The sequence below is a fragment of the Balaenoptera musculus genome, chromosome 3, assembly GCF_009873245.2.
Source record: "Balaenoptera musculus isolate JJ_BM4_2016_0621 chromosome 3, mBalMus1.pri.v3, whole genome shotgun sequence".
Classification (NCBI taxonomy): domain Eukaryota; kingdom Metazoa; phylum Chordata; class Mammalia; order Artiodactyla; family Balaenopteridae; genus Balaenoptera; species Balaenoptera musculus.
Window position 1 is genome coordinate 164,881,366 of NC_045787.1, and position 60,948 is coordinate 164,942,313.

The following is a 60,948-nucleotide window of genomic DNA, read 5'->3' on the forward strand; positions in this document are numbered from 1 at the left end:
AAGAACCCAGACATGAAAGGACAAATATCGTACGGCCCCATTTACATGAGATCCCTAGAGGAGTGCAATTCACAGAGATAGAAAGTGGGATGGTGGGCGCCAGGGGCTGGGGGAGGGGCTGGGGAGTGAGTGTTTCATGGGGACAGAGTTTCAGTTTGGGAAGATGAGAAAGTTCCAGAGATGGATGGTGGGGATGGTTGGTCAACACTGAGAATGTACGTAACGCCACTGAATTGCACACTTAAAAATAGTCAGTGGGGGCTTCCCAGGTGGCTCAGTGGTTGAGGATCTGCCTGCCAATGCGGGGGACATGGGTTCGAGCCCTGGTCTGGGAAGATCCCATATGCCGCGGAGCGACTAGGCCCGTGAGCCACAACTACTGAGCCTGCGCATCTGGAGCCTGTGCTCCGCAGCCGGAGAGGCCGCGATAGTGAGAGGCCCGCGCACCGCGATGAGGAGTGGCCCCCACTTGCCGCAACTGGAGAAAGCCCTCGCACAGCAACGAAGACCCAACACAGCAAAAAATAAATAAATAAATAAATAAATAAATAAAAATTAATTAAAAAAAAAAATAGTCAGTGGTAAATTTTATGTTATGTTATTTTACCGTAATTTTAAACATTTTAAAAGAGCCTGCATGGCTCTCTCTTACTACTTCATTGAACCTGAACGTTTCCGCCCTCCGCTCCAGCCGGGCTGGGCCCCTGGCCTTCCCTCTAACCAACCCTCACGCACTTTTATACATGTGATGCCCTCCACTGGGGGCACTGTCTCCACCCCTCTCTGTCTCCCCTAATCCACCAGCCCTGCCTTGCAGACTCTCAGACATGCTCCCCCGTGCAGAATCAGGGCAAGGCAGCAAGGTGGGGGCTTGTCCTGGGACCCGAGACCAGATAGGAATAGCTAAGCTAGTATCGGTGCAGGAAGTTGAGGCAGGAAACCATCCTTAGTATAGTTAGAGAAGCTCCTCCCCACAGCAGCTGCAGGTGCAGCTTGAGAAGCCAGAGGTGGGGGAGGCAGAGACAGAGGTAGGGGGCGGACCCTCGGAGCCCTGTCAAGGGCCCCAAGGTCAAGATGTCCCAGAGATGATGCATTCTCTCTGCGTTCTCAACTATGTCCCAGCATCCCTGTCTCATTGGCAATAACAGCGACACCAGTAATAATAACAGCCTGGGGGCAGCCCGCTTTGCATCTGCCTCCACTTCCCTGTGCCATTCTAGACCGTGCCCACCAGGGCCACACAGGGGCAAGACCTGGAGTGACCGAGTCCCTGGGGTCCCCACAGCCAGAGATGCTGGGAGAGGCCAGAGCGGGTGGGCAAAAGGAGGTGGAAGGTGAAAGGCCAGGGGCTGACATGCTGGAGGGGCCGCAGAAGGAGGCTGGGCAGAGGCCTGGCAGCTGGACCGAGGGGGCCTGGCCAGCAGTGCGTGTTTACTTTAGGAAGAGCGGGGCCAATCTGCGGCCTCCCACTGTGACCCTGGACTCAGGGGTCCGCGGGGGATCAGATGTTTCTCTCCTGAGCTAATCTCTGGGCTTCATCCCAGGGGACTCTCTGGCCTTCCCAGAAGACACGCCCACCTCAAGAACCCTCAGACATCAAGAGACATTATCCGGGTTCAGGAATCCTTCCTCTCCACGCCCCCAGGAGCCCGGTCAGCCCCACAAGCCCAGCCCCCAGTCCCGCCTGGACTGACCCCATCCAGCCTCATCCTGAGCTCCTAATTTGGCTGGGTTGCCCAGAGTTTGCAACCCCACTGGGCCACCCCAGAGAGAGCCGTGGGACGCCAGCCTTGTTCTCAGTGCCCAGGTCCTGGGAAGAAGAGGAGGAGGAGGAGAAGCAGGAAATCTTTGATACTTGGCCAGAAGTCTGTGCCTGAAATTCCACCATTCAAGTTTCCCCTTTGGGTTAAGGCAGTGTTTCCTTTATCTATTCCAGGACCCCCCTAGACCCCCAAAAATGCCTCAGAGGGCAAAAAATGTCAAGGGGGGCACATAAGTTCTGGAAAGCTCTGAGCATATGAAAGGCTCTGAGAAGACCCGCACGGAACGGCCCCATTTAGCTCTACTTAATCCCCACACTTGGCTCTGGTTCCACGGAACATACTCTGGGCATCCAAGGCCCCAATTAAATGCCCACTGTGACAGCCCAGAGGGGTAAGGGGGGCCATAAAGCTACAGAGGGAGTAAGTCATTTCGACTGAACCTGGAGGGAAGGGACGTGGGGAACAAAAGCCCTGCATGCCACCCTCGGTTAGAGACCAGAAACATCCCCAAAGCACGGGAAGGGGGCTCAGCCCTCATTGTCACCACCTTGCTCCTTGCTCCAGGTCCTGGCTCTCTGATCAAACCCCTGCACCCAAGACCTCAGATTCCCCCAGAGCCATGTCTCCGGCTCTTCCTACCCCCATGTGGCCACGGCGCGGGCCACTGTGCCCATCCACAGAGCTCTAACGGAGGTATCACAGGCATTATCAGCCAACTGAACGCCATGCGGTCACATTATAAAGACCAACGACAGGAGTTAGACTTTGTTTGTTTATCAGATTAGCAGTGACTTTTTTTTTTTAATTGGGGTATAGTTTTTCTACAATGTTGTGTTAGTTTCTACTGTACAGCGAAGTGGAGTTCCCTGTGCTATACAGCAGGTCCTCATTAGTTATCTATTTTATACATATTAGTGTATATGTGTCAATCCCCATCTCCCAATTCATCCACCACCCCCCTTCCCCCCTTGGTGTCCATACGTTTGTTCTCTACATCTGTGTCTCTATTTCTGCCTTGTAAATCGGTTCATGTGTACCATTTTTTCTAGATTCCACATATATGCGTTAATATACGATATTTGTTTTTCTCTTTCTGACTTACTTCACTCTGTGTGACAGTCTCTAGGTCCATCCACGTATCTACAAATGACCCAATTTCGTGACAGGAGTTAGACTTTAATGAACACCTTCATCTATTATTCCTGACACCAGGAGGACAGACGGGTGAGGATTCAAATCATGGATCAAACATGATCGATCAGGGAACAGTTAGCAGCTGTGCGATCCTGGGGCAGTGAATCAAACTCACCAAATCTCATCTGGAAAATGGGGCCAGCAAATGAGTCCATCTCTGGATGACGGTGGGGATTCTGTAAGATATGGAACCCAGGACCTGGCCTGCTCTTGTGCTATTTTGTCCTTCTGTGGAGTCTCCGGCCCCTCCTCTGCCCACAGCCCTCCAGGGCTCCCACCTCCCTTGGGGTAAAAGCCCAAGTCCTCCCCAAGGCCCACAAGGCCCTGCACGACCTGCCCCCATCCCCTCCCTGCCCTCACCCTGCTTCCTCTGTCCCCCTCGCTCACTCTGCTCCAGCCACGTGGGCCTCTGAATGATACCAGAACAAGTCAAGCACAGCCCAACCTCAGGGTCTTTGTACCGGCTCTTCCCTCTGCCTCTTCCCCCCAGATCTCCCGCACTTCCATCGGGTCGTGTTCAAATGTCACCTCCTCCAGGAGGTCACCCATGATGTCCCCACGCTAAAACAGCCCCATGGACTAGGTTGGATAGGGTCCCCCCACCAAATTCACATCCACCCAGAACCTGTGAATGTGATCTTCTTTGGAAACAGGGTCTTGATGTCATCAAGTTAACATGAGGCCACACTGGGCCCTAAATCCATCATAAAAGGGGGGGAAATTGGGTACACGTACACAGGGAAGAAAGCCACGTGACAAGGGAGGCAGATGCATCTGCAAACCAAGGAACTCGCAGGGTCACAGGCAACCAGCAGAAGCTAGGGAGGGGCAAGGAAGGATTTTTCCCTGGACCCTTCAGGAAGAGCACAGCCCTGCTGACACCTTGACCTTGGACTTCCAGCCTCCTGAGCTGTGAGAGAATAAACTTCTGTTTAGTTAGGGAAGCCCTAGGAAACTAACATACCCCTATCTTCCCTCTTCATCCCCTCAATCCAGGAGTCTCTTCTCAGCACTCGTTACCACCTGAAACAGTACACCGTCTGTCCTCAGGATTCGCAGATCCCATAACCGCAAATTTGCCGCCTCACTGACATGTATGGGTAACCGCAGAATCAATGCTGGTGGGACTCTCGCGGCCACGCAGGGCGTCCGGGGTGCACAGTCCCAGATGAGGTCGATTCAGACAGGAGTTATAAAGCTGCTGGCCACGAATTCAGTGGAAATGAATCAACAATGTATAGTAAGCAAGGGATCTTTCAACAGCAACACACACCACACAAGGTTATGTACCGATCAGTGGATGAAAATGTGTGGCCTCTAATTCAGGCCTGGAAGAGGCCAGACCCCCGCCGATGGCCAAGCCAGGGGGTTTCACCGTGAGACAGAGGCTGCAGCCAGCCTGGCTGGATGGCGGACACACAGGCCAGGGGATGGTCAAACACATGGTTCTGGGGGTGTCTGTCCAGCCCGAGCAGGAAGGCCAGCTCAGACACTCACACTGTCACGCACAGGAGCCTCCGGGTCCCTGTCTGCTAATGGCTGTCACTGGGAGAGCCAGTGGGGCAGGATTTTAAATGTTCACTGATACTTGTCTGATGATGGGGGTTTTCCAGTTACCAAGGATCTTCCTTCATTTAAGTAACAGCCAGTATGTCAGCTTCTGCTGTCTCTTAGAGAGAGGCTGTCTCAGCATAAAAAAAAAAAAAAAGAAAAAGAAAAAGAAAAAGGCTTTCATGTGTCTAAAGTCAGGATACTGAAAGAATTAACAACCCGGGGCTGGGAGGGACACGGCTCATCCTAGTGGATCTGGTATAGACAGAAAACAACCTAGGCTCAAATCAGTGGTTCTCACCCAACCGACTCTGCCCCCCAACCCAGGGGACACCACTGGCCAATGTCTGGAGATGGTTTTGGGCCTCAGAATTGGAGGGTGTTACTGGTACCTGCTGGGTGGAGGCCAGAGATGCTGCCAGACATCCTATAATGCATAGGATATCCCCCTGCCCCCCACCATCAAGAACTCTCCAGCCCAAAATATCAGTAGTGCTAAGGGTAAGAATCACTGGACCAATCACCCATCACGCTGAAAATGATGTGGGCAATCACAGGCATCACCATCATCACCATCATCGTCATCATCCTGATCCTGCTTATTATGTACTTACTGGGTGCCAGGTCCTGTTCTAAGTGGCCCCATGACGCCCACTCACGTGGATAAGCCAGGAGCAGCACGGAGATCCAGGCAGGGCAGGACAAGAAAGGCAACCACATTTGAAGTTTACGTCAAAGTCACAAAGTGCTGGGCTTGAAGAAAATCGCCTGCCACGGGTTCTGGGGGTGGCAGAGGGAGACAGCTGAGCCTTGTCTGTCCCAGCAGCAGAGGGGAAACTGAGGCCAGCCCTCAGATCATCACTCTGAGATCAGGGGTGATGTCCCCAACAGCTGGCCCCAAACCGGGGAGGAGGGGCAGGGGATCTGTGTGTGCTGTGATGAGGGGGAGGGGGCAGTTGGGGAGGCAGTGGGAGCGGGGAACCTCCAGGTCTCATTGGAAACGAGGGGGAAGGCAGGAGGGTTATGTCACCTTTGCTGGGCAGACTTTGGGGGTTTTGAGTTGCTCTTTGTTCCCCTGCTTTGTTGAGATATATAACTGACATATAACATTGCATAAGTTTAAGGTGTACAACTGTGATAATGTGATACAATTATATATCATTAGCTAACACCTCCATCATGACACATAATTACCATTTCTTTCTTGTGGTGAGAACATTGACAATCTTAGCAACTTTCAAGTATACAATACAGTACTGTAATCATGATGCTGTCCATTACATCCCCAGCACTCATTCATCTTCTAACTGGAAGTTTGCCCCCTTTGACCAGCATCCCCCCCCCTTTCCCCTACCCCCCCCCCAGGCCCTGGCAACCACCATTCTACTTCGAATCCACGTTAAAGTGAGGTCGTAGGGTATCTGTCTCTCTCTGAAAGGAAACTGACCACACGCCCTTCCCTCTCCCACTCCAGGTCTCTGCCCGTGATGTGTCCTCAGCCTGAAACTCTCTTCCTTGCCTCTTCGACTGCCCGACTCCTAATCTTCCTACAGATCTCCTATTAAATGTGGTTTCCTCCGGAAAGCCTTTCCTGATCCCCAACTAGAAGAGGATGGCCTTTCTGTCAGTTTCACCTGACCTTGAGCAGGTGCGATTTGTCTCAGCGTTTAAGCGGATACCAACTCCCTGGCTGGGAAAAATATCTGGCAGGTGGGCTAGAGATGGGGGCTTCAGGCCCTGAGAAAGGGATCACCACTCAACACAACGATCCCAGGGCACCTCAGGGATTCCCTCCCACTCTGGGAGATCTTCCACCTCGAAGCTCACCTGCCTTCCCCCTAGGTGGTCAGATAACCTGTGACTTTTATCTTGGTTGTTCTATTCTGGTTCTGCCACTCCTTGCTGGGCAAACTTGAGCAAGTTACTGAGCCTCTCTGTGCCTCAGTTTTCTCATTTGGGAAATGGCTATGATAATGGTGCCCACTTCATAGGACTGATGTGAAGTTAAAACGGGCCTGAAAGCAAGTGCTTCAGCATCGTGGTCATTATTATTATTATTATGTCTCTCTTCTTTTCCCACTTCCTACAGTCTAAGGGCAACAATGAGATTCTGCTGCACCCTCCTGTGGCAGCCCTGGAGTACTGCATCCCTCCAGGCACAACTCATTACATCACTCTTGGTTCTAAAGGTTGCAAATTACAAAAAAAAAAAAAAAAAATCTTTTAAATCAGTCCAAGCTGGTTTAAGTCAAAAGATAATGTATTGGCCATAACAGCCTTTGCACTTGCTGTGCCCTTCTCCTAGAATACCCTCACTCCCACCCCCTCACTTCCTCCTTCTTAACATTCAAACCAGGATGTCAATGCCACCTCCACAGGGAGCCTTTTGACAGCTCCCTATTTATTCAATACTGACACCAACTCTGTGCCAGACCCTGTTCTAGGCACTAAGGATACTGCTGTGGACCACACAGATGAAGACTCCATCCTCAAAGCTGACATTCCCGTGAGAAAGACAGAATCAACAAACACAAGTATTCCACAGAGTAAGTCAGGTGGTGACTCACGCTGAGAGTAAAATAAGTCAGGAAATGGGAGAGGAGGTGTGTGTGTGGGGGGTAATCTTGAAGTGGGGGGGTGGCTGGGCAGGCCTCTCTAAGGGGGCTACGTTTGAGACTAGACTTGAAGAATGAGATGCAGTCAGCATTCCAGGCATAGCGAACAGCAAGTGCAAAGGCCCTGAGGCAGGTCAATTACCTCTGGGGAATGGAGATTGTCATTGTTCCTGGCTGTGTCTCCAGTACCTGGACAAGCACCTGGCACAAAACAGTGTTTAATAAAGATTGCATGAATGAAAGCCCAGCTATGGGCTTCAGGAACAGCTGACTCAGGGCTGAAATGATGGCCTTGGGGCCATTGCCCTCCTCCACCTGGGTGGCTTCATCTTTTTTTTTTTTTAAATTGAAGCATAGTTGATTTACAATGTGTTAATTTCTGCTGTACAGCAAAGTGATTCAGTTATATATATATATACTTTTTCATATTCTTATCCATTATGATTTATCACAGGATATTGAATATAGTTCCCTCTGCTATACAGTAGGACCTTGTTGTTTATCCATCCTATATATAATAGTTTGCCTCTGCTAATCCCAAACTCCCAATCCTTCCCTCCCCGTTGGCAACCACAAGTCTGTTGGCTTCAGTCTTATAAGAGGTCTCTCCCTGTTGTCTAAGATGGGGACTCAGCTGCAAATGCTACTCAAGATGCAAAAGTCTGTTTCCCAAGATTCCTTGCAAAAGCCCTGACACAGCTCATTGCGGGTTGGTTATGTGCCCATCCTCCAATCAGTCCAGGAGGCCAGGAGATGGGATGTGGGTGTGGCTTAGGGCCAAGTTACATGCCCTACCCAGACCACACCTAGTGGGGAGAGGGAGCACCCAAGGGACATCTGGGGTTGTGGCACGTCAGGGAAGGGGAATGGATGCAAAGAGCCAGTTTCCCAGATGATTATAGGAGGTTTTACAGCTAGTAAGTGGCAGAAGCTGGGAGCTCCTTGTTCAAAGCAGCCCTGAAATTCTCAGTGCTGTCTGGTGGCCACCCATCACCAGACTAAGGACCTGTGGCTGGAGCAGACACTGGGCTGAAAGGAGGAGCTTTTAGCATCAGGGCCAACTGAGAATGCAAAGGCAGCCACCCCTCTGATGGAGAAAGAAGTAAACACAAGGCAGCTCAGGGTGGGCTCCCAACAGGCCCATGCCGGGAACAGAGGGACAGGCTGGCAGAGGCAGAGAGGGCTTACTTAGACTTGCTTCTCCCTGGGGTGGGGTGGGGGGGAGTGGGTAGCAAACGAGGATGGGCTGCCCCTCTGGCCTGGCCTGGCCTGGGGAGAGGATGGGGTGGAGGTGGAGCTGTAACCTGGTGGGAGCTCCAGGAGGACTCTGGTATTTATGGAGTACCTACTGTGTGCAGGAGCCCTGACGTGTCATTCCAAGTTCAAGGCAAAGAAAACAAATGTTTGCTGTTGGCTGAACCCCTCCCTCCTTGGCCCTGTAAACGCTACTACGCCGCCCACCCCCCCACCCCACCAAGGGATGAGGAAGATGAGAAGGCCAAGGGCAAGGCCAGGCCAGCCTCTGCCTAGCTCCCTGGTGGCCAGGGCTGGAAAATGCCTGGAATCGTGGGGTCTGAGGGTCACCGCCCTGCCCCTCCCGGAGCACCAGCCCCTAGACAGGCACCCAGAGGCCTGGGGGACAGCCGGCCACGTGGGGTTCAAATCCCATCCCCGCCCTGACTATCCAGGTCACCCCTACTCATGCCTTAGCTCCACATCTAATGAGCACTGCTCCAGGGGGAACCAAAACCCACAGGGCCACCCCCTCTCATGGAGCGTTCACTCGCCCCCCTCTCTGGCCTCAGTTTCCTCTTCTGTGAAATGGGACGAGCCAGGCCAAGCCCAGGCCAAGCCCAGGCTCCGGGCTGGTCAAACTCCCAGAGGGGAGCGCTGGGAGGGCGGGGGCGAGTTGAGATGTATTCAGCCTCCCCGGGCACTGTGCCTGGCACACGGGAGGCGCCCAATAAATGCTTGTTTGAGCGAGGACTCGCCTTCAATAAATAACAGCTGTTGTGGACGCTGTGGATGCCGGCGAGGGAGTGGGCCCTCCCCTCCCCCACCCTGTTCCCCCATCCCCCTCTGGCCCCATTCCTGCCCCTTACCGCCCCCCGCCCCGATTTTGCCTCCTCCTCCTTGCCCCGCCTCTTTCCCTTCCAACTTCCCCCTCCCCCAACCACCCCCTTCTCCTCTTCCTCCATTTCCCTTACCCTTACCCAATTCTCCCTCCCTCTCTAGCCCCCTACCCTAGTCTTTCTCCCCTCCCCCCACCCTTCCACCTCTTTCTCCCCGCCCCCCCCCGCCGCCGCCCATTATCCCCGCCCCCACCCTATTTCACCCCCATCCTCCATCCCTCCCCCGCCCCCACGACTGGGCGCCTGTCCGAGCGGGGCCGCCCGAGCTCCCGGGTCCGTGGCTCGGGTCCAGCCCGCGGCCCTGCACCGGCGGCGGCGGCGGCGGCGGCTGCGGCGGCGGCGGCGGGCGGGGTCTTGGCGGCGCGCGGTTTGGGGGTTTTTTATAACCCTGGCAGGCTGCTCAGGAAGTGCCGTCCCCGCGCCCCCTCCCCCGGCCACGCCGCCGCGCTCGCTCCCTCCCTTCCTGCGCGTGGGCCGGCGAGACGGCGGCGGGGACTGCAGGCGGAGGCCCGGGCGGGCGGCCGGCCGCGGGTAACGGCGCGGGGCGGGGCGGGGCGGGGGTGCGGGACTAAGGGGGACTTTGTGTGTCCGCGTCGTCGCCCGGGGATGGCCGTGGGCCGCCGGACGACGGACGTCGGGCCGTGGGGGTTGTGGCGGTGTGCGATGTCCCTACGCGTGTGCGACACGCAACGCGCCCCTGAGTTCCTGGGAGCCCCTGTCTGGGTTTGTTTGCTGTGTGTGTGTGTGTGTGTGTGTGTGTGTGGACATCCACGTCTGTATAAATGCCGTGTGTCTGCGCGTGTGTGGCTGTATGAAAATGTAAGTGCCTGGCTATGTTTGAATTTGTGTGTGATGTGTGATTTGGGTGTTATGTGTCTGCGGAAGTGTGAGTGTAAGCCAGTGTGTGCACGTAGGTCAGCATCTCCTGGGTGTAAATGTCTGGATGAGTGTCTCTCCAAACATCTGCCGGTGTGTCTCCGTGTGTGTCTGAGTTTCATGAGTGTGTAAATGCCTGTGTGTACGTGCATCTGGTGGGTCTCAAGGTTTGGAGGACTTCGTGAATTTGTTCCTGGTCTGCTGTGAGTGTGGAAATGAGTGTGTACGTGTCTGTGCACGTAAGCCTGGGTGTGTGACTCTGGGTTGTGTGTGTGGGTATGCACATAGGTCTGGGGAATGTGTAGCTGTGTGTCTCGCATGTTTGTCTCAGGGTGTGAGTGTGTACTGAGTGTTGGGGCGGTCCTTTGTGGGTCTGCGGTGTCTGGTTGTTGGTCCCCAGCCTCACAGGTGTGGTCACCCTCAAGTGTGTGTGCGTGCACGTCGTTGCCAATGTGTGTTTGTGTGTCTGGGTGTGGGAGTGGCGCCGCCCACTTCCCCTGAGTTGGTCATCGGGGCCACAACCGTCTGCCTCCGGGTGTCTCCAGCCATCAGCTCAGGGCCTTTAATTAGCGGCTGGTTGCGGACCCGCCGGGTGCCGGGCCCCCTCCTCCTGCAGGCCGGGCCTTTGTCTGCTCTCCGGGCAGGGGCTGCCGCCTCTCCTGCCTGCCCAGCCAGATGTTCAGAGCCTGGGCTGGCCGGGCCTCCGCCTGGGCAGTCTCGGCCTTGGCCTCCGCAGGGAGGCTCCGCGGCCCTGTCCCCCAGCCCGCCCCGGACATCTGGGTGTAGAGCGGCAGATCCCTGCAGGATCCCGGGGATGGGATGGAGCCTCTGTTTCCAGAGGCTGTTTCCGCCGGCATTTCCTCCCCCACCTCCAGCGGGCTGGCACCCTCCCCCATGCTGGCCATCTCCCTCCTGCCTTCTAGGAGGGAGGGGCTGGAGGGAATGGCCAGGCCTGGGTACACACACACAAACACACTCTTACGGTCACACACAGGGTCACATGGGCAGACACACACAGTCACGTGGGCACACACCACACACAAAGTCCCATATACACAGTTACAGCCATACACAGTCATGGATGTGTAGTCACCCGCAGACATCCCACGGGAGACCCCCAGCTGACATCCTGTGGCCCCCCCCACCCCCAGGCTCAGGCCCAGTAATCCTCTACCCACCCCCAAGCCTTCTCTTCCCCCCCACCCCAGAGCCACCAATCTGTTCGTGGTCCCCCCAGTGCCCAGAGCGGGTCATACCTCCCAGCCCCACTGCGGGCTGTACCACTGTTCCAGATTCTCTCCCCCTGGCCTCACCCTGGCAGACACCTTGTACCTGTACGTCCCCCTCCAGACTCCTCCTATCCTGCACCTCACCCCCCACCTGTGCTGGGTCCTTCTGCCCTCTCCTCCACACCCCACTTGAGCTAGAAGCACCAGAGGCAGGGGAGAGGTTGTAGGGGGGAGGGGCCCAGCTGCAGAGGACCGAGGTGAGGACTCAGAGGAGGGGGGAACAGGAAGAGAGGCCAGGATCAGAGCCACTGAGGGAGAGCTTCTGCACCAGGCCTGGCAGTGTGGGAAGGAGAGGGGCAGGATTGGGGGGCTGGGGGGCTCCAGCCTCACTTGCAATGACAATGCTGCCGCCTCGGCATGGGGAGGGGTGTTAAGGCAGGAAGGGGCTCGAGGGACACCCCCCAAAAGGAGGGGCTTTGATCCCAGAGCTAGTCAAGGATGGAACAGGGGAGGGGGGTGACGGGAGGGGACAGAAGTTGGGAGGAGGGAGGTGGGGATGGGGAGCTAGGAACAGAGGGAGGATGAAAGCCGAAAGGAGGATCACCAGGGCCGGGGAGAAGGGCAGGGTGTCCTCAGCGACCCCTGAACTCCAGACCCAGCTCTGCTCTCCTCACCGCCCCCTCCTACCCTGTGCAGGCTCCCAGAAGAGGTACTGAAGGCCCAGAGCGACTCACACACAGGTTCGACACCACGCCACCAACTGAAGCCCCCAAAAGGTAAAAAAAAAAAAGAGAGAGAAGGCCAAGGGCTAAACATCAGCCCATCTGAAATGAGCACCACAGTCACAGAGTGGGAGTGAGCTCCCCATAGCTGGAGGGGTCCAATCAGAAGGTGTGGAGGGGGGGGCGGTGTCAGCTTCTAAGTCAGCATCTTGGAGGAAACCTGGCCCCATCTCTCAGGAGCTGAACTGCCCTGTTTGGGGATCGACTCTCAGACTTGGCCAGGCTGCAAAGAAAACAAGACAGTATGTGATTAAGGGGGAAATTGCACAGAGTAGGAGAAGGAGGGCGGAGACAGGAGGAGGGGTGGAGGGTTTGGCACAGGGTGGTGGCCCAGAGTGGTGTCTGTGGCAGGCTGGCCTGGGGCAGATGCTGGAGCAACAGACCTGCCCGGCAGGCCTGGAGCTTCGAGGAGAAATGAGAGGAAGCAGGACTAGGGGCTGGACTGGAAATGTAGGGCGGAGGAGAGGTCACAGGAACAGAGACCACGATGCAGGGGTTTGCAGCCCCGCTGGCGGGGTGAGTGGTGCTACCCGTGACAGAGAATCCGAAGGCAGGGCCCCCAGGGGGAAGGGGTGCTCCAAGCACTGGCCTCGGGTTTAATCTGGGTTGAAAATTCACGCTGACCAGCCTTCAAGTGTGTCCCAGGCCAGCCGCCCCTTGCTGCCCTCCTGCACGGGCCCTTTGTGGTCCTGGGTCCACAGCAAGCTCCTGCCTGCCCCTGGGCCTTTGCCCCTGCTGTTCCTCTGCCTGGACCACTGCACTGTCTCCTGTCTCTTCACTTCTCATCCTTCCCACCTCTGCTTCCAAGCCTCCTGGTTATTTCCCATAAAGAACGTGTCCTGATCTGAATTACACGTCTTTTCGTTTACTTGTCTGTCCTCTGTCATTCCTGGGAGACTGAGCCCCACGGGGTGGGGGGCAGGGGGAGGGCAGGGACTGTATCCATATTACACACAGTCGCCACCCGATGAGTGAGTCCTCTGGGTTATTGCAGAAATGAAATGAGATGGCATGAACATGCTCGGCCGGTAGCTGGCACGTAGTAAGTGCTCATGGAGTCAAGGTCCCTGCCTGTCCTAAGAGCATACGGAGGATAGTGGGGAGGCGGGGGGAGGGGGGGACAGAGAGGCTACTGAGTAAGGAAATGCATTCAGAGGCTTCAAACCAGGGGCGTGGAGGGGGGAATGCCATGGGCATCCCTGAGGCTGGGAGTGAAGGGCTGGCTGCAGGTGTCGTTGTCTGCCTGGTGAGGGACCTTGACGCCGGCTCTGCCCGGCAGCAGGACCAGGCCCCGCTGACCCAGCTCTCCCATCCCAGGAGCCCAGTGATGCTGTCCAGGCTGTGAACAGGGAAGGCAGCGCTGTGGGGGCTGCTGGCAGCCGGGGCTGGGGAGAGACATGTGGACACGTGGCCTCTATGGCTCCTGCCTGCCAGATCCTCCGCTGGGCCCTCGCCCTGGGGCTGGGCCTCACGTTCGAGGTCACGCACGCCTTCCGGTCTCAAGGTAGGGGTGACTCGGGGGTAGTGGTGGGGACCGAGCAAGGAACTGAGGAGGGGTCAGTGCAGCTGGGACGGTGGTCGTGGTGGGGTAGGCCCTGGGGTCAATGAGGCCAGAGTCTTGCAGCAGGTGACCTGGATTCAGGATTCACTGAAGCCAGCATCGTTTACCCTGCAGCCAAGCAGGCAGGACACAGGGGTCCTTCCCGGGACCCACCCCCAAGCCTTTGACCCTCACCCACAGATGAGTTCCTATCCAGTCTGGAGAGCTATGAGATCGCCTTCCCCACCCGAGTGGACCACAACGGGGCACTGCTGGCCTTCTCACCCCCAACCCCCAGGAGGCAGCGTCGGGGCACAGGGCCCCAAGCAGAGTCCCGCCTTTTCTACAAGGTGGCTGCACCGAGCACCCACTTCCTGCTGAACCTGACCCGCAGCCCTCGCCTCCTGGCAGGGCATGTCTCCGTGGAGTACTGGACTCGAGAGGGCCTGGCCTGGCAGAGGGCCGCCCGGCCCCACTGCCTCTACGCCGGCCACCTGCAGGGCCAGGCCGGCAGCTCCCATGTGGCCATCAGCACCTGTGGGGGCCTGGTGAGTGGAGGGTTCTGGGCGGTAGCGGGAAATGCCCACGAGTTTGGGAGTTAAGAAAAACACTTATATAGGTCAGAGAAGGAATCACAGTGGAAGTTTTTTAAACATTTCGAGCTAATCGAAAGGATGAGCTATTTTAAGGTGCAGCTAAAGCAGTACGTAGAAGAAAATGTGTAGCCTTAGGCCAGGCTAAAAATTAATGAGCTGAACATCGAAGAAACTGAAAAAGGAATAGCAACATAAACCCAGTAAAATAGAAGGAATGAAATCGTAAAGACAGAGATAGGGTCCCAGGGGTCCTGGGAACCAGGACCTGACCCGAGCCCTCTGTCCCACTTCCCAACCCCCAGCATGGCCTGATCGTGGCAGATGAAGAAGAATACTTAATCGAGCCGCTGCAAGGTGGGCCCAAGGGGCACCGGGGCCCAGAGGAGAGTGGTCCCCACGTGGTGTACAAGCGTTCCTCCCTGCGTCACCCCCACCTGGACACAGCCTGTGGAGTGAGAGGTACATCTGTCTCTCTGGGGCTGGGCAAAGGGGCTGCACAACATCTTTGCCTTGAGGCAGAGGTAGATGGCAGTGTCCCTCCATCCAGAAGGTCAGCAGGCAGCTACATCAGGGAGCAGTGCAGACAGTCAGCAGGGCAGTAGACAATGGAACAACGCATCCATCACTGCCGTAGTCCGATGGCCCAACAGTGAGTGAGACGGGCAGCTGGACAGCCAGGCAGGTGCTCAGGTGTAAAACCATCCATCTCTAGGATTATTGTCTGATCAGACAGTTAAGCAGCGGGATGGTGGTAACCAACATTGGGGCAGTTGCACAAGGAAAATGCCAGGAGACCTTAGCCACCATTCGGAGGATCAGATTTACAACCAGACTTGCAGGAGGACAGTTGTAACATCAGACATTTAGGGAATGGGAAAGTAAGGAAGCTAGCTAGACAACAGAAGGGTCCCCAGGACAGTCGTACAGCTAAAAAAATGATCTCTGTCCAGTGGAAATGCAGAGCCACTGGAACATTGAATTAGTTGCATGATCCGAGAGTCCCAGAGTAGCACACCGTGGCAGACGCACAACCACCGTGGGTTGTAGAAACAGAAAAGTGGATGGTGTCACAATTGGACAGTCACTGGGAGAGCCAAGCAGTAAGACCGTCAGGCAGGTGGATTGTTTTACAGCCAGACAGTTGGCAGCAGGGTGAGTAAAAAGTTGCACAGTCAGAAGGCCAGTGAGCCATACAAGCACACAGTTCTGGCAGTGAGGCAGGCTGCTACACACATCCATCTGAGCAGTGAAATTGTCGGGAAGTTGCACGGTCATGTTGATTGTCATGGGATGCTGGGCGGCTGTTCAACCAACCAGTCTGGCAGTGAGACAGCCACATCATTGTAGAACCAGCAGCAAAAGAATGAGCTATTTGACAGCCAGATGAATCATCAGACAGGGAGTTAGACAAGGAGGGCAAGCAGCAGAATGACCAGAAATTGTCCATCCAGATGAGAAACCGTGGAAGGGGCGGCCTTGGTGGCTGCGCACCCTGAAACCGCCACCTGCCTGGCCCCTCGGGAATGAAACAGAGCGCGGCCAGCCAGGCCTGAAGCGCTCGGTCAGCCGAGAGCGCTACGTGGAGACCCTGGTGGTGGCTGACAAGATGATGGTGGCCTACCACGGACGCCGAGACGTGGAACAGTATGTGCTGGCCATCATGAACATTGTAAGTGCCTCCCCCTCCCTGGGCATGGAGCCCCAAAAACATGGAGCTTGCTCCAGAGGTTAGGAAAAGGGGTGTCACCCTCCCCCCCCCATCCCTGACCTGAGGCCAGTGAAACAGAATGGAGAGGGGACAGGGTAAGTGAGAAAGGAGGGCTTTCTGTGGCCAGGAATGAGGAGAAGCAGCCTAGCACAGTGGCTAGAAGCATGGACTGGGGAGCAAACCGGCCTGGCCTGAAATCTCAGCTATGCCGCTTTTGAACTGTGTGCCCTTGGGCAAGTTACTTTGCCTCTCTGCCTTGGTTTACCCATCTGTAAAATGGGTATAATAATGGTACTGACTTCATAAGGCTGAGGTGGATGCAGTGAAATGCTAAAGCTTAAAACAGCACCTAGCACACAGTAGGTGCCCTGTAATTATCTGCTGTACAAAAAAATAAATGGGCGACTTGCAGGTACTTGCTCAGGTTAGCAGTACACACGTGGGTGCGCATCTGTCTGCACGCAGGGCTCACCCAAGCGCCTACCTATAAATTCATACAGGCCGACCTGGCTGACCCACACTCAGTTGGAGTCAGCACCCATCCTAGATCTTGATCAAGACTGTGGACCTCTCTGAGCCTCAGTTTCTGCCTCTGTAAAATGGGGTTATACTAGTATCTATCACAAAAGGGTAAGAGATAGTGAGAGGGAAGCCAGCTAGAGCACTTGGCACATAGTAAGGGCTTGATGAGTGACGCTGTTGTTCCACTAAAGCAAAAAGGGAAGACAAGAAGTTTAGCGCAGATCGATGGCCCGTTATGTTGACATAATTTCATATCTGATACCCCTGCTTTCTGCCCAGGACCCGCCTTCCTCCCTTGGGCTTCCAAAGTTCCCTCAAACCTGCCGGGGTTTCTGGGGGTTTCCACATGGGACAGTGATGGCTCAGGGCTCCAAGGTCATTGCACAGAGTGGCCTCCATCATCTGTGCCCACTCACCCCTGGGCACTTCCTCCTCCCCTCTGACCACTGTCTCCAGAGCTTCCTGCCCCCACACTTCCACCTTCCGGTGGTGATGCTCAAATTGGTACCTTCAGACAGTATGGAATGAGGCCAGATGTGCACATCCTTTAGGCCATCTCTGGGCAGAGGCAGCTGGCGGGTGGGCAGGGAGGAGGGAGGACAAGTAGACAGACAAGCTGAGCGGGGTAGGGGTGAGTTGGAAAGAAACGCACTGGCAGGCAGGCTTAGCCAGACTTGAACCCCACTTCCAGCGCCTACCAGCTCTGCATCCTAACCAGCTGAGCATCAGTTTGCTCATCTGTAAAATGGGAATGATAATACATACTCCTGTGAAGATCTAGGCAGCAGGCTTAGCCTGAGCCCCAGCACACAGTAGGTACTAGATTGAAGCAAGCTGTTGTCATCGTTTCACTTTTTGTCTTCTACTCTGGGCCCCTCTTAAGACTCGGTCTCTCTTGTTTCTTGGAGGTCAGGTTGCCAAACTTTTCCAGGACTCGAGTCTGGGAAACATCGTTAATATCCTGGTAACACGCCTTATCCTGCTCACGGAGGACCAGGTGCGGGGTGTGGGGGGGCCCACCTTCTCCTGCACGCCAGCGCTGCCCACCTTCCCCTGGGTGGCTGGTACCCATGTACCTCTCTCTGTCCACCCTCAGCCCACCCTGGAGATCACCCACCACGCCGGGAAGTCCCTGGACAGCTTCTGTAAGTGGCAGAAATCCATCGTGAACCGCAGCGGCCACGGCAATGCCATTCCAGAGAACGGCGTGGCCAACCATGACACGGCGGTGCTCATCACGCGGTGAGGGGCGGGCACGGCTCCAGTAGGACTTGAGCCGGGGGACCAGTGGTCCAGGGGACTGTCCAGGTCTAAGCAGGGATCACTTCTGCCGAGAGATGGAAGAGGCCGGGACTGTGCAGCCGCCCCCTTGGGGAGCCAGGGAAGGGGAGGGGCTGCTGGGAGCCTGAGAATGTGGGGAGGCGGGTGTGGGGCTGTTCGGACACTGACACATCCTTCACTCACTCTGTCATTCATTCAGTCAGTCAGTCATGCACCCCGGCATCTCCAAGGCCAGCTGGGGGGAGAGCATGGGGCTTCAGTTCCGAGGCAGGGAATGCCTCCCAGGCAGGACTCAGCCACCAGAGACAGGCAGGACGGTAGCAGCGGGGCTTAGAGAGTCAGCCCAGCCCCCTCACGGCCCCCCTCTCCTTCCACAGCTATGACATCTGCATCTACAAGAACAAACCCTGCGGCACACTAGGTACCCGGGTCCCCTAGGTTTCAGGCACCTCTGAAGGCAGTGGGCTGGGTGACACTGGCCCTGGTGGGGGTGGGGACCTGGCAGAGTGGACAGGGTCGAAGACGCAGCCCCGAGCCCCCAGCTCCAGCCCCACACGCCCATTTCCCAGGCCTGGCCCCCGTGGGCGGGATGTGTGAGCGAGAGAGAAGTTGTAGCATCAACGAAGACATCGGCCTGGCCACGGCATTCACCATTGCCCACGAGATCGGACACACGTGAGGCGGGGACACGGGAGGGGGCGGGCGGGAGGAGCCGGGCAGGTCCCTCGACACCCGGCAGAGCCGCCACTCCTCTCCCCAGGTTTGGCATGAACCACGACGGCGTGGGGAACAGCTGCGGGGCCCGTGGCCAGGACCCAGCCAAACTCATGGCCGCGCACATCACCATGAAGACCAACCCGTTTGTGTGGTCCTCCTGCAGCCGTGACTACATCACCAGCTTTCTGGAGTGAGGACCTACCTGCCTGTCCCACCCAGGGACACACACTCATGTTGGGGGAGGGGAGGACCTCTGGAAATCAGGGCTGCTTCTGAGAAGGGTCATGTGCTCATAGGGCTGCTCCCTGGGACCCCCACCTGGCTGGGGCCCCGGAGCTCTTGGCCTGCAGCCCTCCAGCATGACAGCTGCTTTCTTCTCGCCACAGCTTGGGCCTGGGGCTCTGCCTGAACAACCGGCCGCCCAGACAGGACTTCGTGTACCCAACAGTGGCCCCCGGCCAGGCCTATGATGCAGATGAACAATGCCGCTTCCAGCATGGAGTCAAATCGCGTCAGTGTAAATACGGGGTAGAGAGAGCCTTCCTGCTTTCCTTCCTGGGAGGGGAGGGGGCCGCCACCACCAGGGTGGGGGGGCCACAGGGGGTGGGAAACTCCATGTGGGCACCCCACACACAGGCAGTGGGGGTGGGAGAGCTGGGAAGGGAAGTGAGCCTCAGTGGGGGATGGGAGGACAGAGGTGCATGGGGTTATACAAGTGTCACGCATAGTCACAATGCTCGGGAACAAGAATGGGATCTCCTGGTTCTCCAGACCCCTGTTTTGGGGACTGAGCTGGGGAGAGCCTGGGGGTCCACCTTCTGCTGCAGCAGGACTCAAGTCCCAAGATCCCTAACTGGGCCATTTTTAACGAAACATCCAGATTTGGTGGAAATAGTTTCCCTGGGGATGAACCATCTTCCCCACTTGGCAAAAAACTGGAGAGATCCTTCTAGGGATACCCTGTCTTCATTCCCTCCATCCCCCACTGACTGGTTCACAAGATCTCTTGGCCCCAATCCTTAGCTGGACAAGCTCTGAGCCCCCTGATCACTCCCCACTCTTGCTTGAGGATTATACTCAGCTCCCAAAGCCCCATCCACCCATAGAGAAGTGAGCTGGGGATGCCACTCCCAGCTCCCCCGAGGAAGCTGGTGACCCTCTTCAGCCACCAGGGACCACCGGCTCATCTGGGGTCTGCCCCTCCATTGCCTACCTCCCCCAATTCCCTGAACACACCCCCTAACTCCTCACAGCCTCAGCCTTAGTAGCCCGGACGCAGTCCCAATTCTCCACACCCTCAAGACTCAAAAAGATCAGCTTGAATGACTTGTCCAAGCTAAGGCCATGTTAACTCAAAACAGGGAGCAGGCAGCTGTTAAAATGCCCTCACTTTATTCCAGCGCAAGACAAGGAGACAAACACTGGATCAATTCATATTTAATCCACTCTCAGCACCCCACCCCACCCAACTTGGCTGGTAACTACAGCTCCCTCTAATGAATTCCTAGAGAATTCAGAAGGTACTGTTGAGCATCTGCTGTGTCCCAGGTATCCTAACGATGACAACGATGGCTGACATTTACTGAATGCTCACTGTATGCCAAGCATGTGAAATGTGTCATCTCAGTTAGACTCCTGACAACCCTATTGTCCCCATATTGCAGAAGAAGGGACTGAGGCATAAAGAGGATGCCTTGCCCAAAGTCACCATTTGAGAACATGACAGAGCTGGGATTGGAATCTAGGTTTCTCTATGAATCTAAATTTTATAAAGGGGTGGGTAAGTGGAGAAAGTGCCAGATTATCAAGCATGGACCACGGCTGGCTGTATGTTGAATTGATTCTTCCTTTTATTTTTCCAAGGAACATCTTCCTGGCCCTCCTGGCAAAGGGGTAAATTATTGACTACATGTAAATCAGTAAAGAGCTGGGCCTGGTGCCTGGTCCAGAGATAGTTGTGGTCTTATTACTCAATAACAGGGTGTTTATGCAAGCCCTTTCATATCTACTCTGTTACATGCTCCTCAGCCATATGTAGACAAGGCCCATCTTAACAGATGAGGCCCAGAGAGGGGAAATGTGTTGCAAGTCAGTGGTGGAGTTGAAGTCTCCCAGAGTGGCCCAGGACTCATTCATATATACCATGGCACCTCCTTGTGGAGAGGAGGAAGAGCAGGACTGGATTAGGCAGTTCTCTTTAAGAGGTGTCAGAAGTGGGATCAGGGCCTGTGATATTTTTACGAATGGCCAGGAGAACATAAGCCAAGTGAAGCCAGCAAACCAGGCTGAGTTTTTAGATGAGAAGTATCCTCTGAGGGAGCAGGTTTGAGGACCACCCTCCAAACTTCTCATGTGTGTGCAGGTGTCTCTCAGAGGCTAGCACAGGAAAGTCCCTTCTTGCAGCCATTGATTAGTCCAATCCCAAATCTTCAAAGTTTGGAAGGATCAGGTTCTAAGAGAAGATTACATGTGATTGTAAAAAGGGGACAGAAGGATCGTCACTTCTCAGAGGAAAGACCCTGGGATATGGGGCAGTATGTAGGCTAGAGGGTCAAATTTGGCCACACCTGAACCCAGTGGGGCTTGTCCAGGGGTATTAATTAACCTGGACCTAAAGGGTCTGAGTGACTCCCTGGGACTGGTCCAGCCTCCTGCCATGGACAGGACCTGCTGCCAGGGTCTGGGCCAGCCCAAGTAAAACTCAGGAAGAAGATGGGCTGATTTTTCACTGGGAGAACTAGAGGAACTTTCCACATAAACCCAGCCTGCCCTTATCCCCTCTCAACCCTCCATAGATTAAAAGCTTTGGGAGCCTCCCCAGTTTAGGTGGGGGAAACAATGAGAACTACCAGCTGGAAAAAGAATTAGAGACAGGGCCCTTGACCTGAGCCATCATCAGGCCTGATTTTTCAACCACTGCTCTTGGGTAGGCTGCTTTGCCCATTCTAAAAATCCTTCCTCTTCATTTCTCAGCAGGTCCCAAGGTTTCTCCTAGAAACTTGGGAGGTGCCACGGGTTGAACTGTAGAGGGATTCGATCATAGACGCTGCGATCAAAGTTCTAGGTCAGGATCCAGACTAACCCTTAGTAGCTGTGTGACTTCTAGCGAGTGACCTTACCTGTCTGAGCCTTGGTTTTCTCATAGTAAAATGGGGATTGTAGTGCCTAAGGGAGTTTGCGGCACTCCTAGGTGTTTTATAAATGCTGCTTTCAGGCAGAGGAGAGGTCCCAGCCCATGCCCCCGCAAGGGGTTGCAAAAAGAGACCCAGGAAAGGAGCGCTGGGGCCCCACTGTCAGCCGGCAGTGAGCGGGTCGCCTCGGTCCTCCCAAGGAAGGTGGGAGGGGGGCGAGCCTGAGCGGGCGCCTTGGCCCGCAGGAGGTCTGCAGCGAGTTGTGGTGTCTGAGCAAGAGCAACCGGTGCATCACCAACAGCATCCCGGCCGCCGAGGGCACGCTGTGCCAGACGCACACCATCGACAAGGGGGTGAGCGCAGGCCGAGAGCCTCCACACCCCCACCACCCACCCCGACCCCTCCATCGGCTTTGGCCACGCCTACTGCCTGTAAGCCCCACCCCTGGCCTGAGGCCACACCCGCTCCCAAGCCACGCCCTGCACGCTTGTCCCAACACTAGCTTCACCACCCGTTCGGGACCCTAAGCTTAGGCCACGCCCCTTCCTTGAACAGTGTCTCTCCCTAGCCACGCCCCCATATAACCGGACAGAATCCCGGTCTTCGGACCCCACCTCCGTCCCCCACCCCCTCCCGCTTTCGCTCCACCTCAGGAGGGCTCAGACTTCCGGCTGGGGGGCTGGGGTGCGGGTAGGATTGAGCGCCAAGTCCCAGAGAGTCCGCAAAGCCCGACTCGCCCCTGCCCATCATCCCACCGCAGTGGTGCTACAAGCGGGTCTGCGTCCCCTTCGGGTCGCGGCCGGAGGGCGTGGACGGCGCCTGGGGCCCGTGGACCCCGTGGGGCGACTGCAGCCGGACGTGCGGCGGCGGCGTGTCCTCCTCCAGCCGTCACTGCGACAGCCCCAGGTCAGCCCCCAGGCCCCGCTGCCAGGAGAGCGGGGCGGGCGGTCCTCGCCCCCTACTCCCCCTGCCCCATTTCTCTGCTGTCCACCCCCATTTCCAGGCCGACGATCGGGGGCAAGTACTGCCTGGGCGAGAGACGGAGGCACCGTTCCTGCAACACCGATGTGAGTCCCCCCAGGACCCCAAGCCGGGTACCCTTGGCCCCTCTTACACGCGGGAAAAGAAAGGCATACATCAGCTTCCAACGAGCCCGGGCCAGCTGGCCACCGTCTCCTCGGGAAACCTGCAGCGGCCACCCCCTCCTTCCCCGGACCTCCCTACACCAGCCCTGGGCCCTGTCTCCTTCCAACTCTTCACACTTTTGCAGTAGATGCGTCTCCCGCCTGGAAATAACTGCTTGGCCCCTGACAACCCCCTCCGGCTACACGTGCTTCTCCCTTTACTGCCCAATTTCCCCCAAAAGCCCTGCTCCTGCCCCAAAGCTGACCCAAGCTCCCTGCCCCAGAACCCAGTGGCCAAGTTTTCGTCCCCTGCTTGCACTGCCTTCTGACCAAGGACCACGGTCTCCTGTCCAACACTCCCGTCCACACGTCCCCCACACTCGCGAAGAGTGGGCCTTGCTCCTTTCTAAGCCGGCTCTCTCAAGGCCCCATGGTCTGAGACCAGAAACCCAGGTGTCATCCTCAGCTTGCCCACAAACTCTAGTGAGTCACCTACTCCCATCTCAGACACCACCACCCCCCGGCCTCCTCCCTGGCCTCCTTGCCTCCAGCCTCACTCCTCCAACCCACCCCTGCTCAGAGCATTAGTTCTCCGGCCCCAGACCTCTGCCCTAACTGCATCCCCCCCAACACCTGGCCTCCCTACTTCTCCTTTTTTGTGCCCCAGGACTGTCCCCCAGGCTCCCAGGACTTCAGGGAAATGCAGTGCTCTGAATTTGACAGTGTCCCCTTCCGTGGAAAATTCTACACGTGGAAAACGTACCGGGGAGGTGAGCAGGGGATTCAGAAGGCCTTGGGGCAGTAAGGGGGCAGCCGCAGGTGGAGACCATATCATGGGGTCTGCCCTGAGCCCTCCCCTCACCCAAGGAGCCAGAGCGCCCGGGATGTGGCTCAGCAGCGCCTAGACTGAACACCGGGAAGCCCCCCTCCCTCTGCCCAACGTGCCTGTCCTTGTTGGGTCTGGGGTCTGGCCCTCAGTCTGATGGGGCCGTGCCCCCCAGGGGGCGTGAAGGCCTGCTCGCTCACGTGCCTAGCAGAAGGCTTCAACTTCTACACGGAGAGGGCGGCGGCTGTGGTGGACGGGACGCCCTGCCGCCCAGACACAGTGGACATTTGTGTCAGCGGCGAGTGCAAGGTGGAGGGGACTCCCCACGAGAGGGGAGGGGAGAGGGGGCCGGAGGTGGAGGGGGGCGGCTCCCTGACTTCCCCCACGCACACCACTGCCCTCCCCAGCACGTGGGCTGCGACCGGGTCCTGGGCTCTGACCTGCGGGAAGACAAGTGCAGAGTGTGTGGGGGTGATGGCAGCGCCTGCGAAACCATCGAGGGGGTCTTCAGCCCAGCCTGGCCTGGAGCCGGTGAGAGACCCCCCCCCCCCAGCTTCCCTTTCACACTCCCCACTCGGTGGCTGGGGGCGGGGCTTGCCCCACCACAGTAACCAAGATCAGCAACTCCTCAGAGCCAAGGGCCCAGTGGGGTGTCAGGGACCCCAAAAGGTCCTGGACGTGATGCCGCAGGTCAGGGTCAGGGACTGGCTTGGGCTCTTGGTGCCTAAAGCTCGGCAATTAAAGTGTCCAAGGGGGTGGGGGCCTAAATCTCTCCCCTGCCCCATCCTGAGGGCCTCAAACCGGGTCTTGAGGGGGCAGGCGCCTGACCCTCCAAGGAGGCTGAGGGACTCTCTGTGCTAGAGCACAGAGCTTACTAGGGGTGGGGATAGCTGCAGGGTGTGGTGAACTTGAATGTCTCCCAACCTTGGGCTGAAGGGAAGAGACCCCAGTGAGGTGGGGGAAGGGAGGTGGGCTTAAGGGACCAAACACACACTGAGGGCCAAGTGTGGAGTTCAGGGGACAGTCTGGGGGTACAGACAGATAAACCAGGACTCATGGGGGACACAGGTGGGCAGGGATAGAGGGTTCACAGGGGCCCAAGATCATCCAGGTCGTAAGTGATGGAGCTCACTGCAAAGCTGACTCTGACTGCTAAAACCGCCAAGTCACCCTGTGTGGGTCAGGGCCCCGCGGTGGCCCCTTCCCTCTGCCTAAGCCCTGCCCTGCTGCTTGTTGGGGGGTGGGGGCGGGTCGGACCACTTTGATGGTTTGAGAGGTAAGAAAGTTTGGGTTCAAATCCCAGCCCAGCCACTTCCTAGCTGTAAAACCGGAGCAATTTGTTTTGTCTCTCTGAGCCTCAGTTTTGTCATCTGTAAAGTGGGTGTGATGACACATCTAACTTCACAGGGTGAGAGCTGGGGGTGAGGTGGCATGTCTCTGTAAGTGCTTAGCATGGTAATGGTTAGTTGTTATCATCAGGGACCAGGAATGGGGGAGACAGGCAGGTGCAGGGAAGGGCCAAGTGGGTGACATCTGAGCTCCACTGTCCAGGGTACGAGGAAGTCGTCTGGATCCCCAAAGGCTCCGTCCACATTTTCATCCAGGACCTGAACCTCTCCCTCAGTCACCTGGGTGAGCCAGAGGTGGGAGGATGAGGACTGGGGGTCAGCAGGGGCGGCGTCAGCGTGGCTGGGGTTCTGACCCCTATGCTGTCCCCCAGCCCTGAAGGGGGACCAGGAGTCCCTGCTGCTGGAGGGGCTGCCTGGGACCCCCCAGCCCCACCGCCTGCCCCTGGCCGGGACCACCTTTCAGCTGCGACAAGGGCCGGATCAGACCCAGAGCCTAGAAGCCCTGGGACCCATTAACGCATCTCTCATCGTCATGGTAACGGCAGGGCTGGGAGCAAGGTGCAGGAGGACATTAGCATCCTTGTGGGGCCTCGAACTTGATTTCCATCTGATCCCCACCTACAACCCCAGGTGCTGGCCCGGACTGAGCTGCCGGTCCTCCGCTACCGCTTCAATGCACCCATCACCCGAGATGCACTGCCTCCGTACTCCTGGCACTACGCGCCCTGGACCAAGTGCTCGGCCCAGTGTGCAGGCGGTGAGGCCGGGGTGGGACGGGGTGGGGCAGGTTCTGGTCACCAGGCTGACCTTCCGGGTCGGGCAGGGCTGAGCGGACCTCTCGCCCGCCCCCAGGCAGCCAGGTGCAGGCTGTGGAGTGCCGCAATCAGCTGGACAGCTCAGCCGTGGCTCCGCACCACTGCAGCGCCCACAGCAAGCTACCCAAGAGGCAGCGCGCCTGCAACACAGAGCCCTGCCCGCCCGAGTGAGTGCCTGCCAGGGTGCAGGGTCGGGATGGCAAGCACTGGAGTGACGGTGCTACTGGGATCAGAGGAGTGGGTGCTCCCTAAGGTGAGGTCAGGGTCCTCCCGGAATCAAAGTCAGAACAATGGTGCTCCCTGGCCAAGTCCAGGTAATCATCTCCCCTTGGGGTGATGCGCCTCCCAGCCCCCAATGTGGGTGCACAATAAAGTTGTTCTGAGTTCGGGGTGTGGGGCACGGGAGCAACAGGCATCCCGGTGCCAGTTTCCACAGTGATGTTAATTGTTGGGGAGGAGGAGGATCTGCTCGTGCCCCAAGGTCAGGGTGGCCTGCCCAGCATACTGTCTCAGACTGCCCCTCCCCCCCACAGCTGGGTCGTAGGGAACTGGTCGCGCTGCAGCCGCAGCTGTGATGCGGGCGTGCGCAGCCGCTCCGTCGTGTGCCAGCGCCGCGTGTCGGCCGCCGAGGAAAAGGCGCTGGACGACAGCGCTTGCCCGCAGCCGCGCCCACCGGTGCTGGAGGCCTGCCACGGCCCGGCCTGCCCTCCGGAGTGGGCCGCCCTCGACTGGTCGGAGGTCAGCCGCCCCTTCCCGCCCTGTGCAGAGCAGGGAGGGGCCTGGGTTGCCCCTGTCGGGTGCACACTGAGGCGCCTCCCCACTCCCGCTAGCCCTAGTGAGCTCCTCCCCGCCCCGTGACTGGTCCAAAGTTAGCTGTACCGTCCTCACCTCCCACCGGACCAGCATCCTTCCCACTCCTTGTGTGAGCGGGGAGGGAGGCGCCCACTGAGCATGAAACGCCCCCTCCAACTGCAGTGCACCCCCAGCTGCGGGCCGGGCCTCCGCCACCGTGTCGTCCTTTGTAAGAGCGCAGATCACCGCGCCACACTGCCCCCCGCGCACTGCCCGCCCGCGGCCAAGCCGCCGGCGACCATGCGCTGCAACCTGCGCCGCTGCCCGCCGGCCCGCTGGGTGGCGGGAGAGTGGGGTGAGGTAGGCGGGCGCGCCCTGCAGGGCGGGAACCAGGGCAGGGGCGGCAGGGTGGGTGGCCGTGCTGGGCTGCGGCTCATCCGCGACTCTCCACAGTGCTCCGCGCAGTGCGGCTTCGGGCAGCAACAGCGCCCGGTGCGCTGCTCCAGCCACACAGGGCAGCCCTCGCGCGAGTGCGCGGAGGCCCTGCGGCCCCCCGCCACGCAGCAGTGCGAGGCCAAGTGTGACAGCGCGCCCCCCGGGGACGGCCTGGAAGGTATGTGAGGCGGGGAGGGAACCAGGACGGTCCTGTCCGGAGGAAACCATAGATAGGAGAGCTGGGGCTCCAGACCATTGGCCCTAGAGCTTCTCCAACCACGGAAATGCCTTTCTCTGTCTTCTCCAGACCATCTTTCACCATCCCCTGCCTGCCAACATGTATTAGGTGCCACTGTGTGCCAGGCGTTGTAGGCACCTGATTTTTCTGGGGGCCCAAACTCAGGTCATTCCTCCAACCACCTCCATGACCTTCACCTTGCTCATCTCCATCTATAACATTATCTGCCCGAGATTTTTCTTTAAATCAGTTTCTCAGCCTCAGGCACTCTTGATGTTTGGGGCCAGATGATTCCTTGTCACGGGGGCTGCCCTATGCATTGTCGGGGGTTCAGCATCCCTGACCGCTACCTGCTGCATGCCAATAGTACCCCTCCTCCCGGTGGTGAAAACCGAAAAATGTCTCCAGATATCACCAAATGTCCCCTGGGAGGCAAAATCGCATCTCCTTGAGAACCACTGCTTTAAATATACCCTTTTTTTTTCTACCTAAGTAAATTTATGTTTCATAGAGAGCAATAGGTTACTTACTGAAGGCACTGGAACCAAACTGCCTGGATTCACCTTGCACCTCTGTGCCTTCGTATTCTCATCTATCAAGAGGCGTTTAATATATTCACTTGAGGGAGTGCCGTGTTAGGGAGAGGGACTAAAATAATCCACGTGAAGCCCTTTATTAGCACCAGGCCCTGTCATACATCATTAACTGCTAACTGGGAACCCTGGTCCATTGTCATGAACAGACTGTCAATTACCCTGTACACAAACTACACAAATACCCTGAGAGGCGTGACTGCCCTGGAGCTCGAGGTCCTCAGTCTGTTACAAAGGGAAACGAGCAAGGATTACGGCTCCAAACAGATAACTGGAAAAGGAACACTTTTCTCGTGATGTAATACGGTGTCCAAACCCCAGACCTGCACTTCCCTCTCAACATCCTCAAAACAACCTAATGACATAGTTACTGGTATAAGCCCCCTTTGAGAAGTGAGGAAACCGAGGCACAGAGGAGCTAGGAAGCGCTGTGCAGCCAGCGGTCGCGCCCCTGCCGGAAGGGGTGCTGAGACCGGATTCCCCTCACCTACTCTTCTCCCGCCCCCTCCAGAGTGCAAGGATGTGAACAAGGTCGCCTACTGCCCCCTGGTGCTGAAATTTCAGTTCTGCAGCCGAGCCTACTTCCGCCAGATGTGCTGCAAAACCTGCCAAGGCCGCTAGAGGGCGCACGGTCCTCGGAGCCAAGGCTGGGGGCCGGCTGGGGATGGGGGTGGGGCGACCAGGCCTGCAGCTGGCCAGCCTGAAGGAGCCCGAGGGGGCAGGAGCCGGGAGTGAAGGGTGAGACGGAGCCGGAAGTTATTTATTGGGAACTCTTGCGGGGCTCCTGGCTGAGGGGGATGGAGAGGGGCTGGCCACGCCCACGGCCCCTCCTTTGCCCGTCTCCCAGTTCAGAATGAGACCCCCTCCAGGGTGGGTTTGAGGTGGGAACAACTGTTCGCCCTAGTGCTCTTGCCACCCACCCTTAGGGAGACCCCCAGCACAACCCCCGCCTTTGATCGGAATATGTACTGTGAAGAGTGGGGGTGGGGAGGGGGTCAGCCGGTGCCCTGCCCCCCGCCCCAGCACTGCCCTACCCCTCCACTCTGAGCTGGGGGGGAATCTATGTCCGCTACGGGGGAGGGGATTAGCACCACCTCCTTGACACCCTCCGCCTAACCAGACCAGCTACAGGGGGGAGGCAGAGCTGGGAAGATCCACCCCATCCTCAGCCCTGCCTGCCCCAGGGGGACCACGTCATCCAGGCCACCCCCATCATGGTGCTACAGGCCCTGCCCTGGGGCCCACACACCCCTCGCCAGGAAGCCCTACATCAATAAAGTTCTGTCTTGTGTAGATTTCCGTGCGTGGGTGTGTGTACGTCAGTGAGACTGGGTCACATTCAGCTGTCCCCTACCCCCATCCTGGAAGCGACCACAGCCCCTCGCAGGTCGGCCCCAACAGGCCAAAGGGGACTTGTACCAACACAGACTAGAACCCAGTGATTTTAGGTCAAAAATACAGCTCACGGAGGCGCTCAAAGCAACACAACCTGGCGCCTGCTTTTCCAGCCACCACACTCCCTGTCACTCTGCAGGCTCCAGTCACGCTGGACTCCTGGGAGTTCCTCAATCTCCCCACCATCTTCCCATCTTGGGGCCTTTGCTAGAGCTGTTTCCTCTGCCAGGTGTACCCTCCCCTTCCCTGTTCACCTAGTTAACTCCAACTCACCTCTCAGCACAAACATCACCTCCTCCCAGAAGCCTCCCCTGACGCCCTCAACAAGGTGGGGGTCCTCCAGACTCTTCACTCCTAGTGGCTGGAAGCATTGCCGAGGTTTGCGGAAGCCAAGCCAGTCGGTTGAGCAAACTTGCGCAGGAGGTCCAGGGAGAAACGGGCTTCTCCCCACATGTGGCCACTAGGGGGCGCCGCGGCGCGCCAGCCTCTAGGCAGGGTGTGGTGTGCTGCCCGGAGCCCAGGGATACCCCTGGCCACAGGCCTCCCTGCCAGGCTCACCCAGGGTCGGCTTCTGCCCCCGCCACCTCCTCGATGTGTGGCAGCTGACAGCCTCTAGGAACTGCCATTTCCTGCCGGTCTCCTAAAGATCCGGAGATGGGCCGACACTTGGATCCCACGTGTGCCAGGTGCCGCTGTTTTACGATGACAAAAATGCGGAGATCCGGAAGTAACAGAGCTGGGGGTCATTAATTCCAGATGTGACATCCGAAGTCTGGGACCTTCCAGGTGCCCTTGATTCTTGGTCCCCGCCACTCCCGCTGCCCTCCCCTTGACACAAACACACCTGGCTCCCGAGGTCCCTTCTGGAGGAAGGACCAGCCGAAGCGGCTCTGGAGGTGGGAGTTTGCTCAGGGATGCCCAGAGGAGACATACATCTGAAGTGGCTTCGAAGCCCAGGGAGGAGCAGTCAGTCCTGCAGCCTGCTGACCTGCGGTGCGGTTTGCTGCAGCCGCGTCCCGGAGGAGTTGGAGAAGCGGCTTTCTGGGGTCTGACAGCCGCTGGCATCCATCCTTAACCTCTCCCTTCAGGCTCAGAGCCCCAGACAACCAGCTGCCTCAGCCCTGCCTGGGCTCTCTCCCCGCCCCCAGGCCCAGCTTCCCTCCCCTGTAGCCGCGGCCCCTCCCGACAAAGGAAGTGAGAAGGGGGCTGTCATAAGAGGAACTAGGTCTGGGAGTCCGCTGAAGCAGCAGGAACAGGGCCATGCCCAAGCCGCCCCCTGGAGCCCCCTGAGCCTGCATCCCTGCCACGACCCACTCAGACACCCCCCAGGGGCCCAGACACCAGCCCCCACCATGGTAAGTCCTTCAGGGTGGGCCAGACACCCCCCAGGGGCCCAGACACCAGCCCCCACCATGGTAAGTCCCTCAGGGTGGGCCCTGGAGTGCAGGGGTGGCGGCACCAGCCAGGTGGAGGCACCTAGAGGCCACCATCAGAAAGTGAGATGATGGGAATGGGCACAGCAGACCCTTTGGGGTCCCGCAGTGCAGCTCAAGTGCTGCCAGCATCCCTCACAGGGGACCAAACTCCCATCGGCTGGTGGACAGAATGGGGATGGGGCACCAAAGGATGGAGCAATAACTGGAGGACAGAAGGTGGTCCTAAGGGATCACGCAGTGCCTGCAGGGACAGGGACAGATCCCTTTCCTGGGGCTTAGGGAACCCAGTTCCCAGCCGAGTTTGGTGCCTCACCTCCCTGTGTGGCCTTGGGCAAGTCACTTCCCCTCTGTGAGTCTCAGTTCCCACATATGTCATATTTGGAAGTTTGTCAAGATGTGGAAGGTGTCTGGGGGATCTCTCCATTGGAACGTTCAGAGGGTTTTGGGTTCAGCCCCTCTGCGTCCACAGCTGGGAGGGGAAGCTGTGTCAGATGGGTCAAATGGGCGGTGGGTTGCAGTGATGGTGGCGTGACAGCATGCTGGTGTGGGTGCCAGGGTGGGCTGGCTGTAGCAATCACAGAAGCAGGAGTTGGTGAGATGCAGCGTGTCCGTACCACCACCGGTACCCTTCTCCCGGGAGGGTGGCAGGGAAAAACACTGCAGCCAGAAAGAAGCATTGCCACCTGGGGAGATGGAGGTCTGATGATGACTGTGGTGACAGGGTTGGGGAGACTGTCATGGTCCTGGGTCTAGATGCAGTAGCATCATGTCACACACACTAAGAGAGAGCCTGGGCTGGCTATGTCACTCCCACGACTCCGTGCCTCTGCAAACCACTTCAGCTTTCATTTTTTGTCATTCTGTTAATGAGGGTGGGCGGCTGGGACAGTCACAGAGCCGGTGGTGACAACTGTAGTGTTTCTGGCAGTTGCAGCACGCAACTGACCAAGGTGGAGGCAAGGATTGCCTTAGCCTGAGAGATAACGTCTTATTTCAGAAAGTCAGTGATAAATTGGGCATCACTGGCCAAGGACCCCTTTGATTAATTCACAAGCAAACCACCAGCTAGAGCTCTGGGCTTGGGATGGAAACTCTTCCAAGACGGAGCCAAGCCAGGAAGACTCCTTGATCAAAAGAACACAGGAAATGATTTGCTACTTGAGAGAAAACAGCCCCTCCTAAGGAAGCCGTGTGAAATGCTTAGTCAATGATTTGCTTGGCCAACCGTGTCTGGGAAGGGAAAAACTCATGCAAGAGGACCACAGAGAAAAAAAAAAAAAAGTGGAATCCATCCATGAGGCTAAAACCTCTGTCTAGGGGTGCTGACATCTTCCTGGAGGTGTAATGGGTGCCAGGAAGAGTGTTGAAAGATTCAGTGAAACAATGTTCATAAAGTGCTTTAAAGAGCATATAGTATGTGCTCAATACACGGTAACTGCCGCTGTGGGTGACGCTCATTCATGGTGGGAGTTAGCGGTGGTGGTGGATGGATGTGCCTCGTTCTTGGTTACTGTAGAGGAGTTGAGTTGTTGGTGCCATTGGTTGTGATGGTGGTCATTGCTGTCAGTTGTCCCAAGTTGGTGGTGACCATGGTTCTTGTGGATGGGCTGGCGATAGTAATGGTTGCTTTTGGTGCCAGCTAGTGTTGAATGTTGGTGGTTGGTAGTTGGTCGTTTTCAGCTGGAGGGTTGATCTGTGGAATGATGGCAGTTGGTCATCATTTGAGGTTAGGTGGTCACGATAATGTTTGTTTGCTGTTGGTTGTTCATTGCTGATTTTTGGTGACGGTCTTGGGACTAGTGGTGACGCATCACTGGTTTTGGAAAGGGCTATGGTTGACTGCTGCTTCAATGGTAGTGGGTCATGTGTGGTTGTTGATGACTAGTACTGTGATCGTGGTTGTTATTGTCAATGGTGGTTGGTTATTATGGGTTGCTGGTGCTGGTGATAATAAGTGGTGACGGTGGTGAGTGATGATAGGGAAACGGGTGGTGGAATCCGTCAACGTTTTTCTGTCTGATGTTAGCTGGTGGTGCTGGCTTTGAGGTCATCAACAGTTTCTGTTTGGCTTTGGCTGGGGGGCAGGTAAAGGCAGCAGTTGGTTGTCCTTGGTTGACAATGATGGTGACCTGAGGGTAATCGTGGTTGTTTTGAAAGTACAGATATAAAGCAGGGAGACCAGTAATGTGGCTGCTTGATCGAGGGGCGGCGGCCACGGGGATGGACAGAAAAGGCTGGGAGGTCAAGAGAGAGTTAGGGAGAAAGACTCTAGAAGGCCAAGGGTCCCCACATGTTGGAGAATGGCCTCTGTTTAGGCCAAGAGAAAACTGAGACACCCCTCCCAAGGGAGGGGGAGACCTGAGAGCTTTTAGAGATGAGAATGTTGTTTGCATGGTATAGAGACACAGGGTGTAGCCCCAGAACCCCACTGAGTAGGACCAAGGCTCCAGGGGCACACCGGGGCCCCAGGGCGTGGCCGGGGGTGGAGGGCAGCTCCAGCAGCCGATGCCACAACAGCTTCGCCTCTGCCTCTCCGCCGGCTGGCAGCCACGGTGCACAGGGCCCCAGCAAGGAAGGAAGTGGCTGTTTCGTTGTTCTCTCCAGTCTGGGGCTCTGCTCATCACCACCCAGGAGCAGGGAGGCCAGAGCAGTTAGGGCAAATTGCAAAACCCTCATCCAGCCCTTCCCCCTGACCCTGTGCCCCGTGCCTGTGGGATCCGCCAGCTTAAGGCTGCTGCTGCTGCTGTTGGCGATGGAGGGAAGCTAGTGTTTCCTCTTGACAAGCTTGGCCTTGTTGAATCTGCACAACTGCCCCGTGAGGTCCATGGCCCTCAATATTCCCATTTGCCCGATGTGAAAACAGAGGCAGAGAGGTTAGGCGAGCCGCCGTACAACCCAAAATAGTAGAGGATTTCAACTCAGTGATCCCCAGGGTCACACTTTTAACAGCCACCTTGACCTACAACCTCCTCCTCCTCCTCCTCCTGCCAGGTGAGAGGCCGCCTGGGGGTGTGGGCTGACCCCCATACTCCCCAGGCTGCCCACCCCTGCCTCATTTGGACCTGGACTCTCTGTTCCAAAGAAACTAGGATCCTGGTGTCCCACACACACCCAAGGCCTTCCTGGCCCATGGCTCCTGCTGCCACCACTGACACGGTCTGGGGCATTCATGTTGCAAAGCCTGCCTCCTACAGGAAGCCTTCTCTGATTGTCTCAGCTCTCCTTAGCACCGTCTGATTGGGATCACTGTCTCCCCTGGGCAACTCACTTCTGAACTACTCAAGGGCAGAGTCTAGGCCTGGTTCCCACCTACCTCCATGCACAGTAGGGGCTCAGGAAGTGTGTTCACTAGAGGGCTCCAATGCCCCAGCCCTACAGGAGCCATCACCTTGGCCCTCCCTCCTTTGGCACCAGGGAAGCTCCACCCCTCCATACCCTCTGCCGTGGGTTGAGGGGAGCCTCTCTGAAGAGCTGAAGTTAGAATCTACGTTCCCACTCCCATCCCAGCCACCTCTGACCCCTGACTATCTTTCACAAGAACCCCAGCCAGTTGAGTCATCCTTGGCTTGTGGTCAACTATGACCACAACCTCTTTGTGGTACCCTCACCCTCCAAGAAAGGAACAAACAGCTTCAACTTGACGGTTGGAGACTTGGGGGTCACAGAGAGATGGACACCCATGACACAGGGCAGGGGACAGTCTCATCCCAATGAAACTTCATTCATTTATTCATTCAATGAGTCTACATCGACCAGCTCCTCTATCCTGTCAAGCCACTGATCACTTCTATTAAATGCTCTTGGGGCCACCGGCTGCCATTTCCTGAGGCACCCCAGTGCATCTTTTCTCAGCACTGTCTCATTTACTTCCCCTAGCAAACCCACAGAGGAGATTCATTATGGAATCCATTTTACAGATGGAGCAACTGAGGCTTGGAGAAATGAAGTGGCCTCCCTGGGGTCAACAGAGCCACCTGTTAAGCCAGGCCTCACACCCAATCCATCCCTTGCCAAAATGGTCGACTCTCCTCCCTCACACTGTACCCTCTTGAGGAAAACCTCTCCCGCTGCCACAAACAACCCCGTGGTTTTTGTGATCGCATAGAGCTAGGATGGATCTGGGGGTCCCGGTTGCCTGGGGCGGGACACAGAGGGAGAGATAGCAGGGGCTACTAGAGGCAAAGGCCCACTCAGCTGGGTGGGGGAAGGAGGAAGGGACAGGAAGAGGAACCAAGTCCTCAGGGTCAGGAGAGCCAGCCAGACACAGCCAGTCTCGGGGCTTCTGACCTCAGAGAAAGGAAGTGGCCTTGAGTCTCAGCTGAGCCTGCGGGGTCCCAAGAGCATGGAGACCGGGGTGACCCCAAAGGGGAAACCCTGGACAGGACCAATCTCGTCTTCTCCTTGTCCTCTTCTGACCTGAAGCACCAACCCCGGCCACCCCCCAACCCCGACATAGACCCGGCTTCCCTTCCTGCTGTGTGACCTTGCGGAGGACACCTAACCTCTCTGGGCCATAGTTTTCTCTTCCACAAAATGGACCTAATCAGAGTACTGACCTCGGCATGTGCCCAGAGGATGCAGAGAGGTAATTCACTGAAAAAAGCTTAGACCAGAGTCTGGCACAGAATAAGTGCCAGTGGCGTGTGAACTATTGTTATGTATTGTTGTTCTCAGTTACCATGGTTACCACCCAAGCCCCACCCCTTGAGGTCTTCAGAGAGAGAATCCACTTCCTGTTCCCCCTACACACCCCTACCCAACCTCCCAACACCGACTCAGGGAAAGAGCAACCCCACTGGGTCCGTGAATGACACCACTTCACCCCTGAATTTCGAATTTCATGGGTTCTTCTCACCAACACACTGGCGAGCCTCCCCATCTTGAAAACAGGAAATACACTCCCCTGACCCCTCCTCTCCCCGAAGTCTCTTTCCCTCTTCCCCAAGAGCAGTCCTCTCTCCTTGACCTCCAGATCCAACTTCTGACCCTGAGGTCAACAACGCTCTCCATGGGGTCCCTCTGAGTCTCCAGTGAGCGTGGAAGTTCTTCAGCAGCTGGGGGTCCGGTCAACAGTTCCCTGCTTCTCCCAACCAGCCCCTGTCACCTCCAGGCCTCCCCAGGTCCTGGCTTCCTCCAACCTCAGCCTCTGCCCTGGGCACACTTGCCAACACCTCCGTGCCCCTGCTCTCACAACCTTGTCTTCCCCCTACCCCGCCCTTCCCACTGCATCCTGGGGTTCTCAGGGCATCACATCCAGCACCCTCTTCTTATAACAAGCATCCTGGCAGCTCCCCTTGAAACGCTGAAATGGAACAGTGAAACACACAGACTTCCATCCTCCGAAAACATTTAATGTGGCCCCCTGCAAGGCGAGGAGAAAGTTATTTAGAATAAAATGTGCATGAAAAGATGAAAGTGCTCAGGCCAGTGGCCCAAGAACGTCCACTGGGGCGGCCAGGTGCTCACACCTGGACACAGGTGCATCTCAGCGAGCGAGACAGCCCCCCCGCCACAAGCAGGACACGTTAACCTCACCAGCAGCATGAGCTTCCGAACGCTGGACATTTCTTAGTGAAATCCGAACAAAACTAAAACCTCCCTTGCTACGCAATAGCCACTTTCCTGTAAAATGCAGTGGGTATCAACCATGCAAAAAATACATAGGTTTTCTGTTTGTACATAATATAGGTTTTGGTTCTCGGTTCCAATGATTATAAACAGGTTTGTCACTTACATGAACTTCTGCTGGGGTGGGGAGCTGAGGGCAGGACGATTATGTATTTGTAAAATATGTAATTAGGTACATGTGCAAATTTAAGGGGACCTATGGCCCCCTTAAATGCCAGCCATGTCCCCAGCCATGTCCCCATCCCTGGAACAACCAAATATGCTCCCACGATTTTTTTTTCTTTGGCCGCGCCCCGCAGCATGCGGGATCTTAGTTCCCAACCAGGAATCGAACCCATGCCCCATGCAGTGGGAGCGCGGAGTCCTAATCACTGGACCACCAGGGAAGTCCCCCACAATTCTTAAAGTGCCCCCAGGAGCAGTACAGCCCACCTATTGTGCATGACGTCCAGAACGTGGATGGGGCTATGGTGAGGGATGCCTGGGGGCTGGGGGGTCCAGAGGGAGTACCTGACCTGTCCTGGAGTCAGGGAGGTCTTCTCGGAGGAGGCGTCACCTGAGCCAAGCCTTAAGGCATGGGTTGGCACTAGCCAGGCAGGAAGGGTGTGCTGGGCAGAGGGCTCAGCATGTGCAAAGGCTTAGAGGCAACACAGTGAGGAAGCGAAAGAGTTCTTCCCAAAGTCCTAAGTTACTGGCACAAAGTAGGTGCTCAGGAATTCTTTGTGGAGTGGAGGCATGGAGGTGGCAATGATAGGAAGCCATAGACAGAGAGATGAGATGGTATTTGTCATATGAAAAACTCACTCTCAATACTCAGGCTGGAAGCAGTCTCAGGGGTTTGAGCCCTGCCCACCCCCCTCCTCTGCATTCTCTTCCTGCTTCGGTCACACCTCTGCACATTTGCCCAGGCAGTTCACTCTGCCTGGTGAACCCTTTCTCCCTGCTCTTGATCAAAACCTTTCTCGGCTTTCACATCCCACCCCAAACACCCTTCGGCTCCCAGCCACTCATGAGTGTGGATGCAAGAACCTGGCCTTTGCTGTCAGATGGACCCAGATTCGAATCCCACATCCTTGGAAACAGTTTAGCTGCATCCTTGGTCAAGGGTCAAATACTTCTCAAGTCCCAGTCTCCCTCCTAGCCTACACCACACTGAACTGCTGTGAGGATTGCCAGTAATACTGGTGACATCTGCCCCCAGCGTCAGGCATGTTGTAGATGCTTGGTGAATGTTAATTCCGTCAAGTGTCCCTCTGCCCGGGGATTATCCTCCTACCCTACTTTGTTCCCCAAAGCAGTTAATCCCTCACATCAACCCTGGGAAGTGAGGCTGCTTCTCCCATTTTCCAGATGAGGCCACTGAGGCTCTGATCAGTGTTAGGTCACACGGCCAGGATTAGAACCCAGATCTACCCCCTCACCAAAGACTGGGTTCATTTAGTGTCTGTGGGTATTCTCCCACGAATGCCCCCGGGGTCATCAGCATGTCCAGAATCTGAGCAAGCACCTCCCCTGCTCAGGAACTCTCTGTGGCTCCCCAGTGCCCCCAGGTGAGACTGGCTTCTCATCCACCTCTGCCCTACAGTTGCTCATGCTGACCCTCCTGCTTGATCCCTGCCTGAATTCCTTCCCAGATGGGCCCAGTGCACCATCTCCATTCCCCAGAATCTGCCTGGCAAACCCTGGTCATCTTTGAAGACTTGACTTTGGTTCCCAGCATCTTTGCTCTTGGGGGTTTTTCCTCTGAAGCTGGGTTTCTTTCTTTGCCCTTGTCCCTTGTTTGTTCGATAGGTCCTCCCTGCTGGGACTAGCAAGGACTCAATCCCAATCCCTGCCCTCCAGGAACTCCAGGTCTGGGGCGGGTAAGGGGCTTCCCAGAGGAGGGACATCTTGTCTGAGCATGAGTTCACCAGACAGGAGAGCTCCAAGCCACCATCACTCTGTGCGCTGGACTCCTCCATGACAGGGGTATATTGAACAGAGGCAGAGGGGGCCTGAGAGAGCCAGTGTGCTTGAGCGTTTTAGGCACTGGATGAGTTCGTTTGGGCTGAAAGGAGAGAGCATTCCTGGCAGGCTTCCTGGAGGAAGGGTTTTGAGGAACGCCTGTGTATGAGTCTCTTCGTTGGGGCCTAAGGAAGGTGTCATCTGATGAAAAGCTGAGGGAGGAAATGAGAAGGCAAAGTGGGAGCCTGGGAAGGTGCAGGAGCTGGCTCTCTGAGGATGGAGAAGCCCACGGCAGGGATGGTGGGAAGGCTGTGCGAGCTGAGGACCAGAGTCACGGCCAGGCACAGAGGCGGAGATCACAGACACATGGTGGCTGAGAGAATCTCAGAGGGATGGGCTAGGATGACCCCGAGGGAGGAGGATGGGAAGGGGAGGAAGGAGTCCATCTCGAGGTGGAAGGGGTGGCAGCGGGTCAAATGCCACGGAGAAGTCAGGGACTCAGCCTGGGCCAAGGCAGGGAGAGCGGGGCTGGGGACGTGAGAAGCAGGGTGGGAACTCCCCCATCAAGCCTTCTCTGATGCCCTCCTCTCCTGCCACAGCCACCAGAGTCCCAAGCACACTCTGCCCTGCTGGGCCAGGCATCGCTGTCTCCTCTATGGCAACGGGATACTAAGTGGAGGCATGGCGGGACCAAAAGAGAGGGTTGAGCGATGTATCCGAGCCTCCTCCTTTGGGACTAGACCTTGCCTACCTGTCCTGGTGTCCCAGAGATGCAGGAGGAGGAAGGGAGGTGGTGGGGAAGGGGCCAGCATCAGAAGCTGATGATGGAGGTGAGCCAGGAGGGGGGTGCTGAGGCACCATCCCCCGCCACGCCCCCTGCAGGGGCTCACCGCCACCCCGCCACCCCCACCCCCAGGGCAGCAAGGAGCGTTTCCACTGGCAGAGCCACAATGTGAAGCAGAGTGGCGTGGACGACATGGTGCTGCTGCCCCAGATCACCGAGGACGCCATCGTGGGCAACCTCCGCAAGCGCTTCATGGACGACTACATCTTTGTACCCTGGGCCGCGGGCGGGGTGGGCAGACGAAAGACAGAGGGACAGGACGATGACTGACTGACCAATGGATGGAGAGATGGTGTGCGGATGAGAGCAGAGAAGGCTGGCAGAGGGACTGCAGCATGGAAGGGACACACATAACTGAGCACAGGAATGGGGGGCATGGGCAGTAAGAGTGCTGGGTGTTAGGACAGGGGACAGTGGAGTGACAGCAGGGCCCTGGTGGGGGGCGGCCCTGGCCCTCACTGCTCTGTCTGCCCCAGGGTTAGGTCAGCCACAGCATATTCTATTCTCCCCATTCTGGATCCAGATCAGTTTTTTCCTAAGAGACCCAGGGTGTGTCTGAGTATCTCCAGCTCTTCCTCCAAGCCATGGGGGCTCTAGGAAGCCCCAAGGGAGCAGGAGGTGGGAACAGGGGCCCATGGGGGACAAAGCCTGCCGGGACACTGCACGGCCCTTAACCGTCCTCCAACCAGACCTACATCGGCTCCGTGCTCATCTCCGTAAACCCCTTCAAGCAGATGCCCTACTTCACTGACCGTGAGATCGACCTCTACCAGGGCGCGGTGAGGCCGGGGCCGGGTGGGAGGCACAGCCCCAGGACCCCCGGGCCCTAGCCCTAGGCTGAGCCCAGACCTCCCCCGCCAGGCCCAGTACGAGAATCCCCCGCACATCTATGCCCTCACAGACAACATGTACCGGAACATGCTCATTGACTGTGAGAACCAGTGCGTCATCATCAGGTACGGAGTGGGGGTCCCAGCCCCTCATGCCCACATCATCACCCCAGGGAGGTTTACCTGGAACTCCTGATCCAAACAGACCCTTGTTGCCCCTCTCCGCCTCTGGCCCTGCTTTACTTTTCTTGTCACCATCTGACCCGTGATATACGTTATGTATTCATTCTGTTATTGCCCATCTGTCGCATCTAAATGTCAGGAAGACAGAGATTTGGATCTGCCTTGTTCACTATTGTATCCCCAATGCCTGGACTATTGCCTGGCACACAGTAGGTGCCATTCATTCAATGAATGAATGAATGATGGATCAGACGCTGGAAAGAGCACTTCCCCCACCCCTGGTCACTCATTATTCCTTCCCTCACCCATCCCCAGTGGAGAGAGTGGAGCTGGGAAGACGGTGGCAGCTAAATACATCATGGGCTACATCTCCAAGGTGTCGGGCGGAGGCGAGAAGGTCCAGGTAAGGCGAAACAGAAAGAAGGGCTGAGTCTCCCCACTCCGCACGGCATTTCATCCCCCCCACCCCGAACTCCCACACCCCACGTCAGTCTGACCTCTTCCCAACCCACCTGCTTCTTTCCCCAGCATGTGAAGGACATCATCCTGCAATCAAACCCACTGCTGGAAGCCTTTGGCAATGCCAAGACTGTGCGCAACAATAATTCCAGTCGCTTTGTGAGTCTCTGCAACCTGCTTGGAGCAGATGCTCCCCCCACACTGACACACTGACCTCCCTCTCTCTCTCTCTCTCTCTCTCTCTCTCTCTCACCTGTATTCTCGAGAATACAGGAAATACCTGCTCCTTACTGGGAGACTCATTTCCTGTTCATGGTTCATCTGAAAAAGAGTCCCCCATCAGCATATCTGTGGAGGCCATGACATGTCTGTGTAGTGTTCTTGAATACTCTTCCCCTGGCTGCAACCAGGCTACGTCTGTTCCTATTCACATTTCAGGTCCCATTTATTCCCTCATTCATTCTTTCTTTCATCATATGGTTCTTGGAGTCCTTCTTTGGGTCAGGTGCCATGCTGAGCCTAATGGAAGACAGAATAGGTAAACGGATTTGGATTTATCATCAGTTTCTGTCAAGGCTTAGAAGTGTGTCTTGGACAAAGAAAAACAATGTAACCTTGTGGGTCTCCTCTGCTGGGATGGGAATGATGTTAATATCCATTTCATAGACCTCAATAATTTCAGTAAATGCCTGAACATGGAAATGGATTAATGAATTACGACACTAATGATATTTTTTAATTTCCCTAAATATTATTAGTTATAGTTATTAGCTATATTTTTATTTTCTAATATATTTTATAATATAATTATATTTGAAGTATCTTCCCCAACATTTTATTGTAAAATTTTTCATATACATGGAAAAGTTGAACGAATACTACAGTGAACGCCTGTATGCCCATCTCCTAGATTCTGCCATTAATAGTTTACTATACTTGCTTAATCGTATCTCCATTCATCCATTTTTTTTGAGGCACTGCAAACTAAGCTGTAGACATCATACCTTTCCCCCCAAACACTTCAGCATGTAGATCGTTAATTATAGTCCAATATAATTTTGCAGTTCTCTTTTATTTATTTTAAAGTAACAGCAAAATATATAAATCTAAAGGGGACCATTCACTGAGTTTGGACAAATGTATACACCTGTGCAACCCACACCCCTACCGATATACAGAACATCACCATCTCTCCAGAAAATTCCCTCTTGTCTCTTTCTAGTTGATCTCTACTCCTACTTTACCCCAGAAGCAACCACTCTGATATTTTCTTTTTTCACCGTGGATTCGTTTCAGCAGTTCTAGAACTTCGTATAAATGGAATCACACACTCTGTGTTTTCAAACTACTAATGCACACCAAAACATGAATGAATCTCAAAAATATGTAATTCTATTTTATTTTATATAGTTTTATTATACAATAGAATAAGTATTTGTCATACATTATAGGTGTTTAATTGTGTAGTATGATGATGTCATTTGTATTGTAATTGGATGTAGGTGGCAGAAAGGAGAAATAAGGGGCTTGTCTGCCTTCCAACCTCCAGCCAGAGTGGAACCCAGATGGAGTCAGAGACCAAAGATGGTGTGGGTCCCTTGCTCTGGGCTCAGGGACAACATATGGGAGACACCCAGGATCATTGGAACCAGTGGCATTCCACAGAGACATGGAGGCCTCTGTGTTATGGTGGGGGAACTGGGGAGCTGTCAATAAACTGTGATACTTCTCTGTGCCAGGCACAGGGCTAGATGCCCCGAGTGAGGGCTTGAATCATCAGAGAGGGACGAAAAGGCATTCCTGACCCAGGACACAGCTTAAGCAAAGGCTGGAGGGAAGGAGCTGGTGAAAAGAACAGTAAGTGGGAGGTTTGGAGAGAAAAGCAACTTGAGGTCACATGGGGAAGAGCGACACAGAGGCCAGGCTCGTAAGACCGATTCCTCAATCCTTCCTCACCTGCAGCCCTGGGACCCTGGGAGGGCTGATGTGGCTCTCTCGGGTTCAGGGCAAGTACTTTGAGATCCAGTTCAGCCGCGGTGGGGAGCCAGATGGGGGCAAGATCTCCAACTTCTTGCTGGAGAAATCCCGAGTGGTCATGCAGAATGAAAACGAGAGGAACTTCCACATCTACTACCAGGTGCACGGAAAGGGGCCGTGGGGCTGGGGCAGAGGGCGCCCCACCTGGAGCCCAGGGGGAGACAATGGGAGGGTCAGCGTTCGGAAGCCCATGACAGTGAGGACTCGGGGATTACGAGGGCTGGGCCAATCCACCACCACATGCGTGAGCATCGTTTGCCCTCCAGCTGCTGGAAGGGGCTTCTCAGGAGCAGCGGCAGAACCTGGGGCTCATGACCCCCGACTACTATTACTACCTCAACCAAGCAGACACCTACAAGGTCGACGGCACCGATGACCGGAGCGACTTCAGTGAGACTCTGGTGAGCGCCAGCTGCCCCTCCAGCCCCGGGAAACTTCCCGTGTTACAAATTGGGAAACCAAGGCCCAGAGAGGGGAAGGAACTTGCCCAAGGTTACAGAGCAAATGAGTGAAAGAGCCAAGACAGAGACCCAGGTGTCCTGACTCCCCAGGTCTGTGCCATGGCCCCCAAAACCTAACCCAGGGGGCAGCCTGGAGGTCGGGATTTGTGGCACAGGCTCTGTCCCTGTTGTGCCCCCAGAGTGCCATGCAGGTCATCGGGATCCCGCCCAATGTCCAGCAGCTGGTCCTGCAGCTTGTGGCAGGGATCTTGCACTTGGGAAACATCAGCTTCCGCGAAGATGGGAATTATGCCCGGGTGGAGAGTGCAGACCGTGAGTGTGGGTGCTGTGGAGGGCGGGGTGGAGGCGTGTATGCATGTGTGACCTGCTTCCTCCCTGTGTGGCCCCCTGGGGGTAAGGTCCCATGAGGACAAGATCGGTGTCACTGGGCAAAATGGGGAGAGATGGGGGCGCTCACAAGAAACCCAAGAGCCCAACGGACTGCTCCCTTCCCCCCACCCGCCCCATCACCTGGCAGTCTTGGCCTTCCCTGCCTACCTCCTGGGCATAGACAGCGGGCGGCTGCAGGAGAAGCTGACCAGCCGCAAGATGGACAGTCGCTGGGGCGGGCGCAGCGAGTCCATTGACGTGACCTTGAACGTGGAGCAGGCAGCCTACACTCGGGACGCCCTGGCCAAGGGGCTCTACTCCCGTCTCTTCAACTTCCTCGTAGAGGCAAGTGGGGCCGGGGGTGGGAGAGGAGCTCAGGGACAGCACCAGGCCCTGGGCTTGGACCAGCCCAGCGGCGGTGGGGGGGGTGGCGAGGGGGGCGTCTTGACTGTCATGACCAGTTTGTGGGCATGACCTCACCAATGCCCAGCCGTAGGAGGCGCCAAGCAGGGCAGGAGGTGATCTGATGGGAGATTTAGGGGCTTCCTGGCTGTAGCATGGAGCCCAGGAAGGAGGGGTCTATTGGAAACGTCCAGGCCTGCACTGAGATGGGGGCTGTTGGGATGGACAGGGGTGGGTGCGTTTGAGAGCCACGAGGTGGGGGGGGGGCTGTCAGGAGGACAAAGTGATGGACTAGACGGGGGTGGATGAGAATGGGACGTGTCAAGGTCAAGAATAGTGACTGTAGTAGCCAACATTCCATAGCACCTAATGTGTGCCCGCTATGGTTCTGTTTTCCATGCATCAGTTTATTTAATTCTTAGAAAATAGACCCCTAAGAGAGTTGCTACTATTACCCATTTTAAAGATGAGAAAGTAGAGGTGCAGAGTGGTTAAGGGGCAGAGCCAGCTCCCAAGGCAGGAACCCAGATGTTCTAAAACCTGGGTTTCTCATAGGAATGACCGATGGGGGAAGGGGTATGCACAGAGGTGGGGAAGGCAGGAGAGAAACTGGTGGGAGGGGACCCAGCCTGTGAACATTGCTAAGAGCATTTCAAGAGAGTGGCAGGCCACTCACCTAGTGTCCCCACCGCATCACAGGCCATTAACCGTGCCATGCAGAAGCCCCAGGAGGAGTACAGTATCGGTGTGCTTGACATCTATGGCTTTGAGATCTTCCAGGTACGTATGACACTGCCACCAGCCCATGGCCACTCTAGGGTGGCCCAGTGGCCCCGGCCTCCAGCATCAGCCCACTTAGGGAAGCATTCTTTCCCTCTCTTGGCAGAAAAACGGCTTTGAGCAGTTCTGCATCAACTTCGTCAACGAGAAGCTACAGCAGATCTTTATCGAACTCACCCTAAAGGCTGAACAGGTGGGCAAGGGCAGCCAAGTGGCCAGGAGCAGGGGACACTGGGGGTGGAGGCAGGACCATGAAGGTTGCCAAGCAACCAGGGGACACCCCAGCCCCACACTGGCACCTGTCTCTGCTGACCTGTCCAAGCTCCTTCCTTCAGGAGAGGTTTTCTGCCTCTAAAGGTTTGACAAGGGCTAGGGAAGAGCCTCTTTGTTCACACCTTCAACAATTACTTATTGAGCACCTGCTGTGTACCAGGCACTGTCTGCCTTGCTAGGGAGACCTCCATGAACAGGACAGACAAAATTCCCTGCTGTTTTCATTCAACCCGTCCCATAGAAGCAGAGCCTGAGACTAGGATTCAGGGCAAATACCAGGAGATGACTGAAGAAGTGAGAAAGGGATTTTTTTTTTAAAAACCACCATTCTTTTTTTTTTTTTTTTGGCCACTCCACGCGGGATTTTAGTCCCCCCACCAGGGATGAAACCCATGCCCCCCCCCTGCAGTGGAAGCGCAGAGTCTTAACCACTGGACCACCAAGGAAGTCCCCAGAAAGGGATTTTTTTTAAAGAGCCAAATAGGATGTATTCATGAGAAGGTCACACTTCAGGCAACTGGGGCTCAATTCTTGGACCCCTGGGGAAACTTCCGACCTGCCCCACACGGGGCAATGGGCTTTGTTATCAGAGACAGTCCTAAGTGATGAGATGGGAAGAGGAGTTATATGGGGGGTGGGGGGGAACATCTGTCACACCTCCTTCACCCATCCTCATGAAGCTCAAATTCTAGAAACATAGGCACCTTTGCCCAGACACCTGGTCCCATCCCTGCCCCCTTTGCCACCACCAGGAGGAGTACGTACAGGAGGGCATCCGCTGGACCCCCATCCAGTACTTCAACAACAAAATCGTCTGTGACCTCATCGAAAACAAGCTGGTGAGAGCCAGGGCAGATTTGGGGGTTCTCACTGGGCCCCGGAGCTGGGCTTGGGAGAGCTGGGAGAGCCGGGGCGGTTCCAGCCCCCGTAGGCCCTTCTCACCCATGTTCCCCCTTGGGCAGATGGAGCCCCACTTACGATACCTGTCAGCCACCTTGCCCATTCACTCTGCTTACCTGCTCACCTTTCACTTATTCACTCAACAAACATCCCCCCAGGCAGGCTGCTGGGGATAGAGGGGTCAAAGCTGACAGATCCCCCCGCCATCTCAGTCTGGGGAAGGGATACAGGCATGGATCCTTTATGGGGTCCCCCACCCTATCCTGCACCAGCGAGCTTCCACAGCGGCCCCCATACATCTGGGCCCCCCACCAGCACCTTTTGCTCTTGTATTTGGAAGCCTCTCCTCTCCCTCCCCAATGAGCGAGACGGGGGCGGGGCCGGGCAAGGCTGATCCCTGCCCCGCCCACCCCACCCGACGCCCTCACCCGCAGAACCCACCAGGCATCATGAGCGTCCTGGACGACGTGTGCGCCACCATGCACGCCACGGGCGGCGGCGCCGACCAGACGCTGCTGCAGAAGCTGCAGGCGGCCGTGGGCACCCACGAGCACTTCAACAGCTGGAGTGCCGGCTTCGTCATCCACCACTACGCGGGCAAGGTGCGCCCCACCCCCGCCCCATGGACCCCAGGGGGATTCCGCCCAGACCCCCAGCCAGGGCTGAAGAACTCCACCGGCCCCCTTCTCCAGCCCTCCCCCGACTGGCCAGAAACACAGACCCCCTACCACTGATCCCCAAGAACTGGCCTGTCACCCCAACCTATGGCCCTTCAGCCGGGGCTGTGGAACCCACTGGCCCATGATCAAGCCCACAGCTCTCCCAGCTAACAGGACAGGTCCCCCCCTTATAGGACACAAACTCCCCCCCATCGACCCCAAATTAAGCAGCAGACCCCCAAGCCCCAATCTGAGCTGTAAGCCCCACTATCCCCCTGACCCAGGACACAGCCCCCCTCCTTCTGATCTCAACTTGGAGTCCCCAGGGCCATGTTGCCAGCCACTGCCTCCACGATAGGCCGGAGCCCCCTACACACAGACCCCTAGCCAAGGCTTTAGAAATCCACTGGCCTCCGACCCTGGCCATGGCCCCCCTCCCCAGTTTACAAGACTGAAGACTCTCCCATTGACCTTAACATGGGCAGCGAAGAACCTCAGGGGCCCCCTGGCCGTACTGCAGCCCACCAATCCCTAAAATGGGCTGGAGCTCCCGTGTTCCCTCAGCAGGAAGTAGCCCCGACAGAAACTATGCAGGGCCCCCACCTTGCGGATGGCAGACCCAGCCCACAAGCCTGGCCAAAGCCCCCCCCCACCAACCCCCAGCCAGTGCTGTCACCCTCCTGACACAGTCCCCCAGCCCCCAGCCCCCCAACCAAGCCCAATACAGATGCTCAATCTGACCTTTTGACACCAAATTCAGTCGTGGAATCCCCGGGGCCCACCCCTGCCAAGATTGCAGCCCCTCACCCCCCAATCTGAGCTCTAACTGTCACCTCCCCGTCCCTAGGATCCAGCCTGCAGCCCCCGCCCCCTAATCTGGACTGTGACCCCCATCTTCCTTCACCTCTGACCCAGACTGCAGCCCTGACCCTCCAACCTCACCTTGAACATCAGACCTCCAGGGACCCCGGGCCCATGCTGCCCCCGACCCCCTATTTTGAACTGTAGACACCACCCAGTCCTCTTACCCCAGAGCAGGCCCCCACAGGATGCCCCCCCGACCCTCTGCCTAAGTCCCTCACTCCCGCCACGCCGCCTTCCTCCAGGTATCCTATGATGTCAGCGGCTTCTGCGAGAGGAACCGTGATGTCCTCTTCTCCGACCTCATAGAGCTGATGCAGACCAGTGAGCAGTGAGTGGTCCCAGGCGGGAGCCTCTGGGCAACTCCTTGTGGGGATGGGGGAGGCCCAGAGACCACCCCGTCTTCCCCAGAGCTCCCATCGCGCCATAAACTTTGTGGGGGGGGTGGCTGTGTTTCTAATGACTGGTTCTGATTAAACAGTAGCCCGAGGTCCACAGCGGGAAGTGAGGAAAGCCCTAGCAGCAGTTCCTTATGGCCCTTCCAATGCTGCCCTCTGCAAACCCAAGCATCTGTGCTGGTGTGGACGGCTTCCCTTTTTACGCAGTGAGAACACATCTCGCTGTGCATTTTTCTGTATTCATATGTATGGATCTATCTCCCTGATCACAGCAGCATACCGGGTTCCATCTTTTTATACCTCAAAATTTTATTCAAGCGCTGCTGTGTACCAGGCATCATTTGAACTTTTGGGGGTAGAGGACTGAACAGGTCAGAGAACACAGATGCTCTCATCAAGCTGACAGCCAAGTGGCGAGACAGACATTGAACTAGAGGGAAAAAAAGGCAAATACAGCATGGGTGAAAGTTCTAAGACAGTGGTTCGTATAAAAGTGTGGTTACTAGACCAGTAACGTCAGCATCCTCTGAGCTGATTACAAACATAGAGTCTCAGGCTCCACCTCAGATGGACTGAATCAGAATCTGCACTTTAACAAGACCCCAGGAGTCATGTGTACATTAGAGTTTGGGAACCACTGATTTAGAGCAATGCTATCCAATATTATTCCACATCCAATAGAACTGAAGCCACACATGTAGTTATTTTTAAATGGCCTGATTCAGGTATAAGTTACATACCATTAAATGCATCCATTTTAAGAAATGGTTTTTAGTAAATGTTCAGAGTTGTACAACCATCACCACAATCCAGTTTGGAACACGTGCATCACCCCAAAAGATCCTTCATGCCAAATTGCAGTCAGTCCCCATTCCTGCCACCCGTGTAGTTTTAAACTTTCTGGTAAGCACACTTAAAAAGTAAAAAGGTGTTGCACAACAATGTAAATGTACCTAATACCAGTGAGTAGTACATTTTTAAATGATTTAAATGGTAAATTGTATGTTGTTTTGTGTATTTTACCACACACAGACACGCACAAAAAAAGAAAGCCATGTGTACCTAACAAAACACATCTGCTGGTCAGATTTCGTCTAGAGTTTGTTCTTTTTAAAAAACAGAATTGTAGTAAAAGATTTACCATATAACTAATTGTCTGTGGAATATTAAACAGTGAAACAATTTTTTTAAGAAAGTAAAAAGCTGAACAAGTAAAACAGGTGACATTTTTTTAATGTTTTCTTTAGCTCAGTATACCCAAAGTAGCATTTTAATATGCAATCAGTACTAAAAAATTATTGATGAAATACTTACATTCTCTTTTTCCATACTGCATACTCTTTGAAATCCAGTGTGTATTTTAACACTCACAGCATATCTCAATTTGGACAGGCCACATTATAAGGGCTTCAGGAACCACGTGTGACCCATGGCTGCCATATTGTAAAGCACAGAGTTAGAGCTGTGGTTCACAAAGTGGGGTCCCTGGACCAGCACCCTCAGCATCACCAGAAATTATTGTTAGAAATTATTGGCCCCCAGTCCAGACCTGTGAATGAGAACCTCCAGGGGCGAGGCCCAGCTATCTGTGTTTCAACAAGCTTTCTTGGTGATTCTGGTGCCCACTGAGGTGTGAGAACCACTGGGACAAGTGTGAAGAAGAACTAAGTTGGTAAGGGGTAGACAGTGAGGAGGGCATCATTCATTCTTTTTTTTTTTTTTTGCTTTCTTTTAATTGTGATAAAATACACAAAATATAAAATTTACCTTTCTACCCGTTTTAAAGTATACAGCTCAGTGGCATTAAGTATTAAGTACATTCACAATGTTGTGTAACAATCACCACTATTAGGTTCAGAAACATTTCATCACCCTAAACACATACTCTGCATCTATTAAGCAGTCCACTTCTTCTGGGTTATGGTGGTTAGGGAAGATCTCACTGAGAAGGAGGAAGAAGCTGTGAATGTAACAATGTTACCAAACCAAACTTGGGCCCCTCGCTCAATGCGCAGCAAAGCCAACCCCCTGACACTGTGTGGTGGTGAAGGAAAGTACAGCGTTTATTGCAGGGCCAAGCAAGAAGAATAGGCAGCTCATACTCAAAAGACCCAAACTCCCTGATGGCTTTCAGCGAAGGGTCTTTAAAGACAGCATGAGGGAGAGGGTCACAGGGTGTGTGATCAGCTCATGCACAATTTTCTGATTGGTTGATGGTGAGGTAACAGAGTGATGTTTCTGGAATCTCCATCATCAACCTTCCAGTTCCAGCCAATCTGGGGTCTATGCACTATGTGGTCAGCACATAGTTAGCTTCTTCTACCTGATGGGGGTTTTAATATCTGCAAAACAACTCAAGGATATGGCTCAGGATATTATCTATGGCCCTTGAGGAGGAACTAAAAGTCCTTAAATTTGTTTTACAGCTGAACTATTATTATTTTGTCTTGCTTGGCTGCTTTCCTTCGTTTCTGCATTTTCTCACTTTCCTGATTAAATTTGCTCTTTGGAACTCAGAGAAGGCCTGGGAGGCTAAAGCTTTTCTACAAACAAGAGGCAGGGGACATGGTGGGGGATTCTGTCTCCGGGAGGGCCCCACAGGATCCTGCTCAGTTTCACCAAAGTGAATTTAACTGATCCCCTGTTGATGGACACTTAGGTTGTGCCCATCTATGGCTATCACAAACAGAGCTACAGCAACAAGATCCTTGTCCATATTTCTTTGCACACACGTGCAAGCCTGTGCCTGTCAGATGGTTCCTCCCAGGGGACCTGCCCCTGTTGCCCGAGATGCTGCATCACTTAGCTTAACTTTGTTCTATTTTACTTGCTACCCAAGTCATACATGATCATGGAGGAAAAACTAACAGTACAAATAAATCAAGGAACCAAATGGACAAAACCAACTTTCTGATTCTCACCATCACACCCCCTAGCATTAAGAAAGAACCGTACTGTACAGCATGTCCTCTGGGTCCCAGGCACCTAGACAGCCCACCTCTGGGAGGGCACCCAAGTTCCAGCTGCACCTCCGACCTCCCCTCTATCCCTGCCCAGGGCCTTCCTCCGGATGCTCTTTCCCGAGAAGCTGGATGTAGAAAAGAAGGGCCGCCCCAGCACAGCCGGCTCCAAGATCAAGGTGGGCATGGGGAGGGATGGGTCCATTTCCCTCATTCCAACGTCAATCCCTCCCCCATCCCAGGGCCTCTGCCCCTCCCTCTGGCACCCTCTGTTCACCAGGGCCTTCTTCCAGCTCTGGGGTTAAGGAGCTTGGACCAGCTTCCTTAATGTCCTCCTAACTCCCTAAATCCAGAAGTGAACCATCATCCTAATGTTTTTTGTTTTTTGCTTTTTTGGTCTTTTGGTCGTGTCACTTTTTTCTTCATTGTGGTAAAATACACATAAAATTTACCATATTAACCATTTTTAAGTATACGTCTCAGCAGCATTAAGTACGTTTGCATTTGCATCCTCACCATCCATCTCCAGAACTTTCTCATCTTCCCAAACTGAAACTCTGTCCCCATGAAACACTCACTCCCCATCCCCTCCCCCAGCCCCTGGCCCCCACCATCTACTTCCTGTCTCTATGGATTTGACCCTTCTAGGGACCTCCTATAAATGGAATCAGACAGCATTTAACCTTTTGTGACTGGTTTATTTCACTGAGCATATCTTCAAGGTTCAAGCATGTGTCAGAATTTCCTTCCTTTTTAAGGCTGAATAATACTCCATTTACGGATATACCGTTTTTTCTTATCCATTCCTCCAAGTGATGGACACTTGGGCTGTTTTCACCTTTTGGCTATTGTGAATAGTGCTGCTATGAACATGGGTGTCCCATCCTAATAATATTTCAATAACCATATATGGGGCACTTATCAGTGCTGGCAGCAAACATAAGACACTTTACAGAGGTGGGACTAGTCCCATCTGGCAGATGGCAGGCCAAGGCTCAGAGAGGTGCAGTCACTGGCCCAGATCACACAGCAGAGCTGTGATCCACACCAGGGTCTCTCCTGCCGCTCCCCTGATCCTCCCACCTGGAATGATTTCCTTTCTAGTCTCCCCTGAGGGACTAAAATGCACAACCCTAGCCTCTCAGACACACACACGTGATTCTCTGCTTCCAAAGTACTGTGCCCCAAAGGACAGGCAGAAATTTCTGGGCAACATGCTCCCACGTGCTCAGTTACTCCATCAACAAACGTTCAACAAGAGAAGCCACCGCAAGAAGAAGCCCGCGCACCGCAACAAAGAGTAGCCCCTGCTCGCCACAACTAGAGCAAGCCCACACGCAGCAACGAAGACCCAACGCAGCCAAAAATAAACAAATTAATTTTTTAAAAAAAAAGTTCACTGAGCACTTATTCTGTGCCAGGCTAAGTGGTGAATATGGCAGACATGTGAGCTCCTGGTTTGCGGTTTGAGGGTCAGGTAGATGCACGATATCAACCCCATGTGATACGTGTTAACAGAGTCACATACGGAATGGACCAGGGACACCTGAGCCCGTGGTCCATCAGGTGCCACACACCCAGCCAGGGTGTCCTGTCTCTTGTATTCAGGGTGGGAAGAGAGAGAGGCCAGAGGGTCCCATCTGTGCTCCCCACCTCCACTTTCTCCCCGCTCCCTTAGAAACAAGCCAATGACCTGGTATCCACGCTGAAGAGGTGCACACCCCACTACCTCCGCTGCATCAAGCCCAACGAGACCAAGAGGCCCCGTGACTGGGAGGAGAACAGGTGACCCCCCCCGCCCCGTCTGGGCCAGTCCACACCAGCTGACCCTCCCTCCACAACCCCCCCAGGGTCGTGGGACCCATCAAAGGGCTCACCCAAGCCGACCCCTAGGACCAGCACAAAACCCCTCAGGGCCCCAGGGTTATACCTAACACTGATCAAGACCCCAAGGGAAGACCCCAGACTGTCTGTAGGATGCCCCAGGGACTAACACAGTCCCCCTCATTCCCCAAACCCCACGTGCCACCCCCTGAAATTGAAACTGACCCCCGAACAAACACAGATCCCCCAGAACCGAGGCTCCCCCAATGCACAAAACTAACTCTCAAGCAGGCCTCTGTGGCCAGCAGTGAACCTCCTTCCCTAGACCTCAGAACTCACCCCCACTGCCTCCAGCACGAATCCAGACACCCCCCCCAACTCCCAGGACCACCAGGGGACTCAGGCTGCCCTCCCTCCAGGGTCAAGCACCAGGTGGAGTATCTGGGCCTAAAGGAGAACATCAGGGTGCGCCGGGCAGGCTTCGCCTACCGCCGCCAGTTTGCCAAGTTCCTGCAGAGGTGAGGCGCCCTCCGCCACACACACCCTGGCCCCAACACCCAACCGCCCTGCTAGCTGCTCAAACCCTCCCCTGCCCTCCCCCTCCAGGTATGCTATTCTGACCCCCGAGACGTGGCCGCACTGGCGTGGGGACGAGCGTCAGGGGGTCCAGCACTTGCTGCGGGCGGTCAACATGGAGCCAGACCAGTACCAGATGGGGAGCACCAAGGTCTTCGTCAAGAACCCTGAGTCCGTAAGTGTGTGTGAGAGACAGACAGACAGACACCAGCATCACCTGCGTGGTCCTGCTCTTCAGGCCACTGTGCGACTGTGGGCACGCTTCCTCTCCCCTCCAAGCCTCAGTTTCTCCATTTGGAAAGTGGGGAGAGTCATAGCCACACCGCAGGATCAGGGCAAGGATTAGACAAAACAGAAAGTCCAAGGCATGGTGCCTGGCATGTAGTAGGTGCTCAAAAAAAACTAAATTAGCTGAACGGTCCATGGTGGCCAGGAAGCAGGTGAAGAAACACATGGCCGCCTGTGGTGACATCCCCTTGGAGGAGATGAGAACTCACAGCTTATCCAGAGTGTCTTTTTCTTTTTCTTTTCTTTTTTTTTTTTTTTTTTTTTGTGGCCGTTCCATACAGCTTGCAGGATCTTAGTTCCCCAACCAAGGATTGAACCCGGGCCCTCAGCAGTGAAAGCGTGGCGTCCTAACTACTCACTGGGCCGCCAGGGAATTCAGAATGTCTTTTCGACCCTTCCTTTCTTCTTTCTTTCCTCCAGCCCTTTTTTCTTTCTACCGTCTTCATTTTTTCCTTTGCCCTCCTTCCTCCTATCTTGTTTTCTTTCTCCTCTTTTCTTCTTTCATTCCTTCGTTCATGAACACATTTGAGTCCCCGGGCTCACCCTACTCCAGTATAACCTCATGTTAACTTGGTTACATCTGCAAAGACCCTCTTTCCAGATGGGGTCACAATCATAAGTTCCCACCAAGTGGACAGGAGTTTTGGGAGAATGCTATTCAACCCAGTACACCAGGGCCAAGCTCAGATTTGGGGCACACCCACCCCTGCCTCTCCCAGCATAAAGGAGATGCCTTTAAAACTCTGGAGACAGGAAGATTCATTTCCCAAACTGAAAACAAATCCTCTTCACTGGGCAGAAATAACAAGGTTGGAGGACACTTGTCCTGGTTGACTGGCCCACCCCCAGTTCTGCATGGCTGGTCTCCCTTTACTCATAACTGTCCTTCCCTCGGCAAACCACAGAATGCATTTACGTGCCCTCCAGACACCCTATACAAGGCATTACTTGAACGTGCTTTGCACACGTACCCATGGACCCACAGAGTATTGGTCTGAGAATCAAAAGTAGATGTAAATGCCAGTCAACTCCCTGCAACCTGTGAACCTGCGATGTTTTTTTTTTTTTTTCCTGGTGAGAACTCCCCACTTTTTATGAACAGTTATTAAACACCCACAGCTTTAAAAGTCCTTCAAGGTATATATTTTTAAAGTGAGAATTCTTTTAGTCCTGGCAGGGGAGCCTGGGGTTTCTGGGAGACATCAGCCACCTTGGTCAGCAAAGTGGCAGCCACGCTTTCAGCAGTGATGTGATATTTGTGTATTTGAGAAACCCCTCTGGGTGAAATGTCAATTATTTTTCTAAATAAAGCCCAACTTTATTTTCAATACTTTTCCCATTTTCACTGATTGACAATGCTGTCCCTTCTGTCACTAAATTTCCATTTGAATTATGACATTTCCCCATCATCCATCCTGGTCCGACTGGTTGTTCTATTCTTTGACCAGCACCCCATTGTTTTTATTACTGTAGATTTGTAATATTTTCATATCCAGTAGGTCCCTTTCCCTGATATAGTCGCCGGTTATTATTCCAGATGACTTGCTCTAATATAGTTTATTCTCTAAGTCCCCTGTGGGTGGAGACTCTTAAAATTCAAAAGCCTTTTCTCTGCTTTCTGTGAAAGCTTCCTTTCCAGGGCTGCCACGGATGGGTGTGCAGGTTGTATACCGCACAACCATGTGGTAGCCGGTCACATCCCAGTCCTATCCATCAGATTTTCATATCTGCAGTACTTTGTTGGTTTTCCAAGATGCACACTGGTTTGCATTTCTAACATGTCTGAAACTGAAGTGTACCTCACATGGATGACATGCCACAGTTTAATTAGCATGAGAAACCATGATGTTATACCATTTCCGGTAAGACCACACAGCTAGTAAGTGGCAGAGCTGGGATTTGAACCCAGCAAGACAAACCTGCAGCTATGATTTAATGCAGAAGATTGTGCCCAGTATTGGGACCCTGGGTCTGGTCATTTGGAGAAAGACAAAATTTTTTGCCCACAGTGTAAGAGCATGTGTGCGGGTGCCTGTCAGCAAGAGCACGTGGGTGGGGTGGGCTCAGGGGAAACTGGAGACTGTGTTCCCCGGGGAGATGCCAGGACCCACCGGCCCTCCTTCTTGCCCAGCTCTTCCTTCTGGAGGAGATGCGAGAGCGCAAGTTCGATGGCTTTGCCCGCACCATCCAGAAGGCCTGGCGGCGCCATGTGGCAGTCCGGAAGTACGAGGAGATGCGGGAGGAAGGTGAGAGGCTGCAGGTGGGAGGCTGGGGCTGAGGACAGAGGGGCCTGAAGGAGCCAGGCTGTGACCTCTGCCCCCCACCCTGTGTCGCCACAGCTTCCAACATCCTGCTGAACAAGAAGGAGCGGAGACGGAACAGCATCAATAGGAACTTCGTTGGGGACTACCTGGGGCTGGAGGAGCGGCCGGAGCTGCGTCAGTTCCTGGGCAAGAGGGAGCGAGTGGACTTTGCTGACTCGGTCAACAAGTACGACCGCCGCTTCAAGGTGAGGCACTAGCAGGCGGCCACATCTGGGACCCTGACCCCAGCCTGGCCACCCCCCACCAGAGGTACACCCTCACCTGGCCCAGACCTGCCCACAGGTATAGGCTCAACTAATGTAGATACAGCTGTCCATCAAATACGCCCTCGTGTAGCCCAGACACACCTGTCCATCAGGTACATCTTCACCTGGCCAGACACATCTGTCCATAATTACACACTCACCTTGTTCAGAAGTCCTGACCACAGATTCACCTTCACTTATCCGGGACATACTTATCCATTAAGTACATTCTCACCCAGTCTAGACAGACCTCTCAGTTAGACACACCTTCACCTGGCTCAAATACACCTGTGCACAGGTAAACTCTCATCGGTCCTGGGCACCCATGTCCAGCAGGCATACCTTCACCTACTCTGTACCTGTTCACTGCCCAGAAACCCTTTTCTAGCCAATATACCCTTACTTAACCTCCTGTTTCTTATATAAAGTAACCACTCATGTAGCTTCACATGGAGGGACCTGACCTGTCCTTCACCTGACCTGCCAGCGCTACCTCTCTGCCTGGGGTTGATCCCCTGGGGCCAGGCTGCCGATGCCCGGGGCTCCCTCTGGTTTTGCATCCTCATAGGCCATCAAGAGGGACTTGATCCTGACGCCCAAGTGTGTGTATGTGATCGGGCGGGAGAAGGTGAAGAAGGGACCTGAGAAGGGCCAGGTGCGTGAGGTCCTGAAGAAGAAGCTGGAGATCCAGGCCTTACGGGGAGTTTCCCTCAGGTGGGGCTCCCACAGGCACCCCCGCCAGGCCCCTTCATTCTCAGCTGCCCTCTTATTTGTTACCCCATCTGTCACCCTGAACGTCTTACCTGCTGCTGTACCTGCAACCTTCTCTTGGTCCTACCTGTCACCTTCACCTGCCCTCGCATTCATGATCCTTATTTGCCAACAGCACCTGTCCCCTCACCTGACCCTTACCACCTTTTCCAGCTCCTTGCCACCTCTCCCGTTTCCCCTCACATGTGTAACCCCTCACTTGCCCCTTACCTGACCCCTGACCCTCCCCTGTCCATCTCAAATGTCAGTCCTTCTGCCAGCCTCACCTGTCACTCTCACCTGCCTTTCCTCCCGCCCCTCCTCCAGCACGAGGCAGGACGACTTCTTCATCCTCCAAGAAGACACGGCCGACAGCTTCCTGGAGAGCGTCTTCAAGACCGAGTTCGTCAGCCTCCTGTGCAAGCGCTTCGAGGAGGCGGTGCGGAGGCCCCTGCCCCTCACCTTCAGCGACACGTACGACCCTCACCTCCTGCACCATCCTCGGGCTGGGCACTGCTTCCTCCTCCGCCTCACGGACCGGCCAAAATGCGCCCGTGCCTCGTCCCCTCCCACCCCAGCCCGGGTCCGGCAAGGATGGGATGGGGAGGTGACCCCCTCTTGGGGGGAGGTGGGGACCCCCACAGCTTCCTCCTCTCCTCACAGACTACAGTTCCGGGTGAAGAAGGAGGGCTGGGGCGGAGGTGGCACCCGCAGCGTCACTTTCTCCCGTGGCTCCGGCGACGTGGCGATGCTCAAGGCTAGCGGCCGGACCCTCTCGGTCGGCGTGGGTGATGGACTGCCCAAAAGCTCCAGTGAGTCTACGCCGAACCGGGAGACAGAGACGAAGAGGCGCTCAGGAAGAGGCGGGCCCCTAGGGGCGGGACCAGCCATAGGGACCAATCAAGGCTGTGGGGGCGGAGCCAGTGGCGCGGGGCCAAGGGTGGGTGAGGGCCATGGAGGGGCGGGACTTGAGAGACCTAAAGAGAGAACGCGGCCGTGAAGAGGGCAGGGCTCGCGAGGTGACCAATGAGTGGGCGAGAAACATGGAAGGGGCGAGGCCGCGGAGTCCACCCTTGAGCAGGCTATGAATGGGGAGAGCCTTGGAGTGGGCGGGCCCAGGAGCCAATGAGAGATAGGTTCCCGGAGGGGCGGAGCCAATTATTGGGCGGAACCAGTGTTCCAGTAACTAAGGGGCTCCCTCCTGATGGGAGAGCCAGTGAGCCGGGGGGGGCGGGGACCGCGGCGGAGCCACAGGGTGGATTAGACTTGTGGGCGGGGCCAAGAACCTCGTCTGGTCACCACTCAAATCCCTACATCTTTTGCCCTTTCCCTTTCAGAGCCTACACGGAAGGGAATGGCCCAGGGAAAACGTAGAAGGTCGGCCCAGGCCCCTACCCGGGCAGCTCCCGGGCCCCCTAGAGGTGAAGAGACACCCCCCACTAAGTGTCTTCCTTGCCTCTTGTGGGCTCCAAGGCCTAAACCAGACCTCTTGTCGACAGGATCTAACAAGCAGAGTTGACCATGCTCTTCTTTTCTGTCCAGAACTCTCCATAGCTCCCCATCTCCCAAAGAATAAAGGCAAAGCTTAGTTTGGTATTCAAAGCCCTTCAGAATCCGAACCCAGCTAACCACTGACCTCTTCTCTCCTCCCACCTTACACTCCTGTCATGCAAGCTACATGTTATTTTGCCAACTTACCAAATTTGTTCTTACCTCCAGGCCTTTGCTTGGACTGTTTGCTCTGCCTGTCTCCCAAATTCCTACTCCACTTGAGCTCTTATTCATCCTCCAAGACTCACCCACAAAAGCCATCCTACAGAAGAGGGTAGGGGAAAATCTTACCCCTTCAGAGTCTCCCTCTAGGGCCTCCTAGCCCCAGGGTCTCTCTCTCCAGGCCATTCCTTACCATACTGGGTTAAGAGTAGCTGCCTCTTCCCTCAGACAGGGAACTTGGAGCCAAGTCCCCCCAAATCGTCCTAGCATCACCCTGACAAATGCCCCCATCTCCTTGCAGGCCTGGATCACAATGGGGTGCCTCCCTCTGCCAGAGGGGGCCCCCTACCCCTGGAGTTCACATCCAGACGGGGCTCCCAGAAGCCACCACAGGGCCCTCCATCCTCAGCCTTGGGGGCCAGCAGACGCCCACGGGCACGGCCGCCCTCGGAGCACAACACAGAATTCCTCAATGTGCCTGACCAGGGCATGGCTGGGTAGGTGGTGTGGGAGGGCAACCCCAGGAGGTGGGGGAGTGTCTGGGGCTATGACGAGTGCCTCCATGTGCCCACAGCATGCAGAGGAAGCGCAGCGTAGGGCAGAGACCTGTGCCCGGCGTGGGCCGACCTAAGCCCCAGCCACGGACACATGGCCCAAGGTGCCGGGCACTGTACCAGTACGTGGGCCAAGATGTGGACGAGCTGAGCTTCAACGTGAACGAGGTCATCGAGATCCTCATGGAAGGTGTGTGTGCCAGGGCAGAAATGGGAGGAGCCAGGGTCTGGAGGTCACCTCCTAAGCCATCCTGGGAGCCTGGCCTCACTTGTATCGCACCCCGTACCAGCCTCATTCTTCTCACCTGTCAAGCACTAGGACTAATGGCAGAACCTACTTTGTGAGTAGGAAATGGGCCATGTCTGGATGGCCCAGGCCTCCAGACCTCCTACCTTGCCCCTGGGTTGCCCCTAGAGAAGCCTGGGACTCAACAGCACCCTCTGCAGGTGGGTAGGGGAACCCTTAGGGGTCATTCCTGGTTCCACCAAGGGGATTATGGAGGGACCTATAGGAGGAGATGGATGAGGGACGAGCACAAGTGAATGGTCTAGAAAATGTCAGAGTGTGAGCCAGTGGCAAGGAAAACCCACGCGTTGCTCCCTCCCTTCCATCTTCTCTTTTTTTTTTTGGAAGTCCCGTAAAAGACGTGTTTTTTTTTCTTTTCTTTGCCGCACTGCTCGGCTCGTGGGATGTTAGTTCCCAGACCAGGGATCAAACCCGGGCCCTCGGCAGTGAGAGCGCAGAGTCCTAACCACTGGACCGCTGGGGAATTGCCCTTCTGTCTTCTCTTTTCAGCTTCTGCCTTATGCCAGGCCAGTGCAGACGAATAAGACAGAAAGACAGACACAGAGCCAGCATGAAAGGCTTTCTCCAGAGTGGGCTGGGCTCAGCCTCACGCTCTCTTCTCTCCCACAGATTCCTCAGGCTGGTGGAAAGGCCGGCTGCATGGCCAGGAGGGCCTTTTCCCAGGAAACTACGTGGAGAAGATCTGAGCGGAACAGGGGCCTGGGATCCTGCCATCCCACCTGCCTGCCTGGATCCTGCCAGGAGCCAGGCCCTGCAATGCGGGTCTCGTTTCCCTTGGCTGCATTGGCCAGAAGGTCCAGTCCTGTGGCCTCCAGCCCAGCCTAGCCCAGGTCCTGGGTCGAGGGGTCACCACTTAAGCCACCCCCGGGCCCTGGCTTCCCCCAAGGCACACCTGTTTCCTCCTGTGTCAAACAGAGCTAACAGCAGAACCTACCTCCCAGCTGCCTTGTGAGTAGGAAGTGAGTTGTGTCCTGCAGGCAAAGTGCTGGGCACAGTCGGGGGGGCCTTGACAAGCTTGACTTCCCTCCTTCTCTCACCACTGAGGCAATAAATGTTTGCCGAGTGAAAACATGAGTTAACTTACTGAGCCCCAACAAGGACCACCTTCTCACAACCCTGTGGGGTGGGAGCAGCGAATATCCCATTTTACAGATGGAAAAATGGAGGCTCGGAGAGGTTTAGTCACTCACCCAAGATTGCACAGAGCCAAGTCTTGAACTCAGATATGCTTCTGCCCCTCACAAAGCTTGAGTTTGTCTCACTTGCTAGCTTCCAGAAGCTGCATGCCAGCTTTCCTGCAGCAAATGTTCCAGTGGGTCCTGTCAGCTTTGACTCTGCACGCCCCCGCAAACAAACTGGGACCCTACTGGACCCTGACAAAGGAGGCAGGTCCCACATGGCCCCCCATAATTCACCCTGAATCACCCCTGAACCCTGACCCCCACCCCATGTCTGTGTTTTCTTAGCCCTCACTCACCTAGCGTCAGGACCAGTTCTGACATTCGAGGACCCTGGCCTTCTGCACTTATTGTCATGGTGAAGAGGGGGTCAGCCTAGCTACCAGCTGTCTGTTGGTCCCCGCAGCTGTCTCCAAACCAGTGCCGGAGTCTGAGCCTTTCAGACCTCCCTGCAGGTGCAGCTGAAACCTTAGGTCTGACCCTAAGGATCCTGACTTTCCAAATGAACACCCCCTCTGTGCTCAGCCCCACAAAGAGCAGTCAGTCTGGGAGAGATGGAGC

The 60,948-nt window shown here is 55.5% G+C and overlaps 2 protein-coding genes across 7 annotated transcripts; both read left to right on the forward strand.

Annotated features, from left to right (window-relative positions):
* Positions 1–9,747: 9,747 nt before the first annotated feature.
* On the forward strand, positions 9,748–29,102 carry ADAMTS10 (ADAM metallopeptidase with thrombospondin type 1 motif 10). Of its 4 annotated transcripts, XM_036848798.1 has the most exons (26): positions 9,748–9,786; positions 12,057–12,136; positions 13,460–13,646; positions 13,884–14,230; positions 14,581–14,737; positions 15,730–15,947; positions 17,422–17,505; positions 17,605–17,750; positions 18,167–18,210; positions 18,359–18,464; positions 18,550–18,696; positions 18,893–19,034; positions 21,883–21,990; positions 22,398–22,543; positions 22,641–22,704; positions 23,429–23,531; positions 23,763–23,896; positions 23,995–24,118; positions 25,139–25,219; positions 25,308–25,471; positions 25,567–25,693; positions 25,789–25,918; positions 26,285–26,489; positions 26,727–26,903; positions 26,997–27,156; positions 28,321–29,102. In XM_036848798.1, exons 3-26 carry the CDS (start codon positions 13,559–13,561, stop codon positions 28,428–28,430), a joined length of 3,312 nt encoding a protein of 1,103 aa, XP_036704693.1. In that variant the 5' UTR covers positions 9,748–9,786; positions 12,057–12,136; positions 13,460–13,558; the 3' UTR covers positions 28,431–29,102. The 4 variants fall into 4 exon arrangements, with proteins under 4 accessions (XP_036704693.1, XP_036704694.1, XP_036704696.1 ...); XM_036848799.1 differs by lacking the exon at positions 25,139–25,219; XM_036848801.1 differs by lacking the exon at positions 22,398–22,543 and having other exon boundaries at positions 18,893–19,017; positions 23,774–23,896.
* A 1,332-nt stretch (positions 29,103–30,434) lies between these two features.
* On the forward strand, positions 30,435–60,283 carry MYO1F (myosin IF). Of its 3 annotated transcripts, XM_036846813.1 has the most exons (28): positions 30,435–30,559; positions 39,129–39,266; positions 39,746–39,835; positions 39,918–40,012; positions 40,385–40,472; positions 40,598–40,687; positions 42,534–42,665; positions 42,832–42,966; positions 43,206–43,338; positions 43,544–43,740; positions 44,497–44,577; positions 44,684–44,770; positions 45,603–45,689; positions 46,185–46,352; positions 47,516–47,601; positions 50,726–50,807; positions 52,307–52,413; positions 52,872–52,970; positions 53,059–53,203; positions 55,448–55,562; positions 55,656–55,825; positions 56,454–56,599; positions 56,963–57,109; positions 57,299–57,447; positions 57,973–58,056; positions 58,650–58,845; positions 58,923–59,092; positions 59,819–60,283. In XM_036846813.1, exons 1-28 carry the CDS (start codon positions 30,557–30,559, stop codon positions 59,893–59,895), a joined length of 3,297 nt encoding a protein of 1,098 aa, XP_036702708.1. In that variant the 5' UTR covers positions 30,435–30,556; the 3' UTR covers positions 59,896–60,283. The 3 variants fall into 3 exon arrangements, with proteins under 3 accessions (XP_036702708.1, XP_036702706.1, XP_036702707.1); XM_036846811.1 differs by having other exon boundaries at positions 30,458–30,559; positions 56,963–57,447; XM_036846812.1 differs by lacking the exon at positions 30,435–30,559 and adding an exon at positions 30,591–30,619 and having other exon boundaries at positions 56,963–57,447.
* Positions 60,284–60,948: the final 665 nt, after the last annotated feature.

Excerpts from the sequence above, each read along its gene's own strand:
- ADAMTS10 (XM_036848798.1), top strand. The coding sequence starts at position 13,559 with ATGGCTCCTGCCTGCCAGATCCTCCGCTGGGCCCTCGCCCTGGGGCTG. Across the intron at positions 18,211-18,358 it reads CAAACCCTGCGGCACACTAG|GCCTGGCCCCCGTGGGCGGG; the intron begins GTACCCGGGTCC and ends CCCATTTCCCAG. Across the intron at positions 23,897-23,994 it reads GTGTCAGCGGCGAGTGCAAG|CACGTGGGCTGCGACCGGGT; the intron begins GTGGAGGGGACT and ends TGCCCTCCCCAG.
- MYO1F (XM_036846811.1), top strand. Across the intron at positions 42,666-42,831 it reads ACTTCCACATCTACTACCAG|CTGCTGGAAGGGGCTTCTCA; the intron begins GTGCACGGAAAG and ends TTTGCCCTCCAG. Across the intron at positions 55,826-56,453 it reads AGTACGACCGCCGCTTCAAG|GCCATCAAGAGGGACTTGAT; the intron begins GTGAGGCACTAG and ends GCATCCTCATAG.